This window comes from Diceros bicornis, chromosome 18 (assembly GCF_020826845.1).
Source record: "Diceros bicornis minor isolate mBicDic1 chromosome 18, mDicBic1.mat.cur, whole genome shotgun sequence".
NCBI classification, from domain to species: domain Eukaryota; kingdom Metazoa; phylum Chordata; class Mammalia; order Perissodactyla; family Rhinocerotidae; genus Diceros; species Diceros bicornis.
Window position 1 is genome coordinate 4,151,945 of NC_080757.1, and position 72,089 is coordinate 4,224,033.

At 41.4% G+C, this 72,089-nt stretch overlaps 1 protein-coding gene and 1 non-coding gene across 2 annotated transcripts; both read left to right on the forward strand.

Moving 5' to 3' along the window:
* The first annotated feature begins 5,897 nt into the window (after positions 1-5,897).
* On the forward strand, positions 5,898-33,092 carry TEKT3 (tektin 3). The gene is made up of 7 exons (XM_058559257.1): positions 5,898-6,476; positions 9,241-9,324; positions 16,117-16,187; positions 19,750-19,893; positions 22,226-22,448; positions 25,606-25,760; positions 32,876-33,092. The coding sequence occupies exons 1-7, from the start codon at positions 5,898-5,900 to the stop codon at positions 33,090-33,092; spliced, it is 1,473 nt and encodes a 490-aa protein (XP_058415240.1).
* Positions 21,318-21,423, forward strand: LOC131418028 (U6 spliceosomal RNA). The gene has a single exon (XR_009222824.1). It is a non-coding gene; the product is annotated as a U6 spliceosomal RNA (small nuclear RNA).
* Positions 33,093-72,089: the final 38,997 nt, after the last annotated feature.

Genomic DNA, 72,089 nt, shown 5'->3' on the forward strand with positions numbered 1-72,089 from the left:
CACTCATTGGAGGCATGGTGTGGAACAAGTCATGGAAACCTTCTGTACTTGTCATGTCTTCTGCAGAAAATGATCTACAGGGTTTTATAGCTTAAAATATTTATGATTTTAAAGTCTTGCCTAAATATGCTAAAAAAATATGTTTATCCAACTTGAGGCCACCTTTTGGATTGTAAGTGGAGCTTTCCAGTACTGACAATCTCTATGTGATTGATTATATTTTTAGCATATTAGTATTTATAGAAGATGATTATAGCATTTTTGCATTATGTAAATAACTATTGACCCCACATTAAATGAACATAGTCAAACCCTGTATTGGACTTTTTGTAGCATGTCTCATTTCTTAAAATGCTTTTTGGTTATGACTAAAGTATAATAAAAAACAATTGCACTATTTAGGGGATGGAGTTTTCCACAGCTATTTTCAGTCATTTTTCCAAAGAATTTGCTCAGTTTACTTGCAAATATGAGATATTTATAGCATCAGTTAATGATCTTAGTATGTGCCATGCTGTCTTCAGAAATGACTGAGTTAGAATTTAGAGAATAATTTAAATATTGTAAAAGTCATATCATAAAAGTAAGCTATAGGGTTTTTAAAACTGAAGTATTATTTCTTCCTTAAAAGTTTGGTGGGATTCATCAGGGAATCCATCTGGGCCTGAAGTTTTCTTTGAGGAAAGATTTTAAACTATAAATTCAATTTATTTAATTACTATAGGGCTACTCAGGTTATCTATTTCTTCTCTAGTCAGTTCTCGTTATATGTGTCTTTACAGAATTTTGTTCATTTCATCCATGTTGTAATGTTTCCTGGCATAAAGTTGTTGGTAATATTGCTTCATTAACTTTCTAATGTTTGCAGGGTCTGTAGTAATGCTCTCTCTTTCATTTTTGATATTAGTAATTTGTCCTCTCTTTTTTCATCAGTCTAGCAAGAAGTTTATCAATTTTATTGTTAGGGTTTCATTGCTTTTTTTTTCCTGTTTGTTCATTTTCTATTTCAATGATTTTCTCTCTTTATTATCTCCTTCCTTCTACTTTGGGTTTACTTCACTTTTTTTTCCTGGCCTTTAAGATGGAAGTGTAGATCATTGATTTTAGCTCATTCTTATTTTAGTATAAGAATTGAAAGCTATACATTTTCCTCTAAACATTATTTTAGCTGCATTACACAATTTTGATATTCTGTGCTTTCCTTCTCATTCAGTTTAAAATATTTTCAAATTTCTCATGTGATTTCTTCATTGACTCACGGGATATTTAGAAATGTGTTGTTTAATTTCCTACTATTTGAGGATTTTCCAAATATCTTTCTATTATTGATTTCCAGTGTAGTTCTGACATGGTCAGGGAACATACTCTGTATCATTTAATTATTTTAAGATTCTTGAGGCTTGTTTTGTGGTTCAGAATATGGTATACCTCGGTGAATATTCCCTATGCAGTTAGAAATAGTGTGTAATCTGCTGTTTTGAGTAGAGTGTTCTATAGATTTAAATTAGGTCCAGTTAGTTGTAGTGTTAAAATATCTTATCTATTAACTGATTTTCTGTCTATTTGTTCCATTAATTACTGACAGATGAGTGTTGAAATATCCGACTAAAACTGTGGATTTGTCTATTTCTCATTTTAGTTCTGCCAGTTTTTGCTTCATGTGTTTAAAATTCTGTTAATGGTGACATAGACATTTAAGATCATTACATTTCCTTGATTAATCCCTTTATCCTTATATCTCTCTTTATCTTTGATAATATTTCTTGTTCTGAAGTCTACTTGGTTTGATATTAATATAGCCATTTAAATATTCTTTGGTTAGTGTTTACATGGCATACCTTTTTCCGTATTTTTATTTTTAACTTACCTATGTTTTGTATTTAAAATGGGATTTTGTCTAGACAGCATATAGTTCAATACTGCTTTTTAAAAATCAGTCTAAGAATCTGTGCCTTTTAATTCGATTGTTAAACCATTTACTGTAAATGTAATTATCAGTATGGTTAGGTTCGTACTTATCGTCTTGCTATTTGATTTCTCTTTGTTTTATTTTTGTCTCTTTTCTCTTGGATTAATTATGTGTCTTTTGTAAGTCTTCCATTTTTTCCTCCACAAATGACTTATTAGCTTTAACTCTATTTTATTTTTTTTCTTAGAGATTGCTCCAGATCAGCAGTTCAAAAACTTTTTGTTTTCAGGACTGCTTTATACTTAAATGACCTCATGTTGAGGACCTCAAAGTGCTTTAGTTTCTATGGATTACATCTACTGATATTTATTATATTAGAAATTAAAATTCAGAAATGAAAATTATTCTTTTTAAAATAACTATAACAATCTATTATGTAGTAACATAAATAACATTCTTTTAAGTTAAAAAACTATGTTTTCTGAAACAAAACATTTAGTAAGAGTGGCATTATTTTACCTTAGTAGCTGGGTTCTCATATCTACTTCTGCATTCAGTCTGTTGTGATATCACATATCACGTCACCTCTGGAAAACTCCATTGTAAATTTATGAGAGAATGTGAGTGAAAAAGGCAAATCACATCAGAGTATTTACTATGAAAATAATTTTGGCTTTGTCACCTCTCAGGAGGCTTTACTTCTATTTTTATTATAAACTCCACAATAAATTTTTATTATTTTTACTTTAAACAACCATCTTTTAAAGAAAGTTAAAAGTTAGAAAAGGAATTTTTTTTATTAGCACACCTACTTAGCATTTCTGACGCTTCATTTCTTTGTGTAGATCCAAGTTTCCATCTGGTATATTTTCTTTTTGTCTGAAGAATTTCCCTTAACAATTCTTTTAGTGCAGTTCTGCTGCTGATGAATTCTCTTGGCTTTTATTTTTATGAAAAAATTTTATTTCACCGTCATCTCGGAAGGATATTTTCACTGGATATAGAATTCTAGGCTTCTACTTTCTTCCAGCCCTTTAAAGATGGCATTCCATTGTCTTCTGGCTTGCACAGTTTCTGACAAGAATTCTGCACTAATTCCTATCTTTGTTCCTTTCTATCTAATGTGTCTTTTTTCTCTGATTTTAAGTTTTTCTCTTTATTGTGGATTTGCAGCAATTTGATTACGACGTGCCTTGAGGCGATGGTGGTGGTAGTCCATGTGTGCGTATGCATATGGTGTGTGTTTATCCTCTTGGAGCGCATGGAGCTTCTTAGACCCAGGAATGTAGTCTGGAAATTGCCTCCAGGAAGAACGTGAGGACGAGCAGAAGACTCACCTTATTTGTTTCTCTTCTCTCAGGAATTTGAGTCCTGTGCTGCCTATTTTCAATGTCTGAAACAGTTGTTTCATATATTTTGTCTAGGTTTCTAGATGAAGAGGCTACATCTAGTTTTTATTATTCTATTCTGGTTAGAGGCAGAAGTCTATTTTGAGTTAAGCGTTTCTTAGGCCATGACACCGTTTTCTTGACCAATAATGACAAAAAATACAAGACATTGCTACGCTGTTGCCTTGTATTCCGTCTTCCTGAACAACTTATAAGACAGCTGACTGGAGCTAGAACTTCAGTGGCGGCTGTGGGATGTTGTCTCTCCGTACACGAGGAGCTCTATGTCTGTGAGCTTGAAACAACTGAGCTTCCGATTCCAGATTCTGAATTATATTCCATCCCTAATTTAAAAAAATATCGCTGGGTGCTTTTGTAAAGTATATTGATTTTCTCAATCCCTCTGTCTCCTCTGGCTTATGAAGCTCTGCACTTCACACATCATCCCTGGAGTAGATGACTCATGGTTCGTTATTTGACAAACATGGGTTGAGATGCCTCAAGATTTCAACATAATAGGAGTTGGGTAAACACGTGGTAATTCTACACTCGGAATTCCATGGTTGAAGGACCAAGTGAGACATTAGCTTTTAGATTCTTTATTGTCAAGAATTAAGAAAAACCAAGTAGGAGTGGTCCAACTCCACTTGAAGCTTCTTGCTGAAAGAAAACTGACTGGATTATTCCTAGATGTGACTTAGGGAAGGGGTTGAAACTAAAAGTAGCCATAAGGACTCTAAGGTCTCAAGTTACTTTGAATTTACTTTTTCAAAAAGCAACGTTCAAGTTTCAGACTGAGGTGAAGAACTGCAGGTTGTTATGAAGGTTTCTTTTTTACCATCGTACTCTAAGGTTGGCCAGTATATGATGTTTGGGGGCTGAGGGAAAAATTAGGAAAAAGTCAGGCAGCTGGGTCATGTGGGACGCCACCACTGGCAGTGGCAGCTGTTTCATCACATGTGGTCTGAGTGGATTTTGATTTGACCACAATTCTACAAATAGACTATTTTGTGGTTTGGGTACCAAGGGCCTCAAGACATAGCTATTTAAATAATCATTAAATGATTTTCTTTTTCTGGGAAGACTAGAATTGGATCTGATTTTATTTTTCCTTTTCAGTAAATAGGTCCATAGACATTAACCCCAAAACAGAATGATGTTTAGATGCTGAAAAGTAGGTCATTGTCGATGACATCCATGGCTTTATGGTCTAATAATGACCAAAATTTCCAGAGAATAGAATACCTATCAGCTGGTAGGAAGGATGAAGTAGATCTATGTGTTCTAACAGGAGGAGAAGTTCAGAATATATATTTTTAAAAATACATGTTCTGGAATGATACATATAATCATTAAGATAATTCAATTCTTATATTAAAAAGCTCTGTGCATATATATAAATGATACATAGGTAGATATACATAGGTTTAAAAATAATACATAAGTTGGTATATGAATAGGAAAAATCTGGAAAGACACACCTGTTAGTGGACTATTCACGTGTCTCCTCTGAGTTCAGTTTTGGGGGCAGGATGGATGTCTGTCTCTTACTTTGTCTACGCCTCCATATTAGTCATTTTAAAGCTGACATTTGTCAAGCATTTACTCTGCCCAGAACTGTGCTAAGCATTCTGAACACTTAGCAATGTCTTACTCAATCCTCATAACCCTGCAGCTGCCCTCGAATGTCTATCCTGGAGCTGTTTCCAGGTGGCAAGTTGCCAGGAAGAGGGGATCTGGGTACTTTCCTTGAGCTGTTTTTGCATACCAACCACACCATTGTTACCTGTGTGTGTGTTTATTTAGGATGATTTGGTGGGGGGGATGCTGACAAGCAATCCTTTGTTGCTAATATTGCTCATAACAATCTAAAGAAGTAAGTACTATTATCATTCCAAATTTAGAGATGAGGAAACTGAGGCACAGAGAGGTTAAGTAATTTGCCCAATGTCACACAGCTAGTAAATAGCGGAGCCAAGATTTGAATCTCTGTTAAAACGCACAGTTCAGGCTCTTAATTTGAATTGTTACAAGACAATGTTCTCATGATTTAAAAAATATTTCAAAAATTCAAATGGCCACTCTAAAAAATGTGATTTTAGGGGCTGGCCTGGTAGCGCAGCAGTTAGGTGTGTGCTCTCCACTTTGGCAGCCTGGGGTTCGCAGGTTCGGATCCCGGGTGCGCACCCATGTGCCGCTTGTCAAGCCATGCTGTAGTGGTGTCCCATGTAGAGTACAGGGGATGGGCACGGATGTTAGCCCAGGGCCGATCTTCCTCAGCAAAAAGAGGAGGATTGGCATAAGATGTTAGCTCAGGGCTGATCTTCCTCACACACACACACAAAAATGTGATTTTAATATATTCTAGAGATGTGGCGATGGAAAAAATATATTTTTGGAATATGTTATCACTGGTAAAGGTGGATATCAAATTAAAACAAATATCTAATGTGTTAGGGAACACTGCTACTAATACTAAGTCAGATAGGGCCTTTTATTTGTAAAAGTTTTAGCCAAAGATTAATTCATGTGACTGTCTATTTTTACCTTTTTTTTTTTTCTTTTAAACAGGAAAGATTTACAAATAGTGTTTGAACATCATGGAGCTTTTAGGTTCTACTTTAACGGCAACTTATGCCCACCCTAGACCAACACCAAGCAACTTTCTACCAGCCATCAGTACCATGGCTTCAAGCTACAGGGATCGTTTCCCCCACTACAATTTGACCCATAGCTTAAGCCTGCCTTGGAGACCAAGCACATACTACAGAGTAGCCTCCAGCTCGCCAACCCTGGCCCCATATTGCACCAGGTCTCAGAAGGTGTCCGAGAGCACCATGCTCCCCTTTGTTTCCAACAGAACCACTCTCTTCACTAGGTACACGCCTGATGATTGGTACAGGTCCAATTTAACCAACTATCTAGAGTCCAACACTTCCTGGCATAATTCAGAGAGACTAAGGGTAGATACATCTCGCTTAATTCAAGACAAATATCAGCAAACAAGAAAAACTCAGGCAGACTCCACCCAAAATTTGGGAGAACGTGTCAATGACATCGGATTTTGGAAATCTGAAATCATTCATGAGTTGGATGCAATGATTGGAGAGACAAATGAACTAACTGATGTTAAGAAAAAATTGGAGAGAGCTTTGATGGAGACAGAAGCCCCTCTTCAGGTAAATGTTAGACCTTATGATGAAAGACACTGCCTGTTTATGATTACAACCCACTGGTTGAATTTCTGAGGTTATTTATCTATTGAATTATGTTTCAATAGAAGCCGACTCCCTATCAATAAATCTGTAACTGGTTTCAGTAATGGTAAAACCATTGCCATTTTTACACGTTATATAGAACAACCATTTAAGTTGAAGGAATTTTGAATGCAAAGCAAAGGATGCTAATTAAAGAGACACCCTTAGTACACACAATGTATTATGGCGAAAATGCCTTCTTCCCATTTCTTAAATAGGCTGCTTGGTCGTTGCTGTCCCTGGATTAACTTACACAATATTTGGGGGAAAAAAAAAACTATACTTTTAGTCTGTCATGAAATACCTCCTATGCATATGTTATGATTCCACTTCAGGGGACAGTGAAATTATCCAATGAGACCTTCTTAGGAGGTGGAATGAGTTTGATTAAATGGCGACACGGGACTGAGGGTAAGCCAGGAGCGGTGGTCACAGAGGCAGCGTTGCAGTTGGTTGCTGGCCTCTGAGCAGGCGTCTGAGTGGGCTCAAATCACCTCTGACCCTCTGAGTGTGGGACGGACCCTCCAACTCCATTCTACCCACCACCATTGAAAGAAGACATTCTGTATTTGAAAATATGCAAATTACAGAAATGATTTCAGAGAGTGTATATAGTTTAATGAGAAAAGCTAACACCATTTTTCTTAATATTTGTATGGCTTGTTTCCCATGTGATAAGCATTTGCAGTAGGTCTTTATTATGACATCTGGAGTGGGAGAGTTTAGAGAATCAAGGAGCTAAAAGTCTAGGGGGTTGAGGAGTTTGTTGGAGACCCCTGCGCACTGTTACTTCCTTTGCTCCCCCTCCCCACTAAACACAAGCACACACAAATACACACAGCCACCAGAAATCCTGAGGAAGGTCGCTAGTACACTAATGATGTCTTTTTAATTAACTCATCTTGAATTGTTTTTGGGGCTCAGGAGCCCTTCCATGCTTTCTCCAGCCCCAGTTCTTTCTGAGGATTCCTGGTCTATTCTACACCTACCCCACCCCCATGTACTTTAAACTGTCCTTAAAATGACAGCCACTTACCCTCTGAATTTCCAGAGGAGATTCAGTTTCTTCCCCTGGCACTCCTTTCAGTGATGGCTGCTTTCAAGCAGATGGATCTAATTTGATTTTTTTTCTGCAATTTTTGTCCAGATGTTCTTGTGTGTTTGAACATTTCTATCAACACAGTGTCAGGAGGTCCGGATTACAATTAGAGTTAGTCACATAAACAGATACATCTCAAAAGAGAAAATACAGATTATCAACTAATATGAGAAAAAATGTTAAAACTCAATAAAAATGCAAATTAAATCAATGAAGTAACCAGTTTTGGCCTATCAAACTTGTAAACATGAGAACTGATAGCATCTAGGGTTGGCAAAAGTACAGAAAATGGACCCTTTCATTTATTGCTGTAGGACTGTGAATGAGTAGAAACTTCCTGGAAAGCAGTTTAGTAATACGCATCAAAATAATCAGTTCCCCTCAACCCATTAACTCATCTAGGAAATGTAAATTGTACTGTTAAAAAAATTAGAGATTCACTCAAAGATTTTGTTCAATGATATTATATCCAGATTACAGTGTACATACTATTATAGTTTATGCTTTTTAAAAATTTAACATTGTACAGTTGCCCTGTGTCGTGAAATAGTCTTTGAAAAAAAGTATTTTAACTTACATAATGTTCTTTCATACATAATTTATTGTTAGCAATCTAAGCTATTTTCCATTGGAGTCATTAACATACTTTGTCTCAGAGAAGATTTCATGACTAAGGCCTACTCTTTAATGTCAATCCTAAAAAGCATAATATAAAGTTGTAAGGACATTATAAACTCTGTTTTGTTAAAAACAAACAAAACAGTGATAGGAATAGGGCTAAGTCATTTTCTCCTTTTCTGTATTTTTTCTCTTTAATGGATAATACATATTATTTATTTATTTTTGTGTGTGTGTGTGAGCAAGATCACCCCTGAGCTAACATCTGTTGCCAATCTTTTCTCTTTTTGCTGAGGAAGATTGACCCTGGACTAACATCTGTGCCCATCTTCCTCTACTTTATATGGGACACTGCCACAGTATGGCCTGACAAGCAGTGCGTTGGTCTGTGCCCGGGATCTGAACCTGCGAACCCTGGGCTGCCCGCCAAAGCCAAGCGTGCGACCTTAACTGCTATGCCACTGGGCCGGCCCCAATACATATTATTTTTATACTGAAGAAAACAATAAATGGTACTTTAAACATAATCACTTGGGTTTTTGGCTAAACAAATGTTTTGGTGTCTTTAAAAATAATCATTTGTTTCTTCCTCATTCTTCTCAGTACAAAATATTTGGAAATAATATCTTGAAGACCGTGTTTCAGATTATTTCTAGAAGAAAGTAATGCCAAGTAATTTCTCAGATGCTAATTTGTGGGGATCAATGAGATACCATCTGCCTCATTTTGTCAACTTCCTAAATTAGGAATTTTTTCAAATCACCTTGAAGAGCTAACACTACCTTCTAACCAACAGCAGGATTTGCTTAGCTGTCACAGTCAGTTTCATGCTAGATTTCTAACAAAATGGCTTGAAAAATTGGTATTGGGAGTATCTGTTGACTTGTTTCAGAAACAGGTCATTAGAAGTGCTAGTCACTGATTTTAGTCAGTTTGTATTAGTGTTTTCCATTATTTGTGTATTTGTAGGTAGCCCGAGAATGCCTGTTTCACCGAGAGAAGAGAATGGGAATTGATCTAGTTCATGATGAGGTGGAAACAGAGCTGCTGACGGTAAATGTGGGGGAAATGCTTCAACAGGAAACTTAGGTGCAGACATGCAGTTAATGTATAGAAACAAAAAAAGATGTTATGTAAAGCCACTTATAAGTAAGGAGTTATAGTATCAGATGTTTATAGCATTTAGAAAAGATACTTTTTTTGTTATAAAAGTAGTAGACTTCCATTGAGGTAATTTTAAAATACATTAAAGGATAAAGAAAGCTAAAAATCACTTGAAGTTAAATTAGACAGAAATGACAGTTAATTTTGGAGTATTTCTTTTTATTAATCATACTTAGATGGGTATTACCCATCTCAAAGGCATACAGATGCATCTTCAAGATTAGAATTATACTGAACATATGAATTTGAATAGTGCTTTTTTTTCTGGATAAATGCTCAATGGTGTTTATTCTTAAATATAGATGTGGGAAGGCAGTGCTTTTTTTTTAAAGACAATTTTTTTAGAGCAGTTTTAGATTCACAGCAAAATTGAGAAGAAGGCACAGAAATTTTCCATATATCCCCTGTGCCCACACATGCGTAGCCTCTTCCATTATCAACATCCCCTACCACAGTGAAACAATAGTGCTTTATTCATTTAAAAATTGTATTAAGGTAATTTTCCCATATTGTTAGATATCCTTCAAGACGTGATTTTAATGGTTACATAGTGTTCTAAGGTGCTATCATTTAAAAAAAAAATCAATCCTCTCTTTTTGAATAGTTAGATTATTTCCCTATCTCACTCTTTTTTGTTTTCTATTTTAATAGCACTGCAGTGTACAAAAATATTATTGATAACTGTTTGTTTTGCTGATTATTTCCTTAGGATACATTTTAAAGAATGTAATTGATGTGTCAAAGGGTGTATACATTTGGAAAGCTTTTGCTATATAGCCAAATTGCCATCCAGAAGCCTATAGTTATGTCTGCACTACTATGCTGCTCTCCACGAAGCTCTCTTCCACTTTTCACCAATTAAATATGATTTAGTTCTAAGTTCTCTGATCTTCACTTTCTAGATTTGCCCCACAAGATTTCTGCCATTCCATAATATTTCAGCCATTACATGCCTGGGGCCCTACCTAATCTCTTTTTTCACCCCAGACACTCCATTAAGCATTAGATCTGCATCTCTAAGTGTCTGCCAAACATATTTACGTTGATAACTCGTTTTTTTTTGTTGTTGTTCACATTCATGAAGCCTAAAAGTGAACTTTTCTTCTACCCTGATGCCTTCTGCTTCCCCCTTTCTATTGATGGTACTGTTACTGGTTCCATTACTTTTCTGCCTTCCCCTTTCTATTGATGGTACTGTTACTGGTTCCATTACTTTTCTGCCTTCTCCTTTCTATTGATGGTACCAAGGTTCTCTGGTCACTGTGGCATGGCTTGCTGACCATCATCTCCTCCACCCCTGTAACCAGTTTCCAGCTCCTGTAAATTGTTCCTCTGATTTGCTTCTTACCTCTCTCCTTTCCATCCCATTCTCCCTAGCATTGCTCTAAATCATCCTTTCCTTCTTCATAGCTGGCTAGTGTGAAATCCCCAAATACCTTCCCTTCCCCCCATTTCACTTGGATCTGTACTGCACATGATCACAAGTTTTTCCATCTGCTAAAAACTGTTCCTTGACTCCCTAACTCCTACAGGAGGAAATCCACTTCGGCCTTCCATTGGCTGGCTCTCACCCCTTCCCAGTCTCATTTCCCACTCTGACTTGCTGAATTTCTGCTGCAGCAAATCAGTTCATTGTCCCTCAACCAGGGTTGCAGGGTCCCACCTTCTGGACTTTGTTTGATTGGTCCTTGCTAAGAAATGAATCCTGGGTAAGAAAGTAAATTTGACTAGCTAGCAAACTGGTCATCAGTAATTTTATCCTCACAAGTCATCAAGGGTCCCTTTTAATATTGCATTAAGATTTTAGTGACCCATTACATTAAGGATGATAAGCAGAAGTTTTTTCTTTGCTCTTTCCTTTCCTCTACTGCCTGACTCTCTGAAAGAAATATGAGTTGAAATAATATACTCAGGAAAGCTTTGGCCTCTACAGAGAAGGTATGCAACCTGCTTTGTAAAAGCCACAGTCCCTACCACTGCATATGAGTGATCAGGAATAAGACATCCTGAATGAAACAGCTTTACAATGATGGGTCCCTGCTCTGCCGTTTCTTCTTTCGCAGCCTCTAATGAATCTTGCAAGTCTTAAAATAATCTGTCATATACTTTGTCATCCTAAATGGGGAAGAATTCGCCAGCAAATATCTGTTGGCCTCTTGTTCTCACTGGTCCTGAGATGTTCTGTATGAAGTAAATTATAAGCCACTTCTAACAGCTTAACTTCAGTTTGCCCGTGAACACACTATGGTATTTCGAAGAGATTTTTTTGAAACTTGGCTACTTTAATGTTTCCATTATTTTAGCTCTGGAACCTGGCTACACCTTAGAATCACTTGGCGAAGGTTTTCGAAATATCGATGACTGGGTTTCACAAACAGAGATTCTGATTCAAATCTTCAGTGGGGACTAGGCATTGATATTTAAAAATATTCCCCAGATAATTTTAATGAACAGCCAGAGTTAAGAGCCACTGCTTTAAAACTACAAAATATTGTTGCTAGAAATTAAAGATCTGAGTAAACTGACTAACCATGTTCATGTACTGGAAGACTTAAATAGTGTTAAGATGGCAATACTTCCCAACATGATCCATAGATTCAACACCATTCCTATCAAAATTCCAGCTGACTTATTTGTAGAAATTGACAAGCTGATCCTAAAATTCACATGGAAATTCAAGGGATGCAAAATAGCCAAAATAATATTGGAAAAAAGAAAGTTGGAGGACTCACACTTCTTGATTTCAAAACTTACTACAAAGCTACAATACACAAGACAGTGTAGTACTGTCATAAGGATGGACATGTTGGTCAATGGAATAGAATTTGAGAATCCAGATATAAACCCTCACATTTACAATCAATTAGTCTTCAATAAGGGTGCCACGACAATTCAATAGGAAAGGAATAGTCTCTTCAACAAATGATGCTTGAACAATTGGATATCTATATGCAAAAGACTGAAGTTGGACCCCTACTTCACACCATATATAAAAAATTGAGTCAAAATGCACCAAAGATTTAAATGTAAGAGCCAAACCTGTAAAACCTTTAGAAGAAAATAGCATAAATATTTGTGACATTGGAGTAGGCAATAGTTTCTTAAATATGACACTAAAAGCACAAAGCACAAACAGCATAAGAAAAAATAGATAAATTGGACATCAGCAAAATGAAAAACTTCGATACTTCAAAGAACATCATCAACAAAGTGAAAAGACAATCCACAGAATGGAAAAAAATCTTCACAAATCATGTATCTGATAAGGGACTTGTATGTAGAATATACAAGGAACCCTTACAACTCAAAAAAAAAAAAAAAAAAAAGACAAATAACCCAATTCAAAAATGGGCAAAGGATCTGAATAGAGAGTTCTCCGAAGTGGATATGCAAATAGCTAATAAGCATACGAAAAAATGCTCAACATTAGTCATCAGGGAAATGCAAAATAAAACCACAATGAGATACCACTTCACACCCACTAAGATGGTTATACTCAAAAATACAGAAAATTACAAGTGTTACTGAGAATTTAGAGAAATAAGAACCCTTATGAACTGCTGGTGGGAATGTAAAATGATGCAGTTGCTTTGGAAAATGGTTAAACATAGAGTTACCATATGATTTGTAATTCCACTCCTACATATTTACCCAAGAGAAGAGAAAGTACATGCCTACGCAAAAACTTGTACATGAATGTTCATAGCAGCATTATTCATAACAGCCATTTGGAAACAACCCAAATGTCCATCAACTGAATAATGATAAATAAAATGTGGTATATCCATGCAATAGAATGGATATTTTATTCAGCTATGAAAAGGAATAAAGTGCTGATACATTCTACTAAATGGATGATCTTTGAAAAAATTATGCTAAGTGAAAGAAGCCCGTCACAGTCACAAAGGACCACATACTGAATGATTCCTCGCCTATGAAATGTCCAGATTAGGGAAATCTATAGAGACTGAAGGTAGATTAGTGGTTGCCTAGGAGAAGGAGGCTTGGGGGATTGGAAATTGGGGGTAACAGCTAAGGGGTGTGTTGTTTCTCTGGGAGGTAATGAAAATGTTCCAAAATTGGTTCTGGCTATGGTTACACGACTCTGTGAATATACTAAAAACCACTGAGTTGCACAGTTAAATATGTGAATTCTATTGTATGTGAAGTATATCTCAATAAAGTTGTGTTTTTTTAAAAAAAAAAACACAAGAACCACTGCTTTAGAGGTTAATATTTTTCAGGTCAGTAGCAGGGGCTGCTTTCCCTCAAAATAACTGAACCTGCAGCTAGAGTAATGGCTCACCAACTGAGGGGGTGCCAGGGTCATTGCCAACTAATTAAAGCAGTGAAGGTGTCCTGGAGCTTACTCAGGGGCGTGACATTAACATATCTTTTATTTTTACCAAAATGGGCCTCATTTAGTTATTTTAGAATAACTAAACATTAGCAAAGAAAAGAAGTAGGCTTAAAAAGCCTACTTTTGAAAAATGTGAGTGCAATGGAATGTTTTCTCATGAATCCTGTTGACTGTTACTCACATTCAATCAGTCATATTCCCCAAATTCTTACAGAATGGCTTCTCTTGGGGAATGGATCAGGGTACCATCTTCTTGGTGCTCCCAGACCATGCCAACTCCTGGGCCTTTGAAGCCGAATGAAACTTGGAGTGCAGATTAATAGATGTTATTATTGGGACAGTTCCAAAGGTCTTTGGTTGTAGGCATGCCCTATTTCCTTGAACCCTTCTGCCCCCGACCATCTGACATTCATCATATGACATTATTTAAATTCAAATATAAAAATTATTGTTGAAGGATCTTTTTTTTTTTTTATAACAAGAGTCTCATTAAATGCATTTTTCCACTAAAAGTTGGAGGAATTCTCACTATATGCATTGTGTACACACAGTATGAAAGTGTACTAGGATTTTGGGTTTTAAGTTGTGTTTTCTAAGCAGTACTTCATGCATCCTTTCCCAACACCTCCGTGAAATAGCTCCACACATGCGTGCACAAAAGAAGTCATAGAAAAAGGTGAAGATTGAACAACACTAAAAACTAAGACTGATGCACAACCTACTGTGAGAACGGGTGAGAAATCTTTGCTACCTGTAAGGGCAGGGAGAACCTTGGTAACAACGAGTAGCGGGAACATTAACTCCATTAATTCAGAGTATCAAAGAGTCAGTCAGTAGGGTCATCACTGAGAAAAACTCTAGGCATATTCAGTATTTTTATGTTAAGCAATAAAAGAATAAGAAGACTACATAGTTGAATAATAATTAATATTGGAGTGAAGAAAGCCTTTATAATCAAATTAACGAGGGCAGAAACCAAAAGGGGATATTTGATAGATTTGACATCATAGAAATCACAAATGTCTACATATCAAAACATCAGGCGCAAAACATAAATGCAGGGGCCAAACTGGTGAAAAGAAATCTTTCTACATATATGTATATTTATATCTATATATCTTTATATCTACATGTATATATACTATATGACATAAGTAATGAGAAAGGATTTTAAATATAAGAACTCATAAATTAATTTAAAAAAGTGGATAAGCGTGTGAACAGGCAGTTCACAAAAGAAGACATCAAATGACGAACAAATACGCAGTCATAATATTAGTCTTCAAATCCAAGCAGCTTTGCTGTTTTGGGGGGAGGTGTTCCTATCACATTGACAACGATTGAGAGGAGTGATAACGACCACTTAGTGTGTGAGGTGAGGAAGCGCACACTCATTTATTGTTGCAAATGGGTACAACTTTTCTGAAGGGCAATTTGGCTGTACTTGTCAAAACCTTGAAAAAGTATACCCTTTGGAGGTGTCTAAATATTTACTGAGTTGTTCGTCACAGTATTGTTTAATGTCATGGGAAAATTTTCAAGTTTAAAATGAAAGTATGGTCACTTTTTGCTTGAAAAAGTGGTAACAATGATTATGTGCACTTTTTAAAGGTCTTCTTGGTGCTATTTTGAGTTCCTAGATTTTCTAATGTGAATGTGAATTTCAGAGGGAAGTAAATGTTTATTTAAAAAATATCTGATACAACAAATGTTATATAATAGTGTATACATCCTAGCAGCATCAAAATGCCGTGTGTGTGGTCAAGCAGAACGGCGTGGCTAGCACATGTGTTTGTATGAGTGGGGTGTAGGGCACAGGCAGGACTGAGGGGAGGGCTGGTCTCTGTTTGGACCAAAGAACTGGTCTGTTGGAGGTTAAGTGCACTGCCAGAGAGAAGCCTCTTTTTGTCTGCCCTTTTTGCCTCCCCAATTTACTTTGTCTTGGAAGAGTAGTTAGTATAGAAGAATCCATGCATTAAATTCAACCTTGCACATCACCAGAATTTAATTAATTAGTTAACTAATTAATTAAGGACCAGAGATAAAAATAAAGAAAAACCCTAAAATTTTACCCCTGTCCCAACTTGTTCCATAATATAATTTTCCTGTAGTCCTATAAATGGTGAATCTCAGTCTAATATTTGGATTGCAATCTCATGGGGGCGTAAGGTAAATAAGTGGATGTAAAATTGTTTTCCTGTTTTACCTCACAGTTTTCCCAGAAACAAAATTTTCCTCATTGATGTTTCATTACATTGTTGACGTTGAGTGTTATATTCAATAATGAAAACATTAATGTGTTTTCTTTTTCAATTGAGTAGGAAGTTGATATTATTCTGTGTTGTCAAGAAAGAATGAAGCTACATTTGGATAAGGCCATTGCCCAACTTGCGTAAGAGCTTTACCTCTCTCTACAATTTAAGATCTGTCACGAAACTATACTTTCATGCCTCCCATTCACATTTCTCTTGGCGTCTTATATAAAGATGTCTTATATATGGATACACACACACACGCACACGTGCACATACATGGGTTTTATCCAAAGGTTAAGATGAGTACTTGCTTTAAACTTTTATTTGGAGAAATAATTTTGAGATGCTGTAGAAAGGATTTCTGCCCTAACTGGGAGTATGGCTAAGATTTCTTTTAACTCAAAAGACTTTTATTCTTTGATAAAAGATTGACTTGTATATGTTCAACCCAACAGTTGGAAGATTAATGAATTGTGGCTCACTGTTATAGTTATTTTCCATTTCTCCTTAAAGACTCAGCCCTCCCTGATTTCCTGGCAGACTCGGCTACAGCTTCCTTCGTGCTCTGATTACACCATCGCAGCATTCACTGCATCCCATTGCATTGTAATTGTAGTAGATAGTAGGTACTTAATATTTATGGTGGGGATGGGAGGGGAGAATAATAATCAAAGGAAGGTTTTAAGCAATGATAACAGCTGTCAGCATAGAAAAAGCATTGGCTGTGTCAGTTGCCTAACATGAGTAGAAAGATCAATGTTCTTTTGGTTATGGCCATGGAAAGAGTAGTGTTGAAGATGTCACATAAAGGCAGCGATAATTCTGTTTATTCTAATGTTGTCAAGGATAACATGTGATACACCCAAAGGAGTAAGTGTTGTAGAGGTGTTGATACTGCTTGCTTAGCTGCCTACCCTGCCCATCAGTATTGAGGCTCTGAAGGTCGGTGAGGTTTAGGTGGCTGAGACCTCTCTCGATCTGTGATTGGAGGCTCTTTAATTCAGAAATTGGCGAAGATAGGTAAAAGATTAGTTAAGGATGACTGACAGCACATGGTTTGGTTAACTGTACAGTTTACTCAAGCTATAAATACAAGGCAGTGCAGTTCCGAAATTAATTTCTGTTTCCGCCCCCTAGGAGTTGCAGAAACACAGTTTAGTGTGGTTCAAAGAACTATTTTATTCTGGTCCAGTTCCTAATCCTCACTTTCTTTCATAATCTAAAAGCCACTGCCCATCTTCCGTGTTCTTTGCTCTTCTTGGCCCAGATCGTTCCACCCTGGAACAGCCACATCTTCATATTGGTCCCCATTACAAATTGCCTCATTACTGGAGCTACTGCAGGCCTTTGCAGAAAGTTCTGTCTCTGCACGTGCACTTTTTTGGAATTTTTTGTTGTTGATCCTATAAGAGTTTGGCTTTCCTTTAATATACAGTGGACAAAATGCCTATCTCATTTCCTGGGATGGCTTCTCCAGGATTTGCGGGGGCCTGGATCCCTAATGTGGTCACTGGACTCGGGCCAGTAAAGGTGACGGGAGGAGGGTTTTTCAGCTCCACTTGTCTTGGAAGGAACAATGAAACGCTCAGTTTGGATCTCAGCTGAAAATGGAATCTCATTAGGCTGCAATGTGGCAGCCAAGATTTTTCCCATCTTGGCTATAAGACAGGTCAATGGGATGCTTCCTCAAAACCTTCCTAAGGATATTCTGAGGGCAGGTAAGAGGTGTCAGCCCAAGAGAGGAAGCCTATGGGGCATCTTGGTCCCAGATCACAAATGAGAAAGGCCTTCTAATCCCAGAGTTTCAACACAATAACCTGAGGCAAGAGACTGAACACAGAAGTAGCAAGGGGACGCAGCCTTCTCATCTTTCATCCTTTGCACATGTGTACTGTTTTAGAATTCACAAAATGCAGATGACTGGCATGCTGCTACCCTCATGTCTACTTTAAAAATTAAAAAAATCAGCTCTGACAGGTCAAGTGACTTACCCAAAGGCACAGGCAAGTTAAAGGGAAGCTGTGTCTAGAATTAGTCTATTCAATTCAATGCAGGCTTTACTGAGGGGCTCCTATAACCCAAGACCAGTTTTGGGTGCTGGGAATACAGAAATGATTAAGATCATCCAGTTGTCCTGCTTTTTCAAATACCATCTATATGCTAATGCCTCCCAAATTTTTATTTCTATCCCAGACCTTTCTCTCAATTCTAGCAACCTACTTAAGTACCTCCACTTGGAGGTTTAATGCACACTCAAGCTCAATGTGTCAGCTGAACTTCTGTGCTCTCCCCCGCCACGCACCCACAGCCTCGCCCCCTCAGCTGATGGAATTCTGCTATTCCAATTACTCCACTTCAGCTCTTTTTTCTCACTGATGTCCAATCTCCCACAAGATTCACTTGGTTCTGTCTTTAAAACATACCCAGAATCTGAGCACTTCTCACCTCCTTCACTGCTACTCCATTGGCCCAGGCCGCCACCATCCCTCACCCGGGTGACTGCATCTGTCTGCCAATGGGTCTCCCTGCCCCCTGCAATCTGTTCTCAACCCAACACCAGAATGATCCTTTGAAATTGTCAGTCAGTGGTGTCTCATTTCACCCAGAGGAAAACCTGACTTCTTCCAGTGTCCAACAAGGCCCTGAGTGATCTGGTTCTCACCCGTGAAAGTCTTTGCTCAAACATTGCCTCCTCAAGGAGTCCTACTCTGACCTTGCTATTGAAAACCATCACTCACACTCTTGGTGCCCTTTTTTCTGCTTTGTTTTCTGCATTGTTCTGCTAACAAATCACATGATTTGCTTATTCACTAGGGGTATTGCCTGTCTCACCCCCAAAGATGTGAGCTCCTTTGGGAACAGATGTTTGTTTTGTCCATGATGCATCCCAGGCTTGTAGAACAGTGCTTGGCCTGTGGTAGGCACTCAATAATCGGCTACTCCATGAGTAAAGATGTGGCTCTCCTGTCACCCACACCCGCCCCCCGGGCCTATCTCTTTGGTAGTGAGCTACTAAGTCTCCTCTCTGCCTGGCAGGGCAGGGAATGCCATGCATCTCAGAGCTCACCAAGGCCTCTTCCTTCCCAGAGGGGTGGCTGCTGGATCACACGAGTCTGGGGGCCACCAATTCCTGATCTCTTTTCCAGAACTCTGACTTCTGCCCTGGAGGTTAATTTTGACCTTTGGTTTCCATCTCCTGCCAAACTCCTCAGGCCTGGCATGACCACAAACTGAGGTCACCTATGGCTGGAGAGAGGCTGGCTGTAAATGTCTCATAACCGCTTGGGGAATTGCACTCAAAGAATGAAGGAGAAAGGAGTTAGGATGTAGAAGAGGAAAAGGAAGGTGCAGATGTGGGCAGATTACTCTAAACCAGTGTCCTGTCTGGAACAGTTTTTGTGTTAGGAAGATGCACCCCTGCCTGGGGCCTCCAGCTACCCGACTTCTGTGTATCTACACCTCTTCTCCCCAAACCCCTCCCTACCCCATGGAAGGGGCGGCCTGGGCAGGGTTCTAAGTACTCACATGTATGGACATCTCCAGAGAAGGCTCCTTTTGATTGAGAAGTTGGGCATTGTGTGAAGGAGGAGAGACCCTAAGAGCAGTAATGGGTGGGTCCCAACACAGAAGGCCATTATGCTTCCTCATACAAAATTGTTACCTAAACTTGAAGCTCCGTTTCCCTACTCTGTGTCTTAGAGCTAACAGAGCTTCCCAGCACGAGCTAGAGAAGGACCTCAGTGATAAACAGGCTGCTTACCGGATTGATGATAAGTGCCACCATCTGCGAAACACGTCGGACGGCGTCAGCTACTTTCGCGGCGTGGAGAGGGTGGATGCCACGTAAGTCAGGCACATGCCGCTTCTGTGATTTGGGGGTCGTTTAATTCATTCTCTCTCCTTTCAAAATGATGCAGCTTAGGTTAAAATGGAAGACACAGGAAGAGATGGAGAGGTAAAAGGCACAGCTGTTTTGGACAAGTCTTCAGGAGTCATGCCTGTCCTGTGGTCAGCCCTTGACACACGCATCCTGTATTCTTTTGTAAAAGAATATTTGTTGTTTATATTTATAAATATGAAAATAACATCTTTTTGATGCAGGAAACCTAGAAAACACAGATAAGCATGAAGAAAATAAAGTGTTGCCAGTATTGAATGCCCTAGACTTGGTGGGCTACAAGCTGAAAAATAGCTTCATGTTTTTATTACCACTGCTTGTTAACCTTCCTCTGTCAATGGTTTCTTTGCCAGGCTCCTGCACGCAATCTTGGCCTCATGTCTTTTCCAGCCATTCCTTAAAAAAAAATCAACTTGATTGAGGTGAAATTGACCCACAATAAAATGCATTCGGTGTAAGTGTATGCTTTGATGAGTTTTGACAAATTTCTATGCCTAGGTAACCATGATTGCAGTTGAGATAAAGAATATTTTTGCGACCCCAAAAAGTTCCCTTGTGTTCTTCCCACACTCATGCCCCCTCCCCCTTGTCAAGTGACCCCCAAATGGATTCTCTCCTGTGGGGCTGGTCACCCCCGGCAGCCCTCCTCTTAGCTCTCCGGCAGCAGGATGTACCAGCTTTGGCTTTTAAATTCTTCAGGTGTGAATCAGATTCAGACCCTATGTCCTAAGTGGTCCCCACAAAATGCCTCTTACTTGGCTTGAGGTGAGCAGGAAGCATCTTCCTCTTCTTCTTCCGGGACGGGGGGTGGGCTGGGATCGAACCCCACACTCTGACCAATTAGCCCTCCCTAAAGGGCCTCCTCTATTCCGGCATGAATTCTTAGCCATCTTATAGAATATCAGGTATGGAGCACATAGGGTGTTATTTTGGGTCATTGTGGCCTGAGGTAAAAACTCTGGTCAACAGTAAGAGTCTCATTTGATATCCTATTACATCACAAACAAAGAAATGTCACCCATAAGCCCACCACCCAGAGATGCCCAATGTTAACAACTTACCATTAGACCTTCCAATATTCTTCCGTGCATGTAGATATAGATTAATATTTTAAAATGATAGTATTACACAATACTGTTTTGTATAGCCTAATTTTTCAATTCATGTTATATCAAAAACATTGTGAACATATTCTTCTACAATAAGAGTTTACATATATGGACTACTTTTGTAAATGTACCATAATTTACTTTTGGACATTTAGATCGTTGGCATAAACAATTCAAAGATTGGCATAAATATTGCTGAAAACGAATATCTTCATGTATACATCTTAGGGAGCATTATTTCCTTAGGATAAGTTTCTATAGTGCTCTCTTCAGCAGCACATAACTAATGTTGGAACTATACAGAGAAGATTAGCATGGTGCCTGCACAAGGATGACATGCAAATTCATGAATCGTTCCATATTTTTCATCCCAGAGATGTCATGTACAGTGTAGTGATGACAGTTAACAATACCGTATTATATATTTGACAGTTTCTAAGAGAGTAGATCTTAGAAGTTCTCATCACAAGAAAAAAATTTGTAACTATGTGTGGTGATGGGTGTTAACTAAACTTATTGTGCTGACCATTTCACAATGTATACATTTACTAAATCATTATGTTGCACACCTACCTAAAACGAATACAATGCTATATGTCAATTATATCTCAATAAAAAAAAAATTTCCGGAGGTGAAATTTCTGGGTTATGCACATTTGAAAGGTCTTGGTTTAACCTCCAGCATGTTTGTACCAATTCAACATTCCTACTTGCAGGATATGAGAGAATCTTTCTCTAAACATGCTCACCAGTGAATTATCATTCTCTTCACTCTTTGCTATTCTGATAAAGGGTTGTTTGTATGTTGTTGTTTTCATTGGTACTTCTTTGATTACTCCTGAGGTTGCATATTTCTTTACATGCTCCTTGGGCTGGTGCAACACATTTCACATTTCTAATGAACCCACATACCCTTCATCCATCCTTTTCTCCCCCCAGATTAGCAGAGGACTTAATTTATACCTTGGATTTAAAGAAAATAAGCAGTAAAATAGGAGCAATTAAGAAAAATTTAAAATAAGTTTTGCTCTGAGGTTTACATTTTATGCGGTAAAACCAGGATCCAGTGATTTGGGGTTTTCTCTTTCTCAAGATGAGTGATTGCCTACAGACGGTCTAGGCCGATTCGTCATTGTCACCATTGTATGGTTCTAATTCCTTTTCTCAGGATCTCAGTGCCCGAGTCCTGGGCCAAATTTACAGATGACAATATTCTCCGCTCTCAGAGTGAACGAGCAGCCTCTGCCAAACTAAGAGACGACATTCAAAACCTCTTAGTTGTGACTGCCAACGAGATGTGGAATCAATTCAACAAAGTGAACTTGTCTTTCACCAGTCGCATTGCTGAAACTGCAGATGCTAAAAATAAGATTCAGATTCACTTAGCAAAGGTAAATCAGGCCTGGGTGGTGCCCCTTAGCTGACTTGGGTAAGTGGAGCAGGGGCTCGGGGACCACAAACCTCTCACCACTCCCAGAGAGACGCCTTACGGCACACGACTTCCTGGCCACGCAGACTGAGAAAAATGAAAAACAGCACAAAGCACACCATTTATTTTAGCCGGGTAGCCAGGTGTCAAAATGAAATTGGAACCCACTGGGTTTTGGAACACAAAGAATGCACTATGTAAAGAAAGGTTCTTAGTATTTAATAGAAACAAAAATATTATTATTAAAGTTTAATGAATCACTGTATGTAACTAAGAAGTGAATTTATTATTAGAACATATGGTAGGAATGTTTTCTGTTAAATTATTTCAGGCTCTTTTTTCTGGAGTACAAAACCAAATACAGGAAACTACTAGGTAGTTCAAAGTGTTTCTGATATTGAACTTGTTAACTTTTTAAAGTGCTCTAAGAGTTTTACGATGACAATAAAATGAAGGATTCAAGCAGAATTCGTACGTTTCAAGATAACCAAGGAGCTCTTCTTTTATTTAGTATCAGTCTTGGAGCACTTATTATTTCTGTAGATTATGCTGCATTTAATCTATCGTCTCTTGTTTTAAGAACCTTCCACCATTGGCCATGTCACTCTCAGGTGATATTATCCAGTCGACGGCACCATGTTTTCCCAGGCTGCAGCAATTTACCTTTCCTTCTCATGGTGTCTTCTTTGGGCAACAAATATTTATTGAGCTAGACAGTGTGGTAAATGTTGTGAAGGGCAGAAAGAAGCAGAAAATGTAGTTTTTCTTCCCAGGAAGCTTATACTTGTGGAGAAGGGATGCATACATATGAAAAGCTTATGAGCAATTGGTAACAATAAAAAAATTACAAATTGTGGTTGCCAAATAACAAATACAAGAAGTGTTTTTGGGGTTTGGGAGAAGGCGTGAACATTCTAGGTGGGGCAACATCTTGAACAAAGCCTTGCAAGGTAGGCAATCAGACGTTGAGTTCAAGTCTGTAAAGAGACCAGTTTGGTGTGGCTAGTGTGTGTTCTGGAGAGAAGCTTGGGAAGGTAGGTTGGAGCCAGACTGTAGAAGACATTGATGGGAAGGTATCCATTGGGCAGTAAGAAGCCATTCTAAAGGCCTTTTAGAAGACTGATGTGATGGAGTCCCTTTGTTCAACAAATTTCTATTTACTACTGTACGAGTTTGTTAGGGCTGCTATTTATACAAAGCACTACAGACTGGGTGCTTAAACGGCAGAAACTTATTGTGTCACAGTTCTGGAGGCTAGACGTCTGAGATCAAATTGTTGGCAGGGTTGTGTTTTTCTGAGGCCTCTCTCCTTGGCTTGTAGATGACTGTCTTTTTCCCCTCTGTCTTCACATCGTCTTCCCTCTGTGTGTGTGTCTGTCGTAATCTCCTCTTCTTACAAGGACACCAGTCATATTGCATTAGGACCCACCCTAATGACCTCATGTTAACCTAATTACCTCTTTAAAGGCCCTGTCTCCAAATACAGTCACATTCTGAGGTACTTGGGTTAGGACTTCAACATATGAATGGGGGTGGGGGGCAGAGAAAAAGATAGAATTCAGCCTATAAAAGCTACATTTAAGGTGCAGTGCTAGGCACTTTGGGGTATGCACCCATGAAAGAAACACTGACCTCGCCGCCTTGTATCTTAGAGTGAGGCAAGACATGTACGTACAAAATGATAAGTTCCCTCAGAAAGGTGTAGAACGAACCCCTTGGAGCCACAGATGAAATGTTTGGTTTGTTTAGCAGAAGGAGCAGTTATTTCCAATGGTGAGAGAGAGGGATGGCTTCACGGAGCAGGGAGCCCCCAAGGGTGGCCTTGGTGATAGGAACAGTGTAATGATTTTCAGCAGGTGGTTGAAAGCTTGGGAGAGAGGTCAAAGCTTAAGTGACAGATTTAAGAGTTCCTGGTTTACACAAGTGCTGAGTCTGTGTGATTACACGAGAGCTCCGTAGGGGGAAAGGATGTAGCAGAGAAGTGGTCGGACTACAAAACCTTGCACTGGAAGTGATGAGGAATAGTTAGAGAGAGAGGCAAGGAGTTAGGAGAGCGGTTGGCCAGAGAAAATAAGCAAGACGAGAGTTTCAAGGAGAGGGAGACATGGGAGAGGCCTCATCGTGGGCTTTGAGAGTGCAGGTTCATGAGGGCAACTAGGGCCGGAGACAGAATACAGGCGCCACCTGGAGATTAGGTGGGCGGGAAGTGGAGGGAGTGAGCAAGGCCACTGTTGAATACATTTGGCAGTGAGCGTGAGGAGAGGGGTGGGAGGGCACCGATTGGAGAGTACCCACCTGGGATGGGATGAGAGAGTGGTGGTAAAGACAGGAGGTTTTAAAAGTCTTCGGGTGATACTCGGGCATGTCTCCAGGCAACAGGAAAGGGGCTGAGGAAGAGGGAGAACAAGGGGAGGCATGTGGAGAAATGGGAGTCGAGAGGTCAGGTAGTGGGAGAAGGAAGGGTTTGCAGAGCATAGGAGGGGGCCTCACTTGACAGGGGAGGAACCAGGGAGAGATCAGGTTTATGCAATCTGGGGGACTGTGTTTAAGAAAAAGTCTATAAAATCAGTACTACAAAATTGCCAGTGCTCCTCCCTTGCACGTGAGACACCCTGAAACTTGAAGTGGATTTGCTTTAAGGCAAATCCTCCACTAGCAGGAAAACATGTCTACGAGATTAGTAAGAAGAGACAGCGGGAAGATAAAGAGGCAAGGACATATTGGTGTGAGGAGGGACGTTAGGACCACTCAAACCTTACGGCCTCACTTTTCTCAGAGTTACACACAGATATGTGCCGGTAAATATTTAACAACCCCTGATCTGGAGTGGAGGGGGAAGCTCTGATTTGTAGCATTTGCCCATTTCTGTGGGCTAAATACTCCCACCATGGCTGATTTCACCCGGAGTTGGGAAGAGATGCGCACAGTCAGCTCTCCAGGGCAGCCCCACACTGCAGGTGCCCCGGGGTGGGGCTGGGAGGGAGCGGGGCTCTCAGAGAATCCACATCCCTATTGGAGAGGGTGAGGCACCCTGGCACCTAGCGGACAGGCAGGAGGCGGGAAGCGGGCTGTTGAGGGCACAGCACCAAAGCCTCGGGCACTTGCTTCTGTTCCCACAGACTCTGCAAGAGATTTTCCAGACTGAAATGACCATAGAATCCATCAAGAAGGCCATCAAGGACAAGTCTGCCTTCCTGAAGGTGGCTCAGACCAGACTGGACGAGCGGACGAGGAGACCGAACATAGAGCTCTGCCGAGACATGGCTCAGCTACGGTGAGGAGGCGGGAGCGCCCCAGAGGAGGGGCAAGCTCCGGCCTTGGGACAGCCATTGGCCTGACTGCGGCTCTGAGCTCTGTATAAAGGCGCCTTCTGCCGACACGCCGGTAATATGGAGGGGCATGGTAAAGCTCATCGTGTGGGAGCATTGGCCGGCTAGTGTTTCATGGGCGTGGAGTTTCAGTTGGGGATGATACAAAGTTCTCGAGATGCATGATGGTGATTGCACAACATCGTGAATGTACTTAGTGCCATGAACTGTACGCTTAAAAACAGTTGAGATGGTAAGTTTTGGGTTATGTATATTTTACCACGATTGAAAAAAAAAGGATATGACATCGACACTACATACAAAACAAGTCTCAATAAACATTAAGCCTCATTCAGTGGGGCCAAGGTGGCCTTTGGTTTCCTTAGCACTTCCCTGGAGTCTTTGGAGTTTCCAGAACACCCCTCTTACAAGCAGCAGAGTGCGTTGGCTTGCTGTGTGTTGGCTTGCCGTGTATTTCTCAGGGCCGGGGGACTCATCAGAAAAGGGACTTGTGGTACCAATTCCACTGACCCCTGTCTGTTTGCTCTCACCCATTTGCTCTCATTGGCCTCATTTGGCGGTTAATATCTGCTCTCTCCTCAAGACCATCCTCCTGATCCCCTAAAACCTCCGAAGATCTCATTTAGGCTCATTTCAGTTTGCTCTGTTCTCAGTGGAAATTGAAAACAGCTGGCCTTCATCAAGCACGTCTCCCACATATACATGGCAGGAGGAATCTGACACCACAGTTTATCTACAAAACATGGATCTATTTTATTATTATTATTTAACTTTGAAGATTCCTTTTAGGGTGGGCTTGTAAGGAATTGGCCAAGATTCAAACCTCCCCCCTCACCCCCCAATTCTGGCTTCATTTCCAATTTCCCAATACCTGCCTCTGCCTTTTCTTTCTGGATTTCATCATTGCTATTCTTAGATCATGAAATGCTCCATGCAGAAGCAAATTAAATTTATAGCAACAATAGGAGGAACAAAGGGGCAACACTTGAACTCCAAAACACTTTCTGGTGCAGTAGGGAGATGCCACTAGCCTTGTCTTCTACCTGGTCCTGTGATAGAATTCCTTTATCATCATGAAAGGTTTATCTGAGGGGTAAAATGATTTTGAGCTCTACCAGAGAAGCAAGTGGTGGGTTGAGGCCGTGGATTTCCTGGAGGGGAAGAAAAGGGTGATCTTTTTGAGGCCAACAGTGATGAAAATAAAGATAGTGATGGTGATAATAATAATAGCTGCTCCTGTTTACTGATCTCACTCTGCTGGGCACTGTCCTGAGCACTTTACACTACCTCATTCATCGTCTTCATTTTACAAATGAGGAAACTGAGGCAGCAGTGGGCTGAGTGACTCAGCCAAGCTGGCACCTGGTGGTAGGAAGGAGAGCCACTTTTTGAATCCTTGCCCATCTCACTGCAGAGCTCTCTTCCACCAAACCAACTATTTGCTTCAGCTTTTCTTGTCTTTCACGTTGCATGGTGATTTCACCATCCGCCTATCACGTACCTGATCTTGTCTGACCCTCTCAATGCCCATATGGGACGAATTGGCAAAGCAGGTACTGGATCCTCATCTCCTTCTCACAGAGGATAAACTGAAGGTCACAGAGGAGATGTTACTGCAAAACACCCTACACGTATAGCGTACATGTTGTCTGTGCTGGATGCCAAGAAGCATGCTTTAGAATATATGCAAGTGCCCTTCATCTCCGTCGTTAGCTGCATTTCTCCTAGTGGAGGCCATAGGAGTTCACTCAGGCTACATGTTTCTCAAAGTGGGTTCCATAGAACTGCTACTCATACACAGCCCATAATTTAGGATAAGCTGCCCTCCACTCGAGAGGTGAGGCAAGCCCACAGACAGCCAGTCTGGAGTGTCTGTCTGCTTCAGAAAAGCCTGGGAGTGAGAGTACACCCATTTGGCCACTTAGGGTTAGGTCACAAATTGTGGCTTTATGCAAATATTATTAGGAGAAGACCAGCTGAAGTTTCATTCTCTGAAAATTTCTGCAAAGTCATCAAGAGTAGAGATGGAGGAAAATAAATTATGCAGATTGCCATTAGACAAACACAGGGTTGCTTTTTAAAAGAATTTTGAGTAGTGGTCTAATTTGACTTTGGAGTTATCAAACAAGGAGGCAGTCATGGCTGCTTCTGAGAAGCTGAATGATTTTTACTCTTTTCTCCCCCTTTGCAGCTCCCAGAATTTGCTTTTCCTTTATTTCCTGTCGACTCCATAGTATGTCTATTTCCTCTGCTCCTTTATTGACTTTGGGACAAAACCTACTTTTGTTTCTGTAAAGATTTCTTGTTAAAATATCATTGCCAAAAATATGGTCCTGGAGTAACAACAGTGGAATTTAGGATTATTATTGGGGGAGGGGATTATGTTCCTTATTTAACTGATCATTCTGAAAGCAACCCTTTGGCCATCTAGATTAAGAAAAAATAAAAACCATAAACTCAGGGGAGTGAGGACTGAGAAAAATTGCCGTTTTCATTTCAAGACCTTTATTTTCATTTAAAATTTTCTAAACGGGTTCTTTCAAAAGTAATTCTAAACATTCTTGGCATCTTTGGTGGCAGGCCAGCCCAGGCTCTGCTGTACTTAAATAATCTGGATTTTTTTTTTTATACTACGGTAGCTTTATTTGTATTTGAATGAAAAATGTTTTTCAGTTCTGTAATTCCCCCAAAATGAGTGGTTTCAGCAGAACAGCTCTCTGTGATCTGCCAAGAACAAGGAAACTGCAAGTGCAACGTGGCCTTGAAAGATGATGAAAAATGTATTTCTAGTGGCGAAAGTTGAGAGAAGTGTAGCATCTCCTAGCTGTGTTCACGAAGCAACGGGAAAACAAGGACGTTAACTGCCTGTGTTCTATGTAGCTTGAATTCCCTTTTTCTGTTAAACATTGATATTTTAACACCGATGTATTTGAAAAAGTTCCCTCGCAGATAAATTTTCCACTAGACTAGTATTTGGCTGCGAGCAGTGAAGACTCGTATATCATTCTGCTCCATTTCCTACCTTGGGGTTCAGGGTTCCCTTTGAAGCCAGTGGAAGGGGCACAGGGCGGGTGGGAGATGAGAGGCAGGCCCCGTGCGATTATAAACAAGCGGCTGTCGTAAATCCCAGCGCCGGCCGATTGCAGCAGCCTCCCCGAAGATCTGTTTCTTTGCTAGGGATATTTTATACCCTGGGATCTTCAAAAAAGGCTTTCTTTTTAATCCAACTTGATCTAAACAACAACAAAATATGCTTTTAGATCAGTTCTCAGATTTTGTGTTTACCAATCCGACACCAAAAGAAACTTCGGCACTTAGGTTTCAATTCCTTCCCTCCCCATTGAAAGGAAGAAAAGAGTACAGGTTCTAAGACGAAAGGAGACAGTGTGGATGTGTTCTCACGGCTTGTTGTTGCTTCCGTGAGCCTTTTTGGGGGCCGGTTGTGGTGCCCTCCCCTTCCTGGGCTAGCTGCAGGTGGCTTGGGAGCAGAGCCTCCAGGATCCCTCTGGCCTGTGCTTTCTCTTCGTCACCTGGGGTCTGGTTCCTGTTCCTGGGAGACCCTGTGGACTTGGACCTCTGGGCAGCTCCCTACCTCCCACGGCGACCTCCTTCACCTGGAACATGGAAGTCGGTCCTCATCCAACAAGTATTTTTTGCCTGCCTGTCAGCTATAGGAGGGGCTGTGGATGCAGCCATGAGCAAGGCCGGCTCAGGTGGGTGGTGGTTTCCTGGAGATGATGGCCTGCAGGGCAGACGTGGTAAACAGGCAGTGACAAACACCCTCATGGCTGCAAAAGGGTTGGTGCTCTTGAAACACAAGACATCAGGCTGCGACCTAGTCCCAGGGTTAAGGGAGGAACTTCTCGAAGAAGTGTCTGTTCACCCGGGTTTTGAGGATAGCATAAATTAGAGGGATGAAGAGCCCAGTAAGGGCCTTCTGGGCTGAGGGGATGGGAAGGGCGAAGGCCCTGCAGTCAGAGACAGAGCATGCACATTCGAGAACATGCCTGCAGAGCGGAGAGGGAAGGGTGCAGTGTGGTGAGGGTGTTGTGAGGCTTAGTATGAGACAGGAAAAACAGGATTTTACGATCGAGGGACATGGGGGCAGGAAGAAGAGGGCAGGGTCAAGATGATCAGAAGGTTTTTGGTTTCAGCATCTGCAAGGATGACATTGCCATTACTTGAGATGGGACCCACAGGTGGCCTGGGGTGCCGGTGATGCATCTACTCTGTACCCCACCTCAGCCCAGGTCAGCCACAGACTGGCATATCCCCCAGGGAGCATGTGCAGAAAGTGGGCATGGTGGAGCGGTCCCGGGGAGTTCCCAGAGCATCATCATCAGATTGCTGTGCCGTCCCACGAGATGTGATGTTTGCTCCGTCGTGGAGTTGATCTCTAAAGGTCAAAGAGAGTTCAAGTCCCTCAAAATTGTGCTTCCTTTTTGAAAAATATTTATTGTGTTCTTTCTGGCTTTAAGAGTAGTATCTGTTCATGATAGAAAAAAATCAGAAAATGAAATAAAAAATAAAACCCATCCTCAATTCTTCATGCCATTGAGGGATAACCAATGTTAGCATTTCGTTGTGTTTGCCACCAGGCACATTAACAAAATTGTGATCATGCCGCATAGAGGATTTTATATCCAGACTTTTTCAACCAACGTTATATTCTCAGTTTCTTTCCCCATGGGAAGTACAAATTCTTTTCTAAAAAGTATTGCTCGCATAGTGGTCCAAGTACATCTGGCTATAGCATCCATTGTCATTAGGCATTAATGTTGTTTTGTGCTGTTCTCTTAGAATATTACTCAATACAAGCTAACACTACAAATAAATTATTCCTTTATACTTTTATGTCAAACTTTTCACCTTGCTTATTTTTTTTCTAAAAGTTTGTTCAATTTCACAAGTAAGATATGGATATTTTCTGATTTCAAAATGAGTTCAAATAATACAGATCTATATGGAGTACAAAATGGGAGTCCCCTTTTCTGCCCTCTCCTTCCCACCCCCAACCCAAGCAACAGCTGCTAATTTGGTGCATCTCCTTAAAAATGGTTAGAATTTTGGGCCGGCCCCGTGGCTTAGCGGTTAAGTGCGCGCGCTCCGCTACTGGCGGCCCGGGTTCGGATCCCGGGTGCACACCGACGCACCGCTTCTCCGGCCATGCTGAGGCTGCGTCCCACATACAGCAACTAGAAGGATGTGCAACTATGCCATACAACTATCTGCTGGGGCTTTGGGGAAAAAAAGGAGGAGGATTGGCAATAGATGTTAGCTCAGAGCCGGTCTTTCTCAAAAAAAAAAAAATGGTTACAATTTTTTCTTTAGGAAAAGGAGAGTATGGAGGGTTTTGAGTAGAAAAATTATTGCTTTGATGCCATCTTAGTATTCTGTGAGAGCCCACTTTGTGCTGACACTATACTGGCCCCTGTGGTAGGGTCACCAGCTTTTGCAAATTGAAACACAGGACGGCCAGTTAAATTTGAATTTCAGGTAAACAATAAATAATTTTTTAGTATAAGTATATCCCAAATATTGCATGGAATATTTATACTAAAATAATTATGCTAAGTAAAAATACTTACACTGAATATTATTCGGCCTTAAAAAGGAATGAAATTCTGACACATGATATCAGATGGATGAACCTTGAGGACGTTATGCTGAGTGATCTAAGTCAGTCACAAAAGGACAAATACTGCACGATTCCACTTATATGAGATACCTCGAGTCATCAAATTCATAGAAACAGAAAGTAGAATGGTGGTTGCCAGGGGCTGGAGGGAGGAGGATGAGGAGTTATTGTTTAATGGGTACAGAGTTTCAGTTTTGCAAGATGAAAAGAGTTCTGTGGATGGAAGTGGTGATGGTTGCACAATAATGTGAATGCAGGTAATGCCCCTGAACTGTACACTTAAAAATGGTTAAGACGGTAAATTCTATGTTGTGTGTATTTTACCACAATTTTAAAAGGTACTTATACTAAAAAAATTACACATTTATCTGAAATTCAAATTTAACTGGGCATCCTGTGTGTTATCTGGCAACCCGGCACTGTGGGGATTACAAACAGGAATGAAATGGGCTTCCCCAAAGGGGTCCAGGATGCTGAAGTCCACTTCCCAGGTCTCTGCTTCTGCCCTTTTCTCCCAGGGAGCTGAGAGGGTGGAGGCAGGTAAGGGACCTAGGTCGTTATTATGGCCTCGGGGGCTCCCTGTTTCATTCTTAGCTTCCTGGATAAGTGTGTGAGGCATATAAGCACGTGTGGGCCGTGTGCCTGTGGGGAGGGCAGTTCATTGATCCCCTGGCTCAGTTTCCTCATCTGTAAAACAAGGAAGCTGGGCTTGATGACTCTCACATTTGTTTTCCAGTCGACAAGTTCTGTGAAGCTGTAAAATTGCCTTGGTACAATGATTGTAACATGGTCTGGATATTTTTCTATGATCACGAAATCCTTTTCTATCTCTAGGGACGTCCACATCCGTATGTGTTCATTGTCACTGTTCTCTTTATATTACTGTATATTTTAATTCATTTCATGCACCTCTAGTCGGCTGATAAATGAACCCCCATATAAAGAAAACTTTAACTTTGAATAACTAGTTAAAATGTGATGAATTTGGAGTTGTGTTTTCAACTGACTGGAGGCAGGCAAGAGAGCAGCAGGGTAATTAAAAACAGCTGATGGGTAGTTCTATGCAAAACTGTAAGGAGAATTACCTAAACTCCCTGTACCTCCGTTTCCTCATCTGTAAAATGGGGATCATCACAGTCTCTACTTCACAGTGTTGTTATGGGGATTAAATTGTCTGATCGTATAAAGTACTTAGGATAGTATATATATATACCATGCACAAGCATCGCTTCCTTTGGAACTTTGCAATATGAAGTAGTTTGATGTTGGTGTGACCATGTGCTGCTGGGGGCTCCAGGTGCGCCCAGCACAGCAGCCACACCTCCAGTAGGAATTCACTAACCACGCACGCCCTTAATTCAGCCAATCGCCGGTCGGGGGTGTGGCCTCTGCTAACCTCACGGTGCTTTTTCCCCCACGCAGCCTTGTTAACGAGGTATACGAGGTGGACGACACCATTCAGACCCTGCAGCAGCGCCTGAGGGACGCGGAGGACACCCTGCAGTCACTGGTCCACACCAAAGCCACCCTGGAGCATGAGCTGGCCGTCAAAGCCAATTCCCTGTACATCGACCAGGAGAAGTGCATGAGCATGCGCAAGAGCTTCCCCAACACCCTCCAGCTGGTAGGCTTCTGTTAGGGGCCCCGCAGGAGGGGTTTTGTCACCCCTCAGGAAAGGTAGAACGAGAGCCCTGAATGCTAACATATTCACTTATTAAAGGATTCTGTTGAGAGAAATGTAGCAGTCTCCTGTCTTGGAAAGGCATTCGTTTGTGTCCAAGCCTTACTTCTCTACTAGTTACTAGGCCTCTGAGCTATGGGAAGGATATAAAGAAATAGAATCATCTGTAATAGGGAAGGTAAAAAAGATTATTTGTATGATTTTTGTTATTCTCTGTGTCACGTCAATGGGCAGGAAGGGAGAAATGCATGATGTCTGAGGCGGTGGGGGCAGGAATCACAGCGCGGTGGGTTTTGAGCCATGCCTCAAAGGAAACACGCAGAAGGAGAAAGGCCTCTGGCTGTGTGGTAGTTGGGGTAGTTTGAGCAAAAACAAAGGTGAAAAAATATAGACTGCATTTGGAACAACGGTTAGGAGACCAGTTTGACCGTGCTTCATAGTGCAGGTTATACAGGGAGAAATACAGTGGGTATTTCATCCAGAAATGCCTGGACAATGGGGGGCCTTCAACTCCAGCTCAAGGAGTTGGGGGAGCTGATGGGCATCTCTGAGCTGGGAAATGGCCTTATGAAAGCAATGGCTGAGCAGTGAAAGCTTGAGTTGGAGAGAGGGCAGTGGAAACAAACAAAGGGGAAATGCAAAACACACAACACATCAGCAGGACTTGTAACTCTCCACATATGGAGGGAGTGCTGAGGGATCCAGGATGACGTGGAGGCACTGACCCCCAGATGGGCTGAGAAATGGGACATTGCCTAAATTCTAGGAGGGCCTATGGTGTCTCAGGGGTTATTTTTTTTTTAACATAGCTTTTCTTTATTACTCACAAAAAATATTTGCATGACACATATTTTGGAAAATAGAGAAAACACACACAACTCCTGAAAAGCACATGTTTTTTATCACAACGCCCAGAAATAATTACTGAGGTTTGTCAACATTTTATTGTGTGTGCTTTCAATCCTTTTGCTGTGACTATATGTGTATATATCTATTTTGGTATATAGCTAATATGTAATGTTTATATTTATTTACAGATGTATAATACATAATGTCTATATTTGAATACATAATTAATATATTTTGGACCACACAGCTGATTTATAATCTCTTTTCCCCATTCAAGTATTATATATGGATTTCCATGTCCATTAGCTATTTAGCCACAATACCATTTTTTAAAACCTTCCCTTTCTATCTCTGAAAACAATAATTATTGCTTGTGGAAATTTCACAAAATACAGACAAGCCAAAGAAGAAAGTAAATATATCCCATATTTCTAAACTAACCAGATATTTTGATATACATGGATTTTATTTCTGTGTTTATATACTTATTTTCCCCTCAAAAATGGAATCATTCTGAACAAGGTAGCCAACACTCATAAAGCACTTACTATGTGTCAGATACCATTCTCAGTGTCTCGTTCACCTCAACTCATTTATACCTGATGGTATGTACACTGTCCATGACATTAAACATCTTTTCACAACTTCATTTTAATGGCTTTTTATATTCCATTGTATTGAGGTTCTAGAATGTTCTATAACCAGTTGCCCATTACTGGATATTTACATTGTGCCTTACTCTTCTCTGTCATAAACAATGTAGGTGTGATTTAATCTTGTTAGCTACGTGTTTGCAAACATGTTTAATATTTTTCTTAAGATAAGTTCCTAGATGTGGAATCGTTAGATCAGAACTTATCCACGTTTTTAAAAAGACTTTTACAATGTGTTGTCAAATTGCCCTCTTGGAAATTTGTTGCTCTGCACTCCGGCCAGCAGCCTATGAGAGGGCCTTTCTGCATCTCTGATAACCCTTTGTTATCTTTTTTTTTTACTATTTAATAGTATAAAAATGGACTTATGGCTTTAATGGACTTATGTCTTGTTCTTCGGAAACTAGTGATGGAGAAATTGTTCACTGGTCCCTTGGATTTCTTCCATTAACTGCTTGTCCTTGTTATTTGCCTATTTCCCCTGAGTATTTACCTTTTTTCCATTTATTTTTAAGAGTTCCCTGTATACCAGTCATATGACACTTCTGCCATATGTACTGAACACATATTCTTTATATGCCACTTGCCTCTAAATTTTGTTTATGGTTTTTAAGGTACAGAGGGTTCAATGTATAAATCTTTCCTTGATGACTTATGCCTTTGGAGTTACACCAGGAAAGCTCTTCCTCATCCCAAGATTATTTACTTATAATTTCTTCTAATCCCTTTAAAGATTTCTTAACTTGCATTTAAGCATCTGGAATTCAATTTGATGGGATGTAGAGAGCATGCTAGCCTTGAATCCTTTCATCTAGAAGCTCTGAGGTGGGAAGATGAGATTACCGGAGGGAAAGATTTTCTCTCGTACTTCTCACTGCTTGTGTGCCCCCCTCTCCTATTAGTGTCTCTCTCCGTATCCCTGTCTTCTCCTTGTTCTGCCCAAACCACTGTCCATTAACCCCAAACCCCATTTCTGCCTCTCTCTTTGTTTCTTAAATGTTTTTTCAGGCTTTGGTTAGTGAACTTCACAAAACATCTCAAAATGCCAGTAGAGCTGACATAAACATGATAAGCTTGGACTAGGGTTATTTTTGTGGTCTCAGTGCATCATTTTAGAAATCAAATTGTAGGTTTTGTCATTCTCCCTTTGCTTCTAATGGAAACAAAGATATATAAGTGCCACTAAAACACTTAGCAATTAGAGCAATCAAGTGTTCATAGTCATCATTTTTAGACAAAGTAAGAAGAAACGTAAATTCCATGTCTCTTATTTGTTTTATGTTTTGGGGAAAATCTTACTGACTTTCTCCATGAATTAGAATTTTGTTATCTTTTTTGAGGAATATATGCTTGTGGAGTCCTTTTACTTAAACATATGTTCCCAGCATTACAAGATGGTGATGGGAAGAAAACGTAGTTCAGACGCAGAAGAAGGCTAATTTTCTTGTTATTTTGGTAAACTGTGGGCAAGGCTAAATTCCACAAATACACATCTGGTTTCTAGTCTAAAATGTTGCCACTACTTCACGAGGACAAATATTCTAATGCTGGAATCCACGAGCAGCCAAGACTCACGAAGTGTGATCCTGTTTAGGAATCACGGGGCTGCAAATATCAACACGTGATCTGGCTTTATATGTTCGGGCCCGACTATCTTTAATATTACATGGCTTTAAGAAGAGCTGCTGGAATGTCAGAGGCTTCCACCCACCCAAGCGTCATTCAGATTTAGAAATGTGTGTAACTGCCCCTAAATAGCCAAGTCACCTATAATTTTAGTAATTTCCATTTATGTCTCTGGAGAGTGTTGTCATAAACACCTCACCTGGCACTTTTGAGTCCTGCCTTCATGCTGGAAATAGCTGAAGTGGGGTCTAGATTTAGGTTATAATTTTTATTTTGCACTGAAGACAAGAATGGATTCCTTCCCTTTGCGTGCAGTGCAGACCCAGAGCACACAGGGAGAGGTGGAGTTGCTGCTCATCTTTGCGCCCCAGTCTTCCCTCTCAGTCTTCACGCTTCCAGCCCTGGCCCTTCAACTCTTCCTGGCAGCACTGGACCCAGCAGTGGCGTGATTGCCAAGACCAGCCCTCTACGCAGAGTGCTCTGGTGGTATTTTCTGAACCCTATGTTAGTATTCGTGCATTCATGGGAAAAAGAGACAATACTTATTCTCTTGACCAGGGATGAAAATTTATTTCACCCTGAGGACCAGTTCTTGACCTTGGTAGTGCTTATTTGGAGTGTTGAGTTGAGAAGGATTCTGAGACCATGTGTGAGCTCAGACAGGTAAGAATCTAGAGGTCCGATAGGGTAGTCTCATCTGCAGGAGGTCCAGGATGGAGAAGTGGCAGCACAAACACTGTCATCCTTGCTCTGAATTCAGAATGCTCTGAATTGTCCCTGAGGTCAGATCTTTATCTTTCAACATCATTCTGTTTTGTGATCTAGGGCTCGTTCCCTGAAGACCTTGCTGTTTGCTAATTTGGCTGGGAGCTAATAGGAGACCCTTTCTGCTGCCAAATTTTTCCTTTTAGCAAAGACCTTCTAAAGAGCTCACCATGACTCAAAAAGCAACTCTGGTGGCATCACGGTAGAGTGAGGAGGGAGCTCCTTGGGGACAGGAGCCTTTCACTGCTGTTCTAAATGATATCCTGTTGTGTATGGGTAAGGCTGTGGAAACTAATACATACTTGTATTTCTCAATGACTTTCTTTTCTCCCTGGAAGGTGAAGTGATGTTGTTGGACTAAGTTTCAAAGTTCTCATCTGGGGTATTTTAGCCCTGCAGTCATTCAGACATAAGGACACTTTTCCTACCTCCCCCCAAATGGTGCTCTGCTTGCCTGAGCACCTCCTCTGTATGGAAACCTATGTATTTACTGATAACAAAAATCTCTATATGTGCTGGGGGATATCTGTTTATCTATTTACAACAAGCTGGTGGGTTTCACTTCCCAATCCCAGCCCACTCAACGTGTGTAGCAAACACAGAGGCTCTTTAAGAGAGATGAGGCCAGGCAACCTGAGAGGAAAATAACAAGCCAGGGCCACAGACGAGATCCCAGAGCACCACACACACCACAGTCTGAAAGATTAAGGCATTGACACATTAAAATAGTGCTGAATGGGGCAACCGACTTGCCTAGTTTCCTAAGGTAGATGTAATAGATGTTTTCAGGGGCTCAAGGGGAAATAATCGAGTATTCATGTCCTTGCAAAATTTCACTTTCTCTGTCTTGAATATGGGCTGACTCCCTGATCGCCTGAACCAACAGAATGCAGTATAACTCTGGGTCTGTTCCAGGCCCAAGTCTAAGAAGGCCTGGCAGCTTCTGCTTTTACCCTCTTGAAAGCTGGCTGCCACGTAAGAAGCCTGACTGCCTTGACATCGCCGTGCTGTGAGAAAGCCCAAGCACCCACGTGGAGAGGCTCGTGTGGAAGAGAACTGAGGCCCAGCCAATAGCCCCAGATAAGCTCTTAGGCTAAGCCAGCACCAACTGGCAGCCATGTGAGTGACACCATTAGAATCTTCCCGCTCTCCCAGTGCCTCAGCTGACACCATGTGAAGCAGAACTGCCCAGTCAACCCATAGGATCATAAGAAAGAATAAATTGTTGTCTGAAACTACTAAGTTTTGGGACAATTTTTTATGCAACAATAGGCAAACCAAACAAGTTTTCACTGGCTTTTCAGACATCAAATACCTGGAGAAGAAGGGAATCTAATATTGGTTGAGAGCTCACTATGTTCCCACCATGTAACATGACTGTCTCATGAGATAGTCATTATTGCCACTCTGCAAAGGGGGAAACGGAGACTCAGAGAGGTTAAGTAACCCCACAGCGGCTGAGCAACTAGTCTGAGGTTCTACTCAGATAGAACCTGGTGGATCGAGTGTTCAGCCTCCTTATCTGACGCTAGGATCTGAGCTCTTAACCACTATTTTATACTGTTAATTGGTCTCCAAGAGGGTATGCTGAGACAGTGGTTCTCCTTCTCACAACAACGTGTAAAATGATTGCGTTGATGGATTTATAATTGAGCCCAGAGGCATTTAAAAACTTTTAATTTTGGAAAATTTGTATAAAATTAAAGTGTGAGTGGGATCTAGCTTCGGGATCATTGATCACATCTTGGAATTGATACATATAATGATAACGATAGTCAACTTTTGCTGAGCAGAGGAACTTTACATATATTATTTCATCATCACGGCTATCCTCTAAGGTGCACATATTTAATTATTTACAGTCAAAAAATTAGGAAATTGAGAGTTAGAGAAGTAAAATAATCCAAAGTCAAACCACTAGTAAGTTTCAGAGTCAGAATTTGAACTCAGATAGGTTTGTTTCCAAACTTTCATTATTACCTCACTACTTTGCCTTTCTAAGCTGTTTAGAATGAATTAGCCCTTCTCAAAAGTTGTGTTTTTTTAATGAAAATCATTTTAAGACCAACGTGTTATCTTTCCCCACAGATATTCCTGAGGATATAATATTTTGAACAATCTCATCAACACAATAAATTAATTTTACCATAGTAATGCAACGTCCTAGCTCTAGACTTCTTTGGTTCTGTCTTTAAGTAGAATTTAAGGATAAAATCTGAGCGTATACTCTTTTTTTGTCAAATAGAAGAAAAAATTTCCAACAATTTGATAGAAGGTACTCAATTCTAGAAATCAAATAATTGTTCCTCACTCAACCTCTCCTGGCTTCCTGTTGGCAACACCATTGACACTGATAGATTTTAGGATTGCTCTCCATATGCCTGGTTTCTCCTGAAGAGCATTCGGTCCCAAATGGGAAGTGATTGTGTTTAGTGACCACTTACACCAGCATTTTGGATCTAGTTAACTAAAATAGATTCTTTCCCGTATATCTGCATTTTGGGTTGTCATCTGAGCTGAAGTTATAGCCACAGAAATAGCTAACTTCCTCTAGAGAGAAAAGAGAATTTAGAACTAGGTCCATCCCTTTCTTACCTTGATTTAGATTCTCTTAATCTCATCTGGCAGATTTTAAGACCCTTTGCTCACAATGTAATTCCTTGCTCATATAGAGCTCAAGATACACAGGAATGTATTAATAAAATGAGTACTAAGCATTGTGGAGTAGCAGTGTTAGGGAATGTAGAAAGGAGTCTAATTATGAAATATGGAGACAAGGAGTCAGTGAAAAGCCCAAATCTACAGACACAGAGCTATCTAGTGAGAATTTCAAGAGTCATTTAAGTTCTGGTTGGTTGGTACTCAGGATGAGTGAGTACCTTCATAAAGGTTAGAAGTTTTGAGATGTACTTATTGTTCAACCTTCAGGAAGAGGATAATGTTTACCTCTTAAGGAGGGGAAAGCTCAAAGGCTCAGGATGAGACAGAAAGACCCACTGGTGGGGGAATAATGACCATCTCTATTGGTCAGCTTCATGATGGAAGAACCTCCTCTAGCTAGATTAGACAAAAGGGATATAGGGTACCAAAAGGTTTCTAGGGTCACTGGTTAAGCTGAAGAAACAGACTCTTGGCTGACCTTCCTGAGTAACTCCCAAACCACATTGCTAGACCTGGGCGCCGAAGACGATGCCTTTTATCAGGACCAGGAAACTTCCCATCAAGTTGAGAAGACACCATCACAGCTACCAGATCTAGAACTATTTCTGTTGGGATCAGAAAACTACCTCTGCTAAATCAGGAAGCAGTAAACACAGGTACCAATTCCAGGAACATGACTTCTGTCATCCATAGAAGCAGACTCACACCTCACATCCTTCTTCTTCCAACGTAACTGAGTTCCAAAGTCAAGCCTCACACTAGTACAACCTAGTTAGTAAAACCCAAATCACATCCAAAACCCGAGCTGAAAGAAGTCTGGGAAATATAGTGTTTTTAAAGCTTTTAGCCTCTACAGTATAATAGGGCTTATTTAGGGCATAGCAGGGAAGGTTTGAGTAGATAGTAAGGGATCCAAACCACCATCCCAACTAGAATTATGCAAAGATGGCACTTGGGTGAGAGATTGTTTGGTCTGAACCAATTTACAATGATTAGGAGTTTGGACTTGTTTTTGAAGAGAAATCACATTCAAATATTAAAAATTTTAAATTCATTAAAAATTTATAAGGATTTTGAATGAATGCAATTGTTTAAAAAGATTATCAGTCTTATTACTTAGAAACGAACTCGCTTGCTGCAGGCATGGTTAGACGTATAGGAGAGAATACTTTGATTTTCTTTTTTGCTTCAAAATTTCCTATCACACTCATCTGAGAGTGTCAACATTATAAAGTGATTATTGGTGGGAGTTTTGTCCCTGCTTTACAGAAGAGAATACGAGTAGTCATCACCCTCTGGGGGTATGCTTTTGAGCTATATGTCAAATAGCTATTTGGTTTGTTTTACAGTCTACCTATGTGAGAAGTGTTTTGAAGACAGACAAGTGATTAGTTTCTGTAAGAATTTTAGCATGAATTAGGCTAAGATAGAGCTATCTGTAAAATATAAAATAAGTTTGAGCTGAAGAAACCTACCAGGCACAATGCAGAAATAAGATAACCACATAATGGGTTGCTCTGCATGTGGAGCAAATCTATAACCAGGGAAAGAATTGAGGACAGTGCTGCCCTATTAGTTAAACTTTGCCGCTCGGCACCAATTGTGGTAGTCTTTAGTGCCATAAATCAAGTTGTTTCCAGCATTCCGCCTCCCTGGCCCCATGTAGATGAATGGATCCATGTGACTAGTTCTGGCCAACGAGTTATGAGTAGAAGGGATATGAGTCACTTCAAGCTCCAGTATTTAACAGCCAGTGTGAGACTCTCCAAGATTTTCTTCCTTTTGACATGATGTATTAGTCAGGTTTCTCCAGAGAAACAGAACCAATAGGATATATATGTATATATATAAGTATATATAAGAGAAGATTTATTATAGGAATTAGTTCACATGATTACGGAGGCCAAGAACCATGATCTGCCGTCTGCAAGGTGGAGAACCAGAGAGGACACTGGTGCAATTCAGTCTGAGTCCAGAGGCCTGAGAACCATAGGAGTCGATGGTGTAATTCCCAGTCCAAGTCCAAAGGCCCGGGAATCTGGGGGCTATTGGTGTAAGTTCTGGTCTGAGTCTAAAGGCCAGAGAACCAGGAGCACCAATGTCAGAGGGCAGGAGAAGATGAATATTCCTACTGAAGCAAAGGGAACAAATTTGCTTTTCCTCTGCCTTTTTGTTCTACTCAGACTCTCAATGGATTGCATGATTCCCATCCCCTCTGGTGAGGGCCATCTTCTTTACTCAGTCTACTGATTCAAGTACTAATCTCTTCCAGAAAGGTTCTCAGACACACCCAGCACCCAGAAGTGATGTTTTACCAGCTATCTGGGCATCTCTTAGCCCAGTCAAGTTGACGCATAAAATAAACCATCACACATGACAACCAGCACCCTCTGAGATATTCCTTGAACTACAGTACACATAACGTAGCTGCTGACCTGCTGTGGCCATGTTACATGAGTAAGAAATACATTTGTGTGCTTTTAAGCCACTCACACTTTTGGGTTGTTTGTTACTGCAGCCTAGCCTAGCCTAACCTGACTGATAACAGCAGCCATAAGAAACAGCTGAACACAGGGACTAAATGGAGAATGGTCATTTTGCACTGTGAAATTCAGACTCCTTGCTTTCCCGGAATGTGAGCAATAGTGCTGACTAAGCAGTTGGGCACGCGCCCACTCCGTCCCTAGATAGCAGGGTAAGATGAAATCGTTTGCGCTTATTTAGGATTGGAACTAGGACGTGGCAAGGCCTTCCAAGCTCAGAAGCAACTAGCCCAGAGGCGCAGGTGTTTCCAAGTCCATGCAAGAGCCAAAACCACCCCAGGCACTTTAGTGCCCAAACTCTCAATGGCTCTAGAGCCGGGATGGCAAACTCCAGCGCCTATGGGGCCAGCCAGGAGACACAAGTAAGGATTATTTAAGATTCCCGGTATAACTTCTGCTCTAAGAAAAACAGCAGTGCTAGCACGACGATAAATGGTTCTGTGTTAGGGAAACAACAGAGAACGTGGGGGGCTGGAGAGCAGGCCTGGAACACACTGGAGAGTGTGTGCCCACTCTAAAAGATGGAGCCACTGTTCTGCTCCGGCCAGTCGTTGCCGAGCGGGACTGCGGCCATGAGCAGCCGGAGCTTCTGTGCTCTGCTGCTGTGGTTATTTAAACCCTAGTCAGTCAGGAGGCTTGGGAGATGAGAGAGGGCAAGACTGAAATTGCACTATATCTCAGACGCTTATTTGACAAGGCAACTTAATAATGGTGAGGGGGGGTGGGAACGCCAATTTAACCTGGAGCTTAGGTTTATTATATTGATATTGTAAATTATAGTGTTTCTGCCACATTGGGCCTGAGATGAACCAACTCTGAAATGCAAGAATGTACCAACTGGAACAGGTAACATTATGTGGTTTTAATTTACTGCACTAGTACATAGTCCAAGAGAAAATAGGAAATTGGATCAAAGATCATTCAGGAGAACTAAGACCTATAAAATAACTTTAAAAGTATGTGGTTGTTAGAAATCAAGAGATAGGACCAGCCGCAGAGCGTAATACACATACTTCCATGTCTACACAAGTAGAATGATAATGTAATATATTTATATTTATGAAAAATGAAAGGAACTTGACATTCTCCAATATTAAGTTTGAGGTGGCAATAGGACAACCAGAGGGAGAGGCACATGTGGGTTACAGAGTTGAAGAACTTCATACAATCCCAAACTGGCCATTTTGAAGGACTTGGTGACACCTACTCCTGCATGACTTTACAGAAGGCTGCATGGTTATAGTGTAATTAGCAGATGCAGAAACACCAAATAAAAATTTGAAAACCAGATTGGCATTACTGAAATCACACTGGCTTAGTAAAGAGATCAAAATACCTAGAAAATTAAACTTGTCAACAAATCAATCCAATGATGAAAAGCTCAATGAAGTCAGTTATGTGACTGATATAATCAAGGCAGCTGTATATGTTTTTTTTTTGGTTAGGACATCCTAGTTTTTAAGGATTTGAGTTTTAAATTTTGTATGGCCAGGTGGATGAGGCAAAGGGCTTATATTTTATATTTTAATATTATTTAAAGTTGTATGATAACACAGAAACACATTATTCTTTTAAAATAATGAAACATTACAGATGAGACTAAATTCTCCTTTGACCTTTCTCCGGTCCCAGCCTCTCTCTCCTCAGAGGTAAGGACTGTTATCAGTTAAGTGAGACATTTTCATGTTTGTAGTTGTAAAGACTGCTTTGTTTGGCCTTTTGGAAGCTATTACTATGTCCTTCAAAGCAGGAGTTAAAAATCCATAGGACTTTAAGGAATATGCTAATTACATATTTTATGTAACCAATAAAAACCCCTAAACAAAATATAAACAAGTGACATCCAGTGGCAAGAGAGAAGAATACATTGAGACAAAATAGGAATGGCAGGATGGTTCAATCATAAGTAATCTAAACGTTGGCTTTACTCTGTCTCCCTGCTTGCTGGCTGGTTGAACCTCTGATGGAGAACAGAGCAAGGTGTATGGGGTGAAACTATCCTAGGAACTGGGATTTGGACTGAGAATTGTGATATGCTCTCCTCGAGAGTTATCTTTCTCCTGTCCCCACCAGCCAATTCTCAGAAGATATAGTATGCAGAAAATTGCAATTCATTCATTTATTCACTCACTCATTAAATAGAATTTTATTGAGTACCTTCTGTATGGTAGTGCTGTATTTGACTCTGGATGCTATATAATATGATAAACAAAATAAACAAGGTCTCAACCCTCAAGGAGCTTACAGTCCAATGGATTAGACTGACAATCAAATAATCACACAAAGAACTAAGTCAATTATGAGAGTTTATGAGATGGATTGGACGTTGGAAGGCTTTCTTGAAGTTGTGACATTTAAGCAACTACTTGAAAGGTAAGAAATCAATATGAATGTGGTGGGGGTGGGAGAGCCCCCAAGGGTATTCTAGGTAGAGAGAATCACATTTTAAAAGACTCTCAAAATTTGAGGAGCTGTGTACAGGTGTTAGATATGGGTAGGGCTGGCTTCGTGGGCATGAGATCTGTGCAGTCATTCAGGACCCTGGACTCAGAAGGGCTCATGCTTGGTTTAATGCTTGGGTCACCATCTTGCAATTCTTAATAATTTTTGGCCAAGGAGCCCTGCATTTTCATTTTGCACTGGGATCCTCAAAGTATGTTGGCAGTCCTGGCTGTGGGAGTTTGATCTTGATCCCACCTGTAATATGTAGCCATTGGAGGGCTTTAGGCAAGGAGGGGCATAGTCTCAATTCCTAAAAAACCATTCTAGTTGTGATGTGAAGAATGGAAGTGTGGACATGATCATTGCCCTTTAGGAACTTGTAGTACAGCTGGTAAAACCAAATCTGGCCAAGGGGTATCCTTAAAAGTAACACATTGTGGAAATATATTGAAGAGGACCCTGGGACATTGAACGGAGGGTCATCTAATAAAGTCTCCTGGTTGGGAAAAACTATAATCTCTGACACGGTTCCTCCCAATCTTCTTTTCTCTGAGTTAAATACCACGCATTTCTCTTTGCCTCTTCAAGTCAAGGCTCGGTTTCTTAAATCAATTAAGCAACTTAAAGATCTGAAAGCCACCATCTCGCATTTGAAGCCTCGTAATATCTTTTGGAATTACCTCATATCTTTGGCTTAATGCTAGAGACACCTGCATAGGGTGGGGCTACTTCTCCCCCTTCCTCCCTATCATTCAATCAGCCCAGATAGCTCCCGGAGGACTATGATGAGGGTTTTGAGTTGTTTATCTGACTCTCCACTAATCTGACTCCTTGGATACACTGGAGTACATCCCAGAGACATTTGGCTGTCTCTTCCACATAATGTGGCCGTGTCTCTGTGGTCAGTGAAGCTTCTGTTCTAGGCATTTCCCATAAATACTATTTTATGACATTATTGCCAGCTACACCACCCTTATTGTGGTGTTTTATCTATCAGCGCTGTCCAATAGAACTTTCTGCAATCATGAAAATGTTCTATATCTTCTCTGTCCAAAATGGTAGCAACAAGTCACATGTGGCTATTGAACACTGACTAGAGCTCCACATCAATATTTAGGACACTAAAACTCAAGGAAATTATTTAGTTGTTCAATGTCACAGAGCCAGAATTGGGCAAATTTTATATAAACCCAGATCAGGCTCTCAGTGATCTTTTCTCTATACTAAGGATGAGTGCTTTCATACAACCATTTATTTGCAAAGTTTTATGGAGAATCTGTTAAGTGTAATAAGTACTCGGGGGGTGCCAAGAAATAAAATAGCTCCATTGGGTCAAAAAGGGTGAGAAATAGGAAGAAAGAATCACTTTGCTGACCTCTAAGAGCAAAGAAGAAGAAGGGAGAGTCCTTGTGTGAACCTCCTGGAGTGCCAAGGAAGGAATAGAGTGTCCCTGTGTTCACCTGCAGGAGTCCACAGGTGTTACCACCACTGTTGTACAAGATTTGTCAAATTCTGCCTCTGTGCTCAACAGACAAGGCTCTTGATCACTGGAAATTCTTTAGTGCTTGACACACACAGGCTGGTAAATCCCACTGGCTGTGTCACTCCAAGGTCTAGGGTTTGGTGAGAATCGGATTAAGTAACTTGCCCAAACTCACACAACTACTAAGAGAAGAAGCCCAGATTGAAATCCAAATCCTTTGGACCTAAATATTAATTAGGGTAGCAGTGGGTGCAGATGCTGCAAACAGTTAGTGCACTGACTCTGGTGGTCTCGAGTGCCAGGCTAAGAAATCGGATTTGATCCATTGACAGCAGGAAGCCAGAGAAGCTTTTAATGAACGTCTCAATGGAAACTATTGAAGAGGTAGGAGTAGGAAGAATAAGATCACGATGGTGTTAGAGTGGAAAGAAGGGAGGGCTTCAAGAAAAACCACGTGTCAAGGTTTTGTAATTTAGAGGCTACTTTCTCTCACACCCAGATGTCTCCGAGGTGCCTGGGACAATGACAGTATTGGAATGTCAAGGAGAGGAAATGCTCTGGGAGTCCAGAGGAAGATGAGCAGTTCAGTTTCAGATCGGGAAGACGTTAACTGACAGTAGACCAAGCTGTGAAATGTTCCAGTGGTGCTTGATGAACATAGGCACGTGAACTAAACCACACCAGCTAAACCACCTCATGTTCCTCGGATTTGGGGGAGAGTGAAGTTGAGTAACTTGTGCAAGGCCACTCACCCATTCTCGGAAGAGAAGTGTGTACAGAAAGGACAGGAAGAGCAGGGGGGCAGGGAAGGAGGCAGAGAAGTTGCCCCCAGAAAAGTCAGAAGAGGTCTAGACTAGGGCAGTGGCCAGAGAAGATGGTGAGTCCAGGCAGTGTAGTGACTGCAGTAACATTATGTAAGGGGTTGCGGGAGGTTGAGGATCAGAAATAGACTTGAAGGGCATGAAGGAGGTCACCGATAACTTTTAATAGTTCTCTTTGGGGAGCACAGTGTAGCCGGATAACACAGGAATTTAAGGGAAAGAGGAATATATTTCATGGGTCACAGGGGTTGACCAGCAGTGAAAGGAAGGACAGGAACGCAAGAACCAGAGGAACACAAGGAAGTCAATGCAAGTTTCTTCCAGATAGAAAACACTTGTTCACGTTTGAAAGCATAGAGAAAGACGCTGGTGGAGACAGTGAGAAATTAAACATATTGGAAGAATTGTACTGCATGTATTAGCTTCTAGTGATAGATGAATTACTTCATAATAATTTTAAAGGTATTGTAAGGTAAGACTTCTCTCAATACCCTTTAAAAAAAATCTTTCCGCCACTCTTACTTGTTTATTATTTCAGAAGCAGTATTTGTAAATTATAGTAATTAAAACTTGGATAGGCAGACAGATCAATCAAATAGAAAGTCCAAAAATAGGCCTGTGTATATATATGGATCTAATAAATAATAGTAGAAAGAATGGATTATTCAATAATTGGCTATTACAAAAAAATTGTAATTCTAATTTCATGTGATATACTAACATAAATTCTAGATAATTATGTATTTTAAAAAACCATGAAAGCTCTAAAAGAAATGTAGGTAAATTTAATAGTAATCTAAATATATCTAAAGCACAAAATTCTAACTCACAGTTTTAGGCCAATGAAACTAGAAGCAAATTCTAGGTGGCTTTGTCAGAAAGCACCTGATGGAGAACTAGATAGCTATGGTGAGAAACCCTGCCATCCTCTCTGCATCTATTCAAACATCCAGAAGCACAATCAGTGTATATTAAACTCAAAAGCTGGGAGGTAGCAGTGAACGGTTCCTAACGCACTTTTTCGTTAAATTGAGCTTTGGAATTTTTCAAATTCTGTGGCATTATTTGGTTACAGTTTTAAGATATGTATACCCCAAAACATGTCATCTATTTCTTCTTCTAGTAATTGAAAAAAATCATCAAATATTAGGAAGGAGTTAAATTCTTTGTGATTAAGTCATTTGCACCAAGTGTTCATCTCTTTAAGAATCCTCATAAATTGCCAAATAAGGTATTCCACATGCCACATGGACAAATCGCTTGACATCATTGAGATAGCCTTAATTGAGATTATCAATTCCATGAAGTAAGCTTTAAAAAAAAACCCCAAAACTCATTCCTAATTTCAAATACTCATTTGAGTGCCTTTTATCCAATACAGTCTGTGTGGAAAATAAAGTCTTGTAATTCCTGCCAACACCTTCACACCATGTGCTGAAAAGATATATACCAAATGGGCACCATTTGATTTTAATTTCCAATTCGAGTGTATTTCCTGTGTTATGGCATCATGATTCCTGTGCGTAATGTTGATACTGAGAAGACGGACATTTAAGAGCACCTTCTCTTATTTTCATGGCAACTCCCATCCTCAGTGCTTACTTAGCTAGTGTTCCATGCACCCTGATCCCGACGCACATTTTCCAGTGCTCACCATGACTCACACGATAATTGTTAACAAAAATAAACATCTCTTCTCCTGTACTAGGAGTTTCCAACAGAAAAACATCGCCAGCCTCTTCTTCCTTGACTATGTGTCACTGATATTCCAGGAGTGACTTCAAAAGTTGGTACATCAGTGGTTTAATCCAATCACAAACCAAAAACAAGCACAAGCCTTACTACCACCCCTCACGACGTTGTTCTTCCATATTATATGCTATTAATACATACGCAGCTTCACCCCACTGTGTCCACTGATTAAAGAATTCCATCACTATGTATCACTCAGGATGGGCGAAGGCATGCTGCAGTAACAAATGACCCCCAAATCTCACTCAGCAAAGTTCGTGTCTGGTGCAGGTCAGTCGAAGGATCTGTTGCATGTCCTCCTCACTCTGGGATCCAGGTTGGTGGAACAGCCACTGTTGGAACGTTGACAAGTTGTCACGGCAGCAGAGGGAGAGAGAGCCTGGCGAATTGCACACTGGGTCTTAAAGCTGTTTTTCCACTTTCATTTTTCTGACTGAAGCAGGTCACATGGCAGTGCCTAACTTCAAAGGCACCGGAGAGATGCAACGCTGTCATGCACACAGAGGGCAAAGAACTGGAAATAGGTAGTGAACAGCTCTAATGACTTCCAAATGCTCATTTGGCTGTCTCCTTGAGCATAAATGTGTCAAAAGCTATGAAATTGGTTTTATGAACTTTGGGAAAATATTTTGACTCAAACCTGTTTATGCTTTTGAGAGGGCTTTGAGTGTTGGCTTTGAAGTTTTAAACTTCTTAGATAAAAATATTCAATTTAAAACTGAAAAGCAATATTTTGTGTTTGTTCCAGAAAAAAATATTCTTAATGGGTTTATTAAAAAGGTCCCTGTTGGAAAATGATGCAAAATGTTTATACTTCTATTTAACAAAGTTTCTAAACAGACAAATCATTGCAGAATAGAAACAAATTCCTTGGTCCATGAAATCCAATTTGAAAATTAATTGTCAGATTCCCCATTCAACTCTCCAGTTGGGGTCGTTTGTAGGAAGTCTACTTGCCTATCACTTGTTCTAGCACATGCAGATTCATGGCCTATATTTGAACTAGACTAGAGTATTCTTTTCTATTTATATTTATGAGGTTATTTTGAGCTGTAGTATTTGTATTACTATTTTCATTACACTCTTATTCTTTAACAAACCACTTTTGAGTTATTGATTTTTTTTTGTGAAGTAGGGATTTAACACAACAGAATGGCGACAACAATAAAAACAAAGGATAAATTTTTAAAAAGGAATAATTTTCAAAAAAACGAAACCAAGTGCTTAAATGGATTAGGTAGACCTCATTGTACAGGATGGATATATTTAATAAAAGTTGACTTTAAAGTCCATCCTGTTTTCTACAATCTTCAACAGGAAATGTTTTTCCATTGGGTGGGTGGGTCAGGAAAGTAATTGACCAGAAAATTAAGCTTAGAATATTTCTGAGTAGAGTATTCAGTTTGGAGGTAGCTCATGTGCCCTGGAGACCCTGTGTTTGGGTGACTTGTGAAGACAATATAAGCAGTATACTCTGTATCCCCAGAGACAGACAATGTAGAAAACTTTACCTCTTTGATTCTCAGAAAATGCGGAACAATCTGAACATTTCAAAGCTTGTAATATCCAGAGAATGTGACTTTTTCCTCCCATGCTATCGGACAATGTCCCTCTCAATACTCCCAACCGGTTTTGATTTGGGGTTTTTTTTGCCCTTTATTGCAAGAGATGCCCCAATTATTTAATTGATCCTCCCTTTAACCTTCTGACTAATTATCACAGCATGAATAGAGGACTGGAGGGCCATTCTCTTCTCTTCCTGGTGGAGTATAGACACAAATCTCACTAAGCAACAGAGAAGCATTTTCATTTTCATGATTCCTTTTCAGTGGGACATTGGATATACCAATTAAGAGTCCCATATCCCAGTGTAAACTGCGGATAATTGGAGGCGAGTTCTCAAGCTTGGGGCAAGATGGGAGTCTCTTACTTCCTGACCCTTACCCCAGAATTGAGATCTGGGCACCTACATTCTCAGATAACAATGGAGAGAGAGAGAGATAGGGCCTCAAGAGAATTCCTGACTCAGCTACTGACTCTCCCACAGATTGAGGACAGATAGCCTGCTTTAGGGACCACTGAAAATACCGGAAAGAGTATGTGGGACGTGAGCACCAGCTTTAACTGGGTGACCCTGTCCACTAGGAGACATAATAAATTTCAAGTTTCGATGAATCGATGATCACTCCTTTTCCCTAAGGAAGGATCCTGGAAGGGAGTGGTGAGAGGCCAGCTGTGTTCTCTTCAAGGCTCTCCCATAGGGAGGAGAGAGCAAAGTCCATTCTTCTATGAACCAAAATCTGAAAAGGTAGAAAAAAATATTCCTTCCATCAGGAAGTGTTTATTGACTGATATGGTTTGACTGTTTGTGTCCCCCCAAATTCATATGATGAAACCTAACCCCCAAGGTGATAGTATCAGGAGGTAGGGCCTTTGGGGAGCAGAGACTCCTGAATGGGATTAGCGTCTTTATAAAAGTGGCCCTAGAGAGCTCCTTTGCCCATTGTACCATGTAAGGACACAGCAAGAAGATGGCTGACCATGAATCAGGAAGCGGATTCTTAACGGACACCAAATCTGCAGGCACCTTTATCCAGGACTTCCAACCTCCAGAACTGTGAGAAATAAATTTCTGTTGTTCATCACCCACCCAGTCTGTGGTATTCTGTTATAGCAACTTGAACGAACGAAGACATTGACTGAGAGGATAGTGGTAGCAATAAAGAACTTGAATGTGGTGGCAGGGCTCACATAGAAGGTGCAGCAGCTCTCTGCAATTAAACTTGTATGGGATCCTAATAGGTCATGTCATGCACTGGGCACTTCATAGTGATGTGAAGAGGAGATAAGGCTGCCCCTGCGCTCAAGGGGTCATGGGAGGTAGTTCACAGAAGACGAAGTAGGACAAGTGCCATTCAAGAAAGACAAAGTAAGTGATAGTGATAGTAAGTGATAGGGGGGAACGGAGGAGGAGCTCTTGTTTTTTGGATCAGGAGAAGCTTAATACAGGAGGTGGAATTTCAAGGTGGTGACAGATGAATAGGATGACTTGTGACAGACAGAAAGTACAAAGGGAATAGTATGAATAAAGATATAGAAAGGGGGCGTGGTTTCTAGTTGGCTAGAACAAAGTGTCCAGGGAGAGGAGTGGTGGAGGACGTGCCAGGAAAGGCATCTTGGGGCCATATGGGGGAGTCTTTTGAACTTTACTGACTAGTCCTCGAGGAGAAATTAAGGTTGAACTGTACTTTGGGAAGATGCGTTGGGCTGTGGTTGTGGGGTCTACGGAAGGAGAGAGGGCTGAGGTTGATAGAATTAGTGGTGGGTGGGATAAGGTTTGGCAGAAAGTGAGTTTTGCCAAAGGTGGAGTGCAAAGAAATATACTTCTCACTTAAAAACAGGAAAAGAAACCCAGAAACTCCAAGGCTGCTCTGGAAGGAGAATCTCTTTTGGAGGAGGGGAGGTCAGACTTGAAGCTGCAGTTCTCTTCTGTCGAATTGTTCTTCCCTTTGGAGATCCCTCATTAAAGGCCCCACCACACTGTTCTGTATAGGGACGAGTTATGTGCTGAATTGTGTCCTCCTAAGATTCATGTATTCAAGTCCTAAAGCCCAGTTCCTCAGAATGTGATGTATTTGGAGATAGAGTCCTTAAAGAGATAATTAAGTTAAAAGGAGGTCATTAGGGTGGGCCCTGATCCAATATGACTGGTATCTTTATGAGAAGAGGATATTTAGACACAGACACGCACAGAGGGAAGACCCTGTGCAGATAGAGGGAGAAGACAGTCGTCTACAAGCCAAAGAGAGACCTCAGAGGAAACCAACTCTGCAGACACCTCGATCTCAGACTTCTAGCCTCTAGAACTGTGAGAAAATCGGTTTCTATTGTTCAAGCCACACAGTCTGTGGTACTTCGTTATGGCTGCCCTGGCAAACCAATACAGTGGGTATGGAAAGTGACTTCTTTTGATGTCTTATAGCACAGCTGAGAGAAGACATTTAGAGTAGGCTTTTGTAAAGTTTGGGAGATGAAAAGGGAGCCAAACTCACAAAGTAAGATAAAACTAGGGCATCAAACAAAGAAATGACTTGCTTTTTAAGACTCTCACGCCCATCCCATTCACGAAAGGATCTGTCCAGGGATCGAGGCCTTTGGATCCTCTCACTGGCTCTTGCATCCAGAGGGGGAGCCCTACAGCACAGGCCTGTCACTTTGTCATGGAGCCATGTGCTCACTTGTGCTGAGAGCAGGGTTAGGACTCAGACGCTAAGTGGCCTGTGGTTGGAGTTTGTGGTCAAGAGAGGAGTGACAGAACCTGGTGTCACAACCCCGGGGCTTGTCCACAAACCAGTCTGGACATCTGTGGACTCTGTATGGCCATAGTGTCCCCATGCATATGCCGGGAGGGTTGTGCGATGAAAGAGGTGTTTATAAGTGTTCGTATGAAAATTGTGTTCCAACACTCCTGGGAGCCTGCTTGTGAGTGTAGCAGAACAGGCAGCTGCTGTCCCCGCAAGTACAGAGTAGGGGTGGTGCTTCCCTCTGACTCGAGAGAGACGTTATAGGAACATTCCCTGGCAAAGACCAACCCCTCCAAGTGCTCCAGGAAAATAGTTTTGAACACAGGAATTGCCAGGTCTGGATAAACACAGTTCGGTCTCTCAGATGTTTTGAACATGACTGAATGTTCATACTGCACAGCCTTTCATCAGAGGCCCTCAAATAGTTCACATAAAATCCTGATCCTGTTCCAGGCGGCGGCTGGTCAAGCGTTATCAGATCCGCTGTTCTAGCAACCAAACACCATGAGGTATTTATCCCTTTGAGATAAAGTGAACCAGTGAGAAGTCCAAGGGACAGAATGGATATTAGATGAGCCATTAGGTTGGAAATTTAAAATATTTGAAGCAACATCCATGTGTTTTAAAACAGCTCAAAGCAGTGTTTAACAGCTAAAGTATGGTGCATACAAGCATGAGGTCACCACACTGCAGGCGTTCTAGTAATACATGGAGATTTGGAGATTTGCATGTTTTTCTAACTACACTTTCATTCATTCATTCATTCATTCAACAAATGTTAATAAAGTGCCTATTTTATGTCAGGGACTGTAATTAGGCATAAAGAGCAGAAAACAATGACAAGTCCTAGACTTCTACAGGCTTATAGCCTAGAAGAAGGAATTCAATAAAGAAATAAAGAAAGAAATGAATGCATGAAAGTATGATTAGATCCTTAACAACTGGATTTGGTACTCATGGTGTCAGCAGTCTGTAAGTAGTCACACAGGTCTGCTACATGCAGTGATTTATTTTTTAGACTTTATTTTTTAAGAGAAGTTTTAGGTTTACAGAAAAATTGAGAGGAAGGTACAGAGATTTCCCATATATCTCCTACCCGGACACACGCACAGCCTTCCACATTAACAACATCTCTCAACAGAATGGTACACTTGTTATAATTGATGAACCTATGTTGACACATCATAATCACCCAAAGTCCGTAGTTTACCCTTAGGGTTTATTCTTGGTGTTGTACATTCTACGGGTTTGAACAAACGTATAATGACATGTATCCATCATTATAGTGTCATATAAAGTATTTTCACTGCCCTAAAAATCCCCTGTGCTCTGCCTATTCATCTCTCCTCCCTCCCCCAACCCCTGGCAACCACTGATATTTTTACTGTCTCCATAGTTTTGCCGTTTCCAGAATATCATATAGTTGGAATCATACAGTTTGTAGCCTTTTCAGATTAGCTTCTTTCATTTACTACTATGCATTTAGGTTTTCTTCATGTCTCTTTATGGCTTGGTAGCTCATTTCTTTTTTGTGCTGAATAATATTCCATTATCTGGATGTACCATAGTTTATTTATACATGCAGCGATTTTAATTTTGGTGAGACACTGTATGAACTGGTTGGCTGAGGGCACAGTGTGGAATATATGGGCAGGAACAAGTCACTTAACTAGTGAAGAGACTGGCTGACTGCCCATCACCCATGTCCCAGAGATGCTTGGTTCTCTATGGGGGGCACCAGCATGGTCATCTTCACAATGTGATAAAATCCTATCTCAGTATTGTTGTGAAAAACAACCTTGAGACAAAAGCTAGCTGCTAGTGACAATGATGGAAAAGAGGAGAAATTAAAGCCCTCTAAGGAAGCAATTGTTCTTATCCAGAAAACAGAGCATTTAGAGAGAACAGGTATACTGTATTGGTGGACACCAACATGGAAACTCATGAAGTGCTCAGAATATATCCCTCATGAATAGGAAAGCTCTATTCTGTGTAAAATGTATAGTGTAGGGAGAAAGTGTCAGGAGAAGCTTCACAAAGGGGGTGATCTTGGAGCAGATTCTTGGAAGATAAGTCATGTACTGACCATGTGACTAAGGTCAAGTGTTGAGAAAGACTCTAGCCTGTTTGGAAAATACTGGTCAAAAATCAAACAAAGGGACTTCTGTTTCTGGCCAAGAAGGAGTGACAGAGACTGGATTTCCCTCTGACCAGAAACAATGAAAAAAAAAAACCAAAATATATAGAAACTAGACACTGGACATCAGGCAGCAAAGAACATTGATCCCTGAGAGACAGGAAGTAAATAACAAACCTTGTGATAGCCCCAGTTTGTAACATCGAGAGAGTTTCCAGTCCAGGATGCAAGGAGAAACCCAAGAAGGTCAGAGAAGGCAGAATTGAATTGAGGAGACAGAGCTGACTGAGGAGACTAAAGCAGCTGAAGATTGCAGGACTAGAGTACTAGAGAGAAGAGAGCTGCAGAGAGAGAAAATGAGGGGCGGGGGTGGAGAGAGAGACAGAACTGTCAAATACTCAGTTGAGTACTAATCAGCTCATGTTATGTGCTACTTGAGACCCAAGGAAAGAACCACTTAAAAGGATTAGAAGGAACAATACTCAGTCCTCACACAAGGCTGGGAATAATGCCTGTTCCCACTATTCAAATTAAAAAAAATCCGCAGTTCATGGGGAATGGGGTAGAGTAGTCAGAATAGTCTTGCCTCAGTAGTGGGCAATAATTAGCCCTTGACTAAGCACAGCTCTGGACCTGCCTAAGAAATCTTAAAAGCAAAACAATAAAGAATCAAACTGTTTCCAAGTAATTTACCTGCATCCTAGAACAAAGCTCAAAAACATTGATAGGAAGACGAAAATATCCAGCATCCAACAAAGCACAGGATGCTTGGATGACAGTACATTGTCTGACAGCCAACAAATCTACCAGACATTCAAAAAAGTAGGAAAAACGACCCATAATCAGAAGAAAATCAATCAGTTGAAACAAACCCAGAACTGACACAGATGTTAGAATTAGCAGAGATATATAAAAACAGTTATTATACCTGTCTTTCATATTTTGAAAAAGTTAAATAGAGACAAGGAAGATATTTAAAAATCAAATTTATAAAAATAGCAACCACAACATCTGAGAAGAAAAATACACAGGATGGGATTAATTACAGATTAGACTTTGCGAAAGAAAAGATTAGGGAACTAGAAGACATAGCAATAGAAACGATCCCAAATAAAAAATACACAGAATACTTTTAAAAAAGTGAAAAAGAATCATTTAACTATGGAATAACTTCAAGTTGTATAATATATATGTGTTTGTAGTCTCTGAAGAAGATAATGGGATGAAGGGGGGTAACAGAAAAAATATTTAAAGAAATAATGTCCTAAATTTTTCAAATTTGATGAAAACAATAAACCCACGGATCTAGGAAACTCAATGACATTGATGTGCAAGAAGTGGAGAAAACTACATTGATGCACATTATATTCAAGTTCCTCAAAATCAGTGATAAAGAGAAAATTTTAAAAACAAACAGATAAAAAAGACACGTTACCTTCAGATGTGTAAAGATAAAGATGATCTCAGAGACAGCTTCACAAGTGTGCAACCCAAGCAACTGCACATGCTTGGCTTAATGCTCTGCTGTTGCCATCTTGAAATTCTTAATAATTTTTGAACAAAGGCTCTTCTGCATTTTCATTTTGCACTGGGCCTCACAAATTATGTATCTGGTCTTGGATGACAGCATATTTTTGATCAGAAACAGTGCAAGCAGGAAGACAGTGGAGCAACATCTTTAAAAGACAGAAAGAAAAAAAAAATACCAGCTATAATTCTTTACATAGCAAAAAATATATTTCAAAAAAACAAAGGCAAAATAAAGATTTTTCAAATCTACAAAAGCTGAAAGATTTTACCACCAGCACACCCACACTATGAGAAATGTTAAGGCAAATCTTCAGACAGAAGGAAAATGAGACCTTCTGTCCCATGGAATGACCTTCTCTCTCAATGAATCAACAAAAGGAACGAAGAGCACTGGAAACAATAGCTTTCTGGGTAAATATGTAAGCTTTTGGTCATTATATACATATCTTTAAAAGATAATTGCTTGTTTAAACAAAATAAAAACATGTATCATGGGATTTATAATATAACATATATAAATGTAGAATGCATATAAACAACTGCATAGTGTTTGGGTGGGGATGAATGGAAGCATAAGGTTCTTATACTACACATGGAAGGGTATAATAGCTCTTAAAAGTTAAATGTGATAGTTAAAGATGGATACTATAAACTTGAAAGATGGATACTATAAACTTGAAAGCAATCATTAAAATAACAAAACAAAGAATTATAGCTAATAAGCCAATAAAAGAGACAAAATGGAATCATTAAAAAATACTTAATCTAAAGGAAGGTAGAAAAAGAGAAAAAAAGGAACGAAATACAGATAAGACAAATAAAAACCAAATAGTAAGATGATAGACGTAAACCTAACTACATTAATATTCATATTAAATATAAATGGTCTAAACACAGCAATTAAAAGGCACAGATTGTTAGGTTGGATAAAAAAGCAAGATCCAACTATATGCTGACTACAAGAAACCCACTGTGTATATAAATAGCTAAATAGGTTGAAAGTGAAGGGATGAAAAAGATATAATATCCTAAAACTAATTTTTAAAAAGCTGGAGTGATTAAGTTAATATCAGACAAAGTAGACTTGAGAGCAAAGAGATAAAAATTCATTGTATGATAAGGGGGTCAATCCACTGAGAGAACATAACAATCCTAAATGTTTATGCACATAATAACAGAGCTCCAAAATAAATTAAGCAAACACTAATGGAACTGAAAAAAGACATAGCCATGTACACAATTATAGTTGGATATTACAAATCCTTTTCTCAATATTTGGTAGAAAATAATAGACAGAAAATAAGGAAGGATAGAGAAGACTTGAACCACACTATCAGCCAAGTTATCTAATTAACATTTATATAACTCTGCATCCAGAAACAGCAAAATATATAACCTTTTCAAATGCATGTGGCACATTAACCAAAGTAGGCCATAAAACAAGTCTCAATAAATTTGAAATGGTTGATGTTATACAAAGTATATTCTCTACTACAATTGAATTACATAAAAAGTCAATAATAAGATCTGTGAAAAATCCTCAAATATTTGTAAAAAAAAATCATACTTCTAAATAACTCATAGATCCAAAAATAAATTAAAAAGGAAATTTGAAAGTATTTGGAACTGAATGAAATGAACAGTACTGATCTAGACAGTACTGATTTAGAGGAGTCTTTTGCAATTGTAGACGACAGCAAATGGCTTTCCCATCTCTTGACTGATATTAGTTACTGAAGGTTTCTTTGTGTGTGTGTGTGTGTGTGTGTGTGTGTGTGTGTGTGTGTGTGAGGAAGATCAGCCCTGAGCTAACATCCATGCCAATGCTCCTCCTTTCTTTCCCCAAAGCCCCAGTAGATACTTGTATGTCATAGTTGCACATCCATCTAGTTGCTGTATGTGGGATACCGCCTCAGCATGGCAAGACAAGCGGTGTATCGGTGCGCGCCCAGGATCCAAACCCGGGCCGCCAATAGCTGAGCACACGCATTTAACCTCTAAGCCACAGGGCTGGCCGCTGAAGGTTTCTTCTAACCTGAGGCTAAGAGAAGTTTGAAATCAAATTTTTTTTTTTTGGTGAGGAAGATACGCCCTAAGCTAATATCTGCTGCCAATCCTTCTCTTTTTTTGCTGAGGAAGATTGGCCCTGGGCTAACATCTGTGCCCATCTTCCTCTACTTTATAGGGGATGCCACCACAGCATGGCTTGACAAGCGGTGTGTCGGTGCACGCCCAGGGTCCCAACCTGTGAACCCCGGGCCGCCGCAGCGGAGCTGTGCACTTAACCGCTATGCCACCAGGCCGGCTCCGACATCAAATTTTTAACAAGGCACTAGGGAAAAAAGGGACCCTTAGTAAACCAGTTTCAGATTGTTTAATACAGGTATTCTAGTTTACAAAATGATAATGGCAAGACACATTCATAAGCCAGTTGCTTGCCCTTGAAATACCTTTTCCCATAGAATTGGTTTATGTGGTAGTTTCGTTCCTAACTAGCCCACAAAAGCCTATTTCAGCTACATGGGGAAATTTCAACTACATCCATGTTAAGTAGGTTTTGTGGCCCAAGTTGAAGACACAGTCACCATTTTGTACTTTGTTTTCCTGGGGGAGATGTTGGGAGACATGTAGAGAGAAGAAACCATATTTGTTCAAAAAGTCCTTTCACCAGCTGCCAAGTGTATGTTGAAATGGAAATAGAGAGGTGCCGGAGACAGGCCTGGCCTCTGGGAACAGCTGGGCATCACTTCTGTTTCAGCCAAGGGCCTCTTTTGGTCAGTAGGTGAAGGGCTTGTCTTAGGGCTTGTGGGTATTTTCCTCCCTGGGGAGGCCTGTCCAAGCCTCTTGGCTGCTTCAGACCATGTCAGTCGTGAGGGGGAGCTGGAGGATTATCATGGACCCACAGGCTCTCCAGTTCTGTACAGTTCCTTCTAACCCAGGGTAATGTAATGAGTGAAGGGGGTGGTGTATGATGATAAATGGCAAATAACTGTCAGTTTCTGGAAAAATATGGTCTGTGGATATTTGACAAAACAGAGAACACATCCATGTATGGTGGAGACAGTGCTCACCAAATTCCATGTGCTCTCCCACACTTCCCTGGCTCCTTTGAAGCTAAATTGGATCTATCTGATTAGTTTTGGTCATTGGACTCGGAAGAAAAATGTCAAGCTGGGTGGTTAAGAGCCAGTGTGCCTTTTTCAACCTCTCCTTCCTTCCCACAGTGACCTTGGATGCTGCTAATGTATATGATGGATCACAGGAAGGAGGAATCCTGGGTCCCTGGGTCACTGCTTGGAGTAGAGCCCTCACCAACCCTCACTGGCCTTTGAGTGAATGAGAAATAATCTTTCATTGGGTTAAGTCACCAAGATTTGGGGTTTTATTTGCTATTTCATCAGAGCCCATTCTTCTTGACCAATATACTATTTAATTGTGAGCCATTACTTAGCTCCAAATGATGGCTGTCATACAGTAATGCAGGTGCAATGTTGCCTAATATCCCAATTTTTCAAGAGAAGCCGGAAATAGAGATTTTCCTGTGACTCTAGGTGTGAAACGCTGGCAACAAATTCAATCTGAAAACACCGTAGCCCTATGCTGTGTAGACCAAACATGTCAGTGGGCTGAGTTCAGCCTATCAGCTGCCAATTTCCAATCTCTGAGGTCCCTCTAGTCTAAGTATTTTACAAACTTAACGTCCTATTATCTTTGTAATTTTAAACATAAAGGCAACAATTATGTGGAAGGGTAGTGTGGAAATAAATGTCTCAGAAGCTTTAGGCCAAAGTGTTATGAGGCCATAGCCAAAAAAAGGTAATCCGAAGTGAAGCTATTTCTCTATCTTTTCCATCTTCTCTCCCCACTCTTCTCTTCTTTCCTTTCCTTTCCTACCACCTTCCAGAAAAGATGTGAGGCGTTGCCTTAGATCAGTTTCTCCAGAAGCAGACACTGAGACGAAGATTCATGAGCAAGTGATTTATTAAGCAGATGCTTCCCAGGCAGACTGGTAAAGGATGGGGGAAGCAGAGAAGACAAGGAGAGGAGCCAAGTAGGGCTGCTTCTCAGGCAAAATCCTGCAGAGGAAAGCTTTATCCTGACCATCTCGGGAATATTAGAGAGTACGTAACACTCAGCGTTGCCCCAACCCAAAGCAAAGGATCTGTGCTTTCATTCTCCTCAACCTGACAGTCTGGTTAATGGCCAAGAGGGAGTGGGGAGGCAGGTATGTGAGCTTCCAGGCATCTCCAGCTCTCCATGTCTGCAGGCAGAGTGTTCCAGAAGCCCAAGGGCAGCCTTTCAGAGAAGAGATACAGGTACTGGCCATTGGAAACACAATGGCGGGACAGGTGGGGGAACAGGTGCACAGAAATGATAAAACGAGATTTTACAGTATTTGGGAGGGGCACCAATATTGTCCACTTGAGGCATAAAAAAGATTTAAGGGAAAAAAATCTGTAAAATTGCATCATTAGTCAGCGAAAAAGAGTGATTTTGTTGGGGGCTCATGTAGTAGTTACAGTAGCTCTTTCTAAGCACATTGTAACTGTGTGAATTTAGGCGTCTCAGTTAATTTCTCTGAGCCTCAGTTAGCCTGGGATTATATGGTTGTTGTGAAGAACATAGAAATAGTGTGTTAGGCGCCTAAGGCCTGGTGCATTTTGGTGCTCACTAAATGTCCTTAGCATCTTCCCTCTGCGTGCTCCTGGTACCCCTTATGCAAGCACCAGCTGCCTCCTGCTCTCCTCGGACCAGAATGCCCCCCCAGGCGCCTGCATTCCCTGGGGAAGCCTCCTTCCAGCATTCTCTACCCATGTGGTCCTCCTCTGGGGAGCTGCTGTCATCTGCCGTCACTTGGAAGCGTCTGATACAACTGACGCAGTCCTGTTTTAACATTCCTAACCTAAAAGAATGACTCTCCAGCAATGACATCTAGACGTGTTAAAAATCCAGGCGAGCAGGTTAGCATTCTGCTTGTAAGAAATAAACACAGAGGAAGAAAAAGAAGGCTTGTTGTAAGAACACGGGTGAACTTGAACTGGAATCTTAAAGCTGACCAGGATCCAGGAAAGCCTCAGGGACTTGACGGTCTCAACATCTGGTTCCCTTCCAGTCCTCCAGGCCCGGCTCTGACAGAGGTCAGCAGCCAGTCTGGGGTGCCCCCCATGGCTGTACGTGCCCACCCCATCACAGTCTGCGACCACCTCTATGTGAAGAACAGCCTTGCGCAGCTCCCTGACACATAGTCCCTGGCGTGTCGGGCGGCAGGATTGTGATGTTTTGTGGGACGGGAACCTGTGCAACGATACTTTGGTCACAGACTCACTTCTGTGACATACCGGGCCACTTACCTCCAAGGTTAACGCTGCTCAGAACTGTAAGGTTAAAATTTACTTTCCTTATTTTACAACAATGTACAGAGCACCTGCTGTGAGTCAGAAATGGTGCTTCTGCCCAATTTGGAGACCAGTGCAGAAGAGGGAGAAATAACAAGACAGCTCAAATGCAACAGAGAGTGCTCTGTGCGGGGATGTGCAGGGCGCTGCAGGACGCAGGGGATGGATTCCCAACCCGTCCTTTTAGAGAGTTTGGGAACTTTCCAAAAAATAATAGGCTAGGACCTGGAGAACAAGTGCAGTCAGAGAGGTAAAAAGCAGCAGGAGGCCACGAGAGAATTCCAGGCAGTGGGAAGAGGCTGAGCAGAGGTCTGAAGGCAAGATACAACCTGTCCATTAGAGAAACTGCAAGCAATGACCCACCAGTTACTAGAAGGGAAAATATATTGGGTGACATTTCAAAGCACCATCAATGTTACATTTTGTTACAGGAGGAAAAGATTTTAATCAGCTAATAAACAGGCTATAAACAGATTTTTGTTTTGTTCTGCTTTGTTGTTTTTTACTGCAGGACTTCTCAGATCCTTTAAAACTCTTCTATATGCTTATGTCCATCAAGAACTACCCTAATGGACTTTTTTCCCCCCAGAACTATTGAGCATGTTCCATGGAGTTCTCAGTGGGCCAGGCTGCATTGGTAAAGGCACTCGGCCGCTGCACAGAGAAAAAGCCAGGAGGAGAAAGTGAACTCTGAAGTTAGAAAGACCTAGGTTTTTCGACTTTGATACTATGAGCAAATGGTTTAATTTTTCTAAGCTTTGCTTTCCTCATTGGTTAAAAGAAAACAATAAAAATAACAGTTCCAAAAATAATAGTTGTCAACTGTGGTTGCCCCCTGGGTTGGGAATTGATGGGAAGAGGCTTGAAGGAACTTTGTGGGTGGACAATAACGTTCTGTCTCACACAGGTGAATGCAATCGTCGCCTTTCATCAATGGTACATTTGAGACGTGTGCATTTTACTGTAGGTAAATTTTATCTTAAAACAGTTAAACATTGAGCTTTAGTTAATTATTTTCACACCAAAGTGTTTAAGAGTGTAATGTCCTGATATTTGCAACTTACTTTTAAATGAATAAAAAATACCATGGGTGGTAGACGGATAGATATGTGATAAAGCAAATACTGCAAAAGAAGTAGCAATTGCAGAATCTCGGTGGTAGGTGTTTGGGTGTTCACTGTGCAACTCTTTCAATTTTTCTGTTTGTTTTTTCATAATAAAATGTTGGGAAAAAATAATAGTACCTATTTCTCAGGTCATAAGTTCAGTACTTAGCACAATATCTGGAACATAGTAAGTTGGTGATGATTGTTATTATTAATGGTAATTAGATAGTGACAAAATGGAGGTGGAGAGAGCATTTGGCTTTTGCAGTAATTCAGACAAATGAAACCATGGCCTAAAACAGAGTAATTGCAGTGAGAATGGAGGTCATGGAAACATTTCAGGGGTAGAGCTGCTAACTCTTGCTGACCGGTGGGTAATTGGTGTTGGGAGAAGGGGCAGAGTCCGGGATGATGCCCCAGGTTCTAGTTTTGACAATGGATGGATGGTGGCACAATTCAGAGATGACCATCCTCTCTGGGTGAAGGAAAACAGGCTTCAGAATGTCCTGGGACCCAACACAGTTTTACTGACCAGGAGCTGCAGCAGCCCTGCCTCTTTGACAGCTGCTGTTCTTGTCATTTTCACCCCTTTTGTAGAGCAGTGCAAATACTTTGTTCTGGCCTGTGAGAGGAAAATCTTAATGCCGCAAGACTCTCCCTCAGGAAGACACTTTAAGGGACACTCCTTAAAGCACGCTGCAGATTTTCTGGAAATGATACCCCTCATGCTCCTGGTGTCTGCAGGGTGTTAAGAAAGTCGTGGCTCAGTGGAGGGGAATGGCTGCTCAGCGTGCAGGGTGCATGGTTCGGCTGGCTGGAGTGCTGTTCCTGGAGCCCCTGGAGCAGAACACCCCCCAGCAGTACTTGCACCAGCGTTCAGGGCAGGGCTGGCTTTCAGATCAGCGTTACCGTCAAGACTGTGCCTCACAGATGGTTGTAGAGCAATGCTTCCTAGTGCAACTACTTCTTCTAGCCAATGAGGTGCTAAATGTTAAGGGTTATGATTTTCATTGTCATTTTCCCAAGTAAGGGTTCTGTTCTTCATAAAAGTTTTCTGGTGATTTGATTTTCCATATGCCTTGCACTGGAAATTGAGGAAATGCCATTTGGTTCAGTGTTCAAAGAGAAATTTTAATAGTCAAGCTCATGCCACAGAGGAGAGTCCGTGGTTCTAGGCCCGGAGCTGTACGTACTGTAGGGTCAGCCTCAGCCTTCTCTACAGCCATGCTACTCAAAGTGTGGTCCACACACGGGACCAATGGCAGCTCACAGACTGTTATAGGGCTGCTGTGAGATAAGTACAGAAACTGAGAGTAAGAATTTCAAACTTTTATAGCGATTTTATGTTGCGTGACATCCACGGGCGTGATCAGTGGACACGTTCATCTTGCATGTCTAAGTAGGATGGTGTAACTGATTATGATGGATTCGAAATAAAGAACAAACAGACAAACGTGGTGCTTCTCCACAGTAAGTTTGAGGAGTCCGGTTCTGTGCTGTACCCCAGAGCACCCCACAGATACACAGGGTTCTTTACAGAGCCGGCTTCTCCACAGAACCACAAGACTCTCAGAAAAGAGCTAGAAGTCTCCACAGAGTCAGGCAATTCCCACAGAACCTCAGGAATCTTCTCGATCTCTCTGGCCTTACCATGCTCCTTCCTTAGAGATGCAGCTGAGCCAACAACTCAAGTCAGTTTTCCAGGTCCCAGAGCATCAAGATCGAGTAGAAGTCAATTCACTACTGCAGGGGACATTGCCTCTGCCCTGCTGGCATAGAGTCCTGCTTCTAAATATAACATGTTTGGTACCTAATCCCAACTCTAGGATTCTTAATGTATCAGTTAGCTTTTGCTGTGTAACAAGTTACCTCAAAATTTAGTGGCTTAAAATGACACATTATTGGTATTCACAGTCCTGAGGGCTGGCTAGGCTTCATTTGGTATCCCTCTGTTCAGGCCAGGATCTGCTTTTCTCCCCTGGGGTGGCTCACATGTCCAGAGTCTTCGCTGAGTTGGCTGGGATGATTGGGATTGCTCTCCATGGGGTCTCTCAATATCCAGCAGGCTTCCTGGGCTTGCTCAGATGATGTGGGAACAGTCCCCAGCAGTGAGAAGACAAACTCCAAAGACCAAGCGCTCTTTAAGCCCCTGCTTGTATCATACTGCTAATGTCCCATTGGCCAAAGCCGGCCACGTGGCCAGGTCCAGATTCAAAGAGTGGAGGGAGGGACTGTACCTTCTCATGGAGGGAACGGAAAAACTACATTGCAAAAAGGCATTTTTATAGGGATGGGAGGCTTTTGTGGTTATTTTTGCGTTTAATGAAGATTGAAGAGGTCAAGTGACGTTTGCTCCTGGCCCATAGCAGCTGCTCAATAAATAGCTGTTGAATGAGTGTTGCCATAAGATGCCTTCAGTTTTCCTTCTCCTCACATAGTTGAGGCTAAGATGTTCAAAATATGCTTCTCCCAGAGTCTGGTTCTGACTGTGGATGGCCCTGGATGCCAAAAACACTTAGTCATCTTTTGTTTACTCTGTCATCATGGAAGAAGCCAGCGAACGCCAGTGACCTTAGCAAGAGGAACTATGTGGCTTTTGTTTCCTTTATAGAAGCAACCACTGGTGGAGACTGGGAACTGTTGCTTCAGTGTGCAGTTGCTAAGACTACACCAGCCAGTTTCGGCTCTACCCAGGTATTCACACACAGCATTGTGTATAAGGAGTAAGCGTTAAGGATCAGCCACTGAAATTGTTGGATGAAAAATGGCTCCCTCGGTCACCTGAGTGGGGGCATCCCCAATGGTGTGCCGTCTGAGTGTAGGGCTCTGGTGGACTGCCTCCAGCGTTATGCACAGGTTCAGGTACCAGGTTATTATTTTCCATAGCTGAGTAGTCCATGCATTCAGCGTCATAACAGCTCTTTTCTCTCTCAGCTTGATGGTGTGAAGATTCTTTTTCAGAAGGTCTTCCAGTTGGGAGCCCATCACTGGCAATCCATGTCAACCACTGTCACCCTGGATTCTCTGGAAGAAACTCTGCAGCTGGATTATTTGAGGAAGCTGGGATGGCCTGTATGATGATACCACCAGAATGCTTCTGTTTCTCTGGAGGATTTCCTGCCATTCTCTGCATGCATGAATCCTAGGGGCATCGCTGGATTTCTGTGTGCTAACTCCAATATTTCTCTGTGTCTCACCTCTCTCTGTATATGTGAGGGTTTGTGAGAGAGTCTGGGTGCTGATCTAGGAAAAAATATGTGACCACAAGAGGCAGTAACATGCAACAAGCTTTATTAAGTGGTGCTTAAACAGGGTTGCATGAGAGACAAGGTCCCTCACAGCATGAGACTGTCCAGAGGCTACAGTGGGGACATAGTCCACCATCCAGAAAGCGAGGAGGGAAAGGGAACTCCTGGGAAAGTGGGGAGTCCAGAGGGGGCTTATGTGTCTAGGTGATGTTGCTCAGCTCCACGTTGCGGAGTCTCTGAGTCAGAGAAGTCTGAAGGGCCATAGCAGCTTGGGGCCTCTACCTCATCCATGGCCAGCAGATGTGGGGTGAGGTTTCATGGGGTATGCAAAGCAGACAAATTCTACATGGCTAAAAATCTGCTTGTTTGGGCTATTTTATTTATTTATTTTTTATAAATGATTTTTTTTTTTTTGTGAGGAAGATCAGCCCTGAGCTAACATCCATGCCAATCCTCCTCTTTTTGCTGAGGAAGACCGACCCTGAGCTAACATCTATTGCCAATCCTCCTCCTTTTCTTTCCCCTTTTCTCCCCAAAGCTCCAGTAGATAGTTGTATGTCATAGTTGCACATCCTGCTAGTTGCTGTATATGGGACGCTGCCTCAGCATGGCCGGAGAAGCTGTCCGTAAGTGCGCGCCCGGGATCTGAACCCGGGCCGCCAGTAGCGGAGCTCGTGCACTTAACTGCTAAGCCACGGGGCCGGTCCCTGGGCTATTTTAAAAATAATTGGATATGTAAACATTTGAATTAAACGCCAGCAAGCTTTTGAGGTAACGGGTCTCAGCCCACAGTGAAGAAATAAACAGCCTAGGGGCCAATACACAGAGGCTTCCTTTGGATCATTCATACAACACCATAACTGGGTTCTAGGGTGTTCTTCTAAAGACCATGATGAGGCCACCTCCTGAGCTGAAACACCGTGGTCCCCCCAAAAGAAGAATAAACATATGGCAAAGGAGAGCTTGAATGGCCATTGGGAACCACGTGGCACTCCATGACCTTGGACCACATCCACCCAATTCCTTTCTCAGGATCACAGCAACACATCTCTTTGTTGGCCTATATGAGTGTTTTCTCTTCTCTGCCTGGGGATAGTTAGCTGGCCAGGAGTCCTTAGCTGATGCTTCCTGCCTTTAAATCTGCCTCTTCATTTCCTGAAATGTCAGGAAATGAAGTCAGTTACAGTCAGTTCGAAGAAATGCCATTTCTTCCATTTGTCTCAATTGATAGAGACTAGAATGTCAGAGCTGGAGAGGTCACGTAGCCTAGTGTTTCCAATTGTACGTTCCATGGCTAAGTCTTGGAGAGAATCTGGGAACAAAAGTTCCACGATCCAATAAATTTAGAAAATGCTTCATAATCTAGTCCCCAAGACACAGTTATATATTCAACAATCCAAGATTATATAGGAGTGAGCATATCATGTAGACATCTGCTGGGAAGGCTCTTGAAAAATACCTTGCTGGGAAGGAAAACTCAAAAGGGTCCTGAGGTCTCCCAGTGATTGAGGAGCTCACACGGTAGTGAAATTCAGATATTGTATTTGTATTTCATTATGGTTGCACTCCACGATGGATGGACGAAGCATGAGAGAAAGAGGAGAGGGAGAGAGAGAGAGAGAGAGACAGAGATTTTGAGAAATGAGACAATGTTGTAAGGGCTTTCACCCTCGGTCAAATGGACCATAATTTTCGTTGCACTTTTCTCATCTGAACCATATCCGACCATGCTTTTGCTGAGGGTTGTAGGAATTCTCAGATTCAAAGTCACATACTTAAACCCTGGAGGGTCCCTCAAGATCAACAAACATCCAAGCAACTTCTTTTTAATTTTTTTCCTGAGTCTCCTGATGTATTTAAATAGGTACAAAATAAGGTTATCAAACTCATGGTCCATATAAATTGCTTACATTTTACCATTGACTTATAAGATGCACAATGTATTTCATAGTAAGCTGCACAACTTGATTCAATACTGCCATACTACCTCTGTGCCTGGACGTGCGACTCCGTTTGGAGACAGCACAAAAGATGAAGCAAGGCCTGGCCTGTGGCCCTCCTGACTCCTCCCTGGGGTAGGTCCAGTGCCCATTTTCTCCACATAAACCAGAAAGTTGGAGATTCATCATGAAGGAGGCACGAGGCTAAGATGTGTGACTAGTAATCATGACTAGCCCTGTGATAGGTTCGGTTTTGTGCAAATTTATTTTTCCCATTTTATGGTAGAACTTGGAAACCCAATGTTGGAAGAGTTCTATTGCGCTGCGTTCTCCATGACTCATGGTCTTTCAGGTTTTGCTTTCATTTTTGTCACTGTGGAATGTGGGGTGTGTCTAAGACTATGCATTTCATAGAGTTTAGTGGTCTTACCTCCAGATTGGCAAGGTTTACATCTTGGCTCCACCATTTGCCAGCTGTTTCTAGAATTTTATTTCTAGAGTTTAAATTCTATTTCTAGAATTTTAATTTCTGAGTCAAAATTCTAAGGTAATTCCCACATGAGGCGCAGGCTTCCCAGTGAAGTCCCCTGGACTGGATATTTCCTAGTTTTTAACAATGAAGAGTAAAAATACTTGAAGCCTTGCCCAGTTCTGCCTTGAACCTCTCAAACGAATTTGACCTTTGTCCGTGAACTTCTCTGGCTTTAGCTGAGGTTTCACACTTGATAAGTGGTTCAGGGACTCAGAGAAGAAGAAAACATCTGCTCTCAAGTTCATTTTAAGTGCAACCACTGTTCCTCCAGCTCAGAGGTGCGTACCATGGGGACGAAGATTGTTCGCCTAGGTTCTCTCCCAGGACTGTTCATGTACGCCTTGTTCTTCTTGAGGAAGATTAATGCCCCATGGCTTGGCGTGGCCTCATCTGCCTGAATCAAGTATTCCCTTGGCTTATAGTGGCCTTTCCTGTTCTCCTCCCTCAAAAAGGACAACATCTGACATCAAGCCCAGGCTGCCTTCCTCTGCATTGTCCTGCCCCATCCGTGGGGCCTAGAAAATCCATCCATCCTCTCCTATTCCATCATTATGTGGCAAAATTGATCACCTTCCCCACCACATTAAGCCTCTCCTTGGCTGGATCAGAAACATGTCCCTTAGGAGTAAGGGTCTTAGAAGAGTTTCAGAGTTTTCAACCCCAAGTACAAATCAGTTTTGGACCCACTTTTGCTTAAATGGCTCCTGAATCCTTTCTCTGCTAGCTCATGAGATGTCAGAGAAAAGATCGCTCTCTCCCCTTCCGCTTGCGTCTGTGGAATCCGGCTTTCCTAAGCAACAATGCATTTGGGAACAAAGAATTCTTTGTATCATTCCAATGGCACAACATAGTCATTCTGTGCTTGGCCTCTCCCACAGGTGATGGAACTAAAGAAGCAATTTATCCCAAGATAAATTTGTAAGTTTTAAAGATATGATTTAGGGAACAGCCCTGTGCTAACTTAGGTATGTGTCTTTAAGCTGCTTTCTACCTTATTCTGGGTTGCTCACAGAGAACATCTTCTAGGGACTTGGAGATGACGTAATTTCAAATATGACTATTTGTAGCAGGATCTGCTCGTGGAAGTCAAACTGGCTCCATCTGTTTCTTCCTTTCTCCCTTTTCTTCCTCTTTCCTCTCTTTCTCTCCTTCCTCCCCCCCTTCCTTCCCCTTTAATAATAAGCTGCTCAGAAGAGTCTAGAGGAGCCTGGAAGAGGCAGCAACCTGACTTTTGAGGACTCTTTCAGACCAGCTGTGTCCGGGCCTCGCCAAGAACGCCCACACAGGCTGCTGGCTGTGATGAAACAGGAAAGGCTTCATGTGTAGCGTACACGCTCCCCAGATACTGACTGGGCGCCGGCCGGGTAAGACAGACGCTCCAACGACAGCTTCATCGACTGGACAAATGCCCAATAGAGACTCCCGTCCATGTTCTCTTGGGGAGTCCGCATAATGGAAAAATCAGAAGTTGGGAAATCAGAGGAACTGGTTTCCAGCCCCAGCCCTGGCATTGACTCACTGGTCCCTGCACGAAACATTGTAAATTCTCCAAGCCTCAGTTTCTTCACACAGAAAATGGTCATAATGATTCCCTGCCAAATAAGATACTATACGAAACAGCATTTTAGCAGCTAGAGGTGCAGAACAAAAGGGCTGCCTCCCACTTCCAGAGTCTGCGTAGGCTCCACTCCCGGGGACCCCAGTGACCGTCTTATGAAATTGAGCTGTCACCTCTGTGCAGGATCCAGCCAGCGCTGGCGCTGTGCAAGTGTGACACCGAGGCCCCGTCGGCAGGATCAGGCAGGACGCTTGAGAGGGAGACTCACAGGACTGGTGCAACCGGTGGAGGTTCGTGGAAAAAGAAACATGAACGTGTAAATGGGTATAATGTGTCAGTATCGTTGGTGAAAAAGGGAAATTAGGTTATAACAGTGTCTGTGGAAGCACCATGGAAAAGGCACAGATATGCTGTGGATGCCGGACACAATTAGGATCACCGTAGGATACAAAATAGCACAGGGTGCAGAGCGTGCATTCTGCAGCCAGAACGTCTGGTTTGAATCCAGCCTCTGTCATTTCTTTGTACGGTGTCTTGAGAAAGTCACTCAATGTCTTGCTCTGCCTCAGTTTCCCCCTGATATAAAAGAGGATGATAGGGTAACTATTCATAAGGTTGTTGTAAGGATTAAATGATTTGATTCATATGAAATGTTCAGAATGGTGCCTAGCACACAGCAGGTACCAAGTAAATATGAGCCATCATTGTTATGATTTTTATCAATGACTTTTGGGTGATTTATTGCTAAGAAGCTGAGGCAGCACGGTGCAGCAGACAAGTAGGGTGTTGGAATTAGTCAGTCTGATGTGACTTAACCACGTTTCCTCAGGAAGTCTGCCTAATTCTCATTTTATCTATTTATAAAGTGGGGGAAATAATAATAATAAATGTGATTTGGTGAATATTCTACCCATTATTGTGGCAAGTGGCCCAGTGAGATATTCTCCATGTCCCCTGAGGACACATTGCTCAACACAGCTGCCTGGGGTGGGGTCCCATTTGGCTGAGGAGAGAGCCACTAGAAGGGGGAGAGAGGACCAGGAAGGCATTGTCCTCTGTTGACTCAGTGGGGAGGCAGAGAGCCTGGCCCAGGAGGTGGAGACAAGAGTGTTGGCCCCCGTAGATGGGCCAGTGAAGCGCAGCAGTGACCAGCTCTGGTGCCTTGAAACCTCAAGGAGCATGTCAAACAGGTCACAGCCAGAGCCAGCAGGTCATCAGGGCTTGGTTGCAGGAGATGCCCCCCCCCCCCCCCCCCCCCGCCAACCGCCAATTGAAGGATTGAAGGAGATCTCAGGCCAGGAGAGCAGGTCCTGGAACGTGGATCTCCTGGGAAGATGGAGGGCTGATCAGATTGGCCCTACCCAGCCAGAAGCAAAATCTGTGACCATCACTTCTTCACTGCCCCACCCTCCTTCTTCTGAGCAGAAACGATCCTCTCAGATGTCTCCAGGCTTAGTCCTGGCCTGGGGGCAGCAGCTGCTGTCATGCAGCCTTCAGAGCCTGATTATGAGGGGCACCCAGGAAGGGGGCTATGTGGGGAGGCCAGAAAACCATGCTCACAGCCCCCCTCCTCACCTCCATGTCAGGAGAGGACTGAGGGAGGCTCCTC

Coding starts and splice junctions, on each gene's coding strand:
- TEKT3 (XM_058559257.1), top strand. CDS start 5,898: ATGGAGCTTTTAGGTTCTACTTTAACGGCAACTTATGCCCACCCTAGA. Junction 6,477..9,240: donor AGACAGAAGCCCCTCTTCAG/GTAAATGTTAGA, acceptor GTGTATTTGTAG/GTAGCCCGAGAATGCCTGTT. Junction 25,761..32,875: donor CGAGACATGGCTCAGCTACG/GTGAGGAGGCGG, acceptor TCCCCCACGCAG/CCTTGTTAACGAGGTATACG.